This window comes from Hibiscus syriacus, unplaced genomic scaffold, assembly GCF_006381635.1.
Source record: "Hibiscus syriacus cultivar Baekdansim isolate YM2019G1 unplaced genomic scaffold, ASM638163v2 tig00005974_pilon, whole genome shotgun sequence".
Classification (NCBI taxonomy): domain Eukaryota; kingdom Viridiplantae; phylum Streptophyta; class Magnoliopsida; order Malvales; family Malvaceae; genus Hibiscus; species Hibiscus syriacus.
Genome location: NW_024062076.1, coordinates 455,260 through 527,348, shown reverse-complemented (window position 1 = coordinate 527,348; position 72,089 = coordinate 455,260). Strand labels below are relative to the sequence as shown.

General features: G+C 32.7%; 1 pseudogene; it reads left to right on the top strand.

Annotated features, from left to right (window-relative positions):
• The first annotated feature begins 19,672 nt into the window (after positions 1-19,672).
• On the top strand, positions 19,673-21,768 carry LOC120200463 (annotated as a pseudogene).
• The last annotated feature ends 50,321 nt before the right edge of the window (positions 21,769-72,089 follow it).

The window sequence follows — 72,089 nt, the reverse complement described above, 5'->3', positions numbered from 1 at the left end:
AGAGTAACCTTACTACTCCTTCAAGAATTATACCCCAAATTCTTGAGAGCGCTCTCTCCCAAAGAGAAAATTACAAATTCGCAAACTTTACAGAAAAACCTCATAAGGTAGATTGTTTGCAAAATTCTAGAACAAGAAAAGAACACTCAAAGATGAATACAATTGACCACTAAGTGTGTTCTTGAAAGCAAAATGAATATTGAAAGGAATTTGGCTTGGATTGCACAAACTTGATGTTTGAAGCTTTCTCTCTTGATTCTTTCTCAATTCTTATTTATCAATGGCTTCAGAACTTGTTTAAATACACCTTGGATCAATTCTGAACGTTGGGGATCATTGGTGAAGTCAATAGAGTCATTGTTTTAGTTTTTCCAATTTTAAAAATTTTGTTGGGAGCATAGGGGTATCGATACACCTGCAAAGGGTATCGGTACACCCAGTGTAAAATTCAAATATTTCGACCGTTATTTGACCAAGTGTATCAGTACCTCCTAGGGGTATCGGTACACTAATTGCATTCAAAGTTTATCAGAGCCAGAGGGGTATCGGTACATTCGGATGTGTATTGGTACCCTTATTACATTCAAAATTTAGGGGTATCAGTACATCCAAAGAGTGTATCGGTACACCCTTTCTTAAAAATTATTTTTGGCTCGATTAAGGTTCGAAATACTTTGTAAAATTTGTTTCAAAAATATTTTAATATTAAAACACAATTTTACATTTAAGTAAGGATTAAAATTGACATTTGAAAACTTGGAGTAATATTTTTTATATTCGATTATTTTAATCGAATATTATTTTTGAAATCAAATATAAAATCTTAAAATTCATTTACACTTTATTTGTTATATCGAAACATCAAAATGTTTTCATCAATCTCTCCCTTTTTGATATAACAAAACATTTTAGTAATTTTAAGATTTTCTTTTTGAAAATCATTTTTGAAATCGATTTTGAAAAATTAATCCCCTTACTTTATTCTCCCCCTTTTTGTTAAATAAAAAAGACACTATGAAAATCGTTTAAACAAGTTTTTAAGGAAAATAACCAATTGATTTATATAGATATAGCAATAGTTGCTAAGATCTCAATCAAGAAAATTGTTAGCCATTAGTCCATAAACAATATTCATAAGTGTGTAATGGTAATTGGTCATAATTTAACTAAGATGTAAATGATGTAAAAATTAATGAAACTAATATAAACATGATTTAAACAAACCAATCAAAGAAATATATCCAAATTCCAAAATACACAAATCCAAAAAATTCAAAATGTTTTAACAATAAGTTCAAATTCAACCAATGAAAACTAAGCAAGGCAAGGTTTAGTCAACAATTGGTGGGTCGGGAGGAGGAAAATGTGCTCGTAGAGCAACCATACATATCGAGTGTGAGTGCATTGAGTCTGTAGTCCATAAAAATGAGTCGATGATTCATTGCTTCATTGTTAGCTTGCATCTCCCATTGATTCTCCAATTGTTAAGCCCCCATTGATGCAAGCACGTTTTCAACTATAAAGGGAGTACTCTTGAACATCCTTTTAATGCATTTATTTTATAATAACCTTATAATATATACTATTATATTACATATCATTCTAAGGATATTAGTTATGAAGTTAAAGAATAACTTAGTATGAATACATCTTACACATTGTTATTTTAATATGTTATGCATGTTAGGATAACTATATAATTATATTATGCATGATTATAACATATACATCAAGGCAACATACTTATAATGCATTTCATTAGTTCATTTTGCATTCATATTAGCTCTTAGGCTTTTTACCTTACCTTACACATATTAGGAGATGATATAATTAGCTCATGACATTCAAACTTAGCTCACATTACCATAATCAAACATGGCAGCAAGGTAATTAGCTCATATTAGCTCAATACCATGGAATTACCTTGTTTCCTTGCACATGTAGGTACATTGGAGCATAATAAACGTTGAGGTAGCTTGGTAAATGATTTGGACGTCATATGCAGCTCACAAACAACTTACAAAGTAAAAGGCAGCTCATGGAACACTAAGGGAATCTCGATTCAGCTGAGGAGCTTAAGGCTAGCTAAACTTAGATAGTTGGACTATTTGGGGCTGAGTTGCAAAAAGTGATGTCAAAGGTAGTTGAATGTAGCTGAACATAATGTTAAGGAGCTCACAAGGACTTAAGCTTGTTCACAAACAGTCCATGTTTGCTAGCTAGCTTGGAGGAGACACATGCACGCCCAAGAGAGAGAACATGACCAACCATCATCCCATGCACAAGGCTGCACCACAAGGCTCCCTAGAACACCCATGTGCGTGCCATATGACCAGCCCTCATGTGTCGTGCATATGATCTCATTTAGGCGCCAAGATGAAGAGCCATTTAACCATTCGGCCAAGCATCATCTCCTCTCCCATTTGGCGCCAATTTGAAGGGATACAAGTGTTATTCGGCCAAGGATCATTTCCCTCCATCAAGGGTCGAACCATCATCTCTTTTAGCATTTAAATTATGTCTTTATAGGGAGATACATGGGATGGCCGAACCATTATGTCTCTATTCGTCTATGCCCCTCTATTTCCTATAAAGAGGAAAGCATTCATCATTTGTAATCAGACCTTTTATTTTAATTGAAGTGAGATTTTTCTCTTTCTTAAGTCTTGGTGACTTTTTATCGACTTATCAAGTATTTTATACTTGTGGCGTCAACCCTCTTCTTTCATTTTGATACTTCTGGTTCCTAGTTCATATAACTAATGGTTCAAAGTACTTATCACCACCCCTTGAAGAAACAATATAAAGATTGGGTCTTTGCTCTCTATAGCATTGGTTCTTCTTTGAGCGTTCTTCAAGATACTATCCTCACAACCATCCTTTTGTTTCATCGTCATAACCATAACCATTTCAATCATCTTCCGCTTCCATCTCTCATTTATTAAATAGCCTACCTATTAAACAATACGTTTACCACCCTTATCCATTCTGTTTTGAGCCATTCACTTGTGCAGGTTGTTTTGCTTCCTTCCTAGATCCACAATCAAACGAGAAGTTAGAATTACCTTACATCAAGCGGTAATCAGAGCTTTGGTGGAAGAAAGCAACATGCAACAACAACAACAAAAAATACAAAAAGAAGTGCAAGTGAAGTGCAAAGTGAAAGAAATCAAGAAAAATCCAGCAAAGAAAATCAAAGCACTCAAAAGAAGAAATTGAAAGCACTCAAAAAGAAGAAAAAGAAAGAAAGAAAAGTTGGAAGCACTCATCAATAATTCTCATCACCAAGCCATTCAAGTAAGCCTTTGATTATGGTGATAGAAGGTTGTGAAGTGACTTGTGTAAGTAACCCTTTTGTTTCTCTTCTTTCTATTTCTAAGCCACCCTTTCATTATAATTTTTTTCCCTTCCTACTAACCTTTTTGCAGCCGACGTCAAACAAGTAAAATTTACTTGATATAGTATTGAGTAAAAGTTTTCTAGAATTTGAGACAAGAGAATCGAGAGGGAAAAGGCTGGATCGTGTGTGAGATTAGAAGAGGACAAGTAAAAGCCATTAAAGTCTTAGAGTGCAAACACGAGCGGATTGAGTGACATCAAGTTTCCTTGGAGTGACTCGTGAGGCTTTGTGAGAGTATATTCTGGTAAGGTCTTTTACACATCTTATTCTTTTCTTATTTCACTAACCATGTCTCGAAGTTCAGGATGATCCCCAGAAAGAGAAAACCCTAACTTGCAGACACAAGCTATTATGCACGAAATTGCAAGATTGTTGAAATTAGAATTGGAGCCTTTGCAAAATCGTATGGATCAATTAGAAGCATCTTTAGGCAACCGGAGAGTAAACTGCCATAGAATGGAAGAAGACTTAGAAGAGGAAGAGGCTGAAGTAACATCAGTAGCAAGGAGAGATGTTCATCGAAATCAAATTGACAACTTCAGCAACATCAAAGTGACTATTCCTCCATTTCAAGGACGAACTGATCCAGAAGCCTATCTTGATTGGGTAATCAAAATTGAACACATTTTTGAATGCCAAAACTATACGGAGCAAAAGAAGGTTAGGCTTGCTGCTATGGAATTCGTGGACTATGCCTTAGTTTGGTGGGACCAATTGGTGAGTTCAAGAAGATGAAATGGTGAACACCCCATCACAACATGGGATGAAATGAAGGCCATTATGAGGAAAAGGTTTGTTCCTACTCACTATCACCGAGATCTTTATCATAAATTACAAAATTTCAAACAAGGAAGCAAGAACGTTGAAGATTATTTCAAAGAAATGGAGATTGCCATGATCCGAGCCAATGAGGATGAAGATAGAGAAGCAACAATGGCAAGATTCTTATCTGGCCTAAATCTTGATATTGCTAACCTTGTTGAACTTCAGCATTATGTAGAGATTGAAGAAATGGTGCATGTGGCCATGAAAATTGAAAGACAACTCAAAAGGAAATCCTACACTAGGAGCAGTCCAAACTCAGCCACAAAATGGAAGCAGGAACCTATTACTTTCCAAAAGCAAACTCCAGTCCAAACAAAGGATCGTGCAGAGGTACCTAAAACTACACAAGTGGGCGAATCTAGCAAGGGTAAAGAAAAGCAAACCATCACTTTTGAGAGATCAAGAGACATCAAATGTTTCAAGTGTTTTGGAAAAGGACATATTGCTAGTCAATGTCCCAACCGAAATACCATGATGATGCTTGACAATGGAGATATTGTATCAGATTCTGATGAGCCTATTTTTGACGAGGAACCTGAAACAATACAAGAAGATGAAACAGAAGAAAATGCAGATCATGGTGAGATGCTTGTTTCAAAGATGTGCCTACAATCACAAACATCCCAAGATGATATTCAGAGAAACAATATCTTTCATACAAGATGCCATGTCAAGGATAAGGTTTGCACAATGATCATCGATGGAGGAAGTTGCACAAACGTAGCCAGTACTCATATGGTTGAAAAACTTGGATTGGCAACGTCAAAACATCCTACTCCATATAAGCTCCAATGGCTCAATGAAGGAGGTGAGTTAAATGTTACAAAATAGGTTCTAATTCCTTTCTCAGTTTGTAGGTACAAGGACGAGGTACTTTGTGACATTATCCCTATGCATGCTAGCCACATCTTACTTGGGAGACCATGGCAGTATGACAAAAGGGCCATTCATGATTTGTTTCACAATCAATACACTTTTAAGCATGATGGACGCAAGGTGACCTTGATGTCTTTAACGCCAAAAGAAGTATAACAAGATCAATTGCATATGCGAAAGAGTGTACAAGCATGGCGCAAAGACAAAACTCTGACGAAAAATGAAGAGGAACTAAACAAGAAACCAAACTTCTTAATAGAGATACATGATGGTTCAATGCTAGAAAATGAAGGGTCACCTACGAAAAGTGGTGATGTTTGGGACTTAAAGTCACAACTCTTCGCCAATGATTTTAATCTACAAAAGGTAAGTACCCCTTCATATGATACCTTTTCTCTCTTCACTTTTCAGGACAATTCACGTGAAAGGTCACTTCCAAAAGGGATATCCCTAGATAAAGATCATTCCTAAAAGGTACCTGTTGGTAAATCATATTCTAAAGAAAGGTTTAAAGGGAAATCTTACAAAAGGGTATATAATAGAAGAACACAAACGTTCAAAGGATACTTTCTTTTAGCAAAGAGGCGTGAAGCTATGCAAGGACATAATGGACTCGATTTGAGGACAAATCGCCCTAAAGAAGGGGGGATGATGCAAGCACGTTTTCAACTATAAAGGGAGTACTCTTGAACATCCTTTTAATGCATTTACTTTATAATAACCTTATAATATATACTATTATATTACATATCATTCTAAGGATATTAGTTATGAAGTTAAAGAATAACTTAGTATGAAAACATCTTACACATTGTTATTTTAATATGTTAAGCATGTTAGGATAGCTATATAATTATACTATGCATGATTATAACATATACATCAAGGCAGCATACTTATAATACATTTCATTAGTTCATTTTGAATTTATATTAGCTCTTAGGCTTTATACCTTACCTTACACATATTAGGAGATGATATAATTAGCTCATGACATTCAAACTTAGCTCACATTACCATAATCATACATGGCAGCAAGGTAATTAGCTCATATTAGCTCAATACCATGGAATTACCTTGTTTCCTTGCACATGTAGGTACATTGGAGCATAATAAACGTTGCGGTAGCTTGGTGAATGATTTGGACGTCATATGCAGCTCACAAACAACTTACAAAGTAAAAGGCAGCTCATGGAACATTAAGGGAAGCTCGATTCAGCTGGAGGAGCTTAAGGCTAGTTAAACTTAGCTAGTTGGACTATTTGGAGCTGAGTTGCCAAAAGTGATGTCAAAGGTAGCTAAATGTAGCTGAACATAATGTTAAGGAGCTCACAAGGACTTAGCTAGAAAGCTTGTTCACAAACAGCCCATGTTTGCTAGCTAGCTCCACAACTCAAGCTAGCTTGGAGGAGACACGTGCACGCCAAAGAGAGAGAACATGACCAGCCATCATCCCATGCACAAGGCTGCACCACAAGGCTCCCTAGAACACCCATGTGCGTGCCATATGACCAGCCCCCATGTGCCGTGCATATGATCTCATTTAGGCGCCAAGATGAAGAGCCATTTAACCATTCAGCCAAGCATCATCTCTTCTCCCATTTGGCGCCAATTTGAAGGGATACAAGTGTTATTCGGCCAAGGATCATTTCCCTCCATCAAGGGCTAAACCATCATCTCTTTTAGTATTTAAATTATGTCTTTATAGGGAGATACATGGGCTGGCCGAACCATTATGTCTCTATTCGGCTATGCCCCTCTATTTCCTATAAATAGGAAAGCATTCATCATTTGTAATCAGACATTTTATTTTAATTGAAGTGAGATTTTTCTCTTTCTTAAGTCCTGGTGACTTTTTATCGACTTATCAAGTATTTTATACTTGTGGCGTCAACCCTCTTCTTTCATTTTGATACTTCTGGTTCCTAGTTCATATAACTAGTGGGTCAAAGTACTTATCACCACCCCTTAAAGAAACAATATAAAGATTGGGTCTTTGCTCTCTATAGCATTGGTTCTTCTTTGAGCGTTCTTCAAGATACTATCCTCACAACCATCATTTTGTTTCATCGCCATAACCATAACCATTTCAATCATCTTCCGCTTCCATCACTCATTTATTAAATAGCCTACCTATTAAACCATACGTTTACCACCCTTATCCATTTTGTTTTGAGCCATTCACTTGTGCATGTTGTTTTGCTTCCTTCCTAGATCCACAATCAAACGAGAAGGTAGAATTACCTTACATCACCCGTAGTGGTTAAATGGGACTCTATGGATGCAAACCTCATATCAAATGTCTCCATGAACGATCAAAAATATGGAGGCATCTGACTTTCTTAATGGAACGACTTATCCTTGGCTACATTAATGGGATCGTTGATATCCCATACAATTTCTTCAAGTTCTAGATCATCAGCAGCTAGTGCAGGTGCTGGAGCAGCTCGTGAAGAGCTAGCGCTCGGTGTTTTCTGGGTTGATCAAACCTATTGATCTTTATCCCCGAACCATCCCGATTTGTGCAAAGATGTTAGATTTATTTGGTTTTTAAAAGGGATGGCTACATCAAGCTGAACCCTAAGCTTGGCTTTGATAAACAGATTACTAAGAAGACAACCGTAAACTAAAGTTTCTACGTGTTTAGAGGGAACGTTGTTTATAGTTTCAATTAGTTCAGCAAAAATATTTTGTGGCAAGTTTATTTTCTTATTATATTGAATACAATGTATCCAAAAAAGGTCAAGTGCTCTAAGAGTAGAATATTTACCTCCGAATGGTCTAAACCACGAAGAGATGATCAAGTGAAGAAAACGATCGTGGTGATTTGACAACGTACTCGCACTAGCCTTGGCTCTATAAGGAGTAGCCACAAGTTTTCTCTTATTATCTAAACCGTCATTATCTAAACCAAAGACATTAACGATTGAGTCGAAGTCAATATGAATATATTAACCTAGGAGATAACACCGAATACTAACGGTGGCAATTTGAGACTCATTTTGGACACAAAACGCATTAGAATAGAAAATGCAGACTGGTTGGTGATAAACGACAGGTTCTAGCTGAAATAGTTTATCAAAATTCCCAGATTTAAGGGTAGGAATATATCTAAATTTCATATCAATCATGGCTTGAATAGAAGGGATATGTTCTTCCCGAATATTATAAGACTCAAATAGGTCAAAAAACCTAGTATAGAGATTTTCCCGACAGCCAGGTTCGTTAAAAAAAGAATTTATGATAGTCATTTCGGGTACATTTGGGTTTGGATTGGGAGGTGGAATAAGAGGTCGGTTTGGAGGTTGGTTTGATCGACTAGACGATGACCTAGGGCCTTTAAACATGATTTTAAATCGAAATGGGATAAGGATACTTGCAATTTAAAAACACATGTATGTAACAATATCAATCCCAAAACTAAATATGAGTCCTCAATATTTCAAGGTTCTCTAAAAATATCCTAATAGGCAATTTTGAAAACTATTTGAAAAACTAATTTTGAAAATCATTATATGTATAGTTTTCATTAAAAGCAACATAATTAAATAAAAAACAACAATTTAAAATAAAATCATTTTTTTAATATCAAAATTTTTTTAAATTGAAAAATCTTGTGTTTTGATAAAATTTATTGTAGATTCTAGTGTAAAATCATAATACAAGCAATGCCCGATTACTAATTCAAACTAGAACTAATTAAAACTAGTCATATGTTAAAAAATCACTAAAATAGTGTTTTAGAAAATATTGCCTTGAAGTTTGAAGATTAAGTGAGACGTGATGAAGTTTGCAGGATTTTGATGATCGTAATAGGATTTGGAGTTGAAAAACTAGTGATTTCCGACTTAAATCGTTGATTTTGAGCGAAAATGGAGATTGGGTGAGAGAGAGGGACGAACGACAAGGAGTGTTTTTGAGTTTGGGTGTTTGGTAAAATGATAATTTAGGGATTTAAAGCCTGTTGAAAACATTTTGATGTTTCGATATAACAAATTAAGTTAAATGAATTTTAAGATTTTACAAAAGATTTTCTAAGTATATTCGATGTAATTATTCGAATATCAAAATATTACTCCACGTCTTTCAAAGTTCATTTTAATCCTTACTAAAGTGTAAAATTGTGTTTTATACTTAAACTATTTTAAAACAATTTTACAAAGTATTTCGAGCCTTAATCGAGCCAAAAATAATTTTTTTTTGAAGGGTTTCAAGAAAAATCAGATTGCCCAGGGGGTATAGATTCCCCCAGGGGGTACAGATTCCCCCCCAGGGGGTACCGATTCCCCCCCAGGGGGAACAGATTCCCCCCAGGGGGTACCGATTCTCCCTGTCTAACGGTCGAAAATAGATTGCAGTTAGGGAACCGATTCCCCATGAGGGGGTACCGATTCCCCCCACGCTCCAAGCTGTCTTATTAATTGTTTCTCATCTTCAAATGGCTCCAAAACATCCATAACGGCTATATATGACTTCAAACACATTCCAAACTATAAATACAACCTAAGGACACTTGAAGAAGTAAGAGAACAATTATCCAAGCAATCAAACGCAAGACAAGAGTTTTTCATTCTTATTTCATCTTTCTCTTGTAAATATTTTGTTCTTGTGAGCTCAATCTTGTAAACACCTACCTTAGAGAGGTTTTCTTGTTTACATTTCTTATCCTTTTGTAAAGGGGAAAGGTTCTAGTTTAGCCTGGAAAAACTACGGAGTTGTAAGGTTATCTCTTTATCCTCAAAAGAAAGAACAAATTAGTGAATTTGTTGGAAAATCCTCGGTGTGGAGCTAAGGTAGTGGACGTAGACTTTGGTTGAGAAAGTTGAACCACTATAAATCATTTTGCAATTCTCTATCTTTTAATCTCCTTACTCCATAAACACAAAACCGTTCTGACCCTCTTTACAAACCGTCCCGGTTATCGATTCGAGCTTCCGAAAATCCTAACAATTGGCATCAGAGCCTAACTTGTTAAGAAGGTTTAACCACCTTGAGACGATCCTAGAAGAAGCTCTACCAATTCCCTTCACAACCGAGAAGATGGCTTCCATCTCCGGCTCGTTCCACATGGAAGACTCCCTACCAACGGACAAGCCTCCATACTTCAATGGAGACAACTATCATCATTGGAAGAAATTAATGAAGGTATTCATCCAATCCAATGATCTTGATGCATGGGAGATAATCGAGAATGGCTACTCTTCTCCAAAGAAGAAGGAGAAGAAGATGAGTGACAAAGAACGGAAGAAAGCTCAACTTAATGCCAAGGGCATGCACATGTTGTTTTGTGCATTTGGTCATGAAATCTATGAAGGGGTTTCTTCATGTTCAAGTGCCAAGGAGATTTGGAATAAGCTTGAGGAAATCCATGGAAACAAGAAAGAATAACCAATAAAGGTGGTGTCTCTAATGGCTCGTGAAGAGCCCGAGGCATCTTCTAACTCAAATGAATTTAATTCATATACGTTTGATGAGTTACAAGATGCTTTTAATAGGACATATTCGGCGTTTGAGACCATGAGCTCCAAATATAAGAAAATGATTTCAAAATTTAAAATCGAAAACGAATTTCTTTTGAAAACAAAAATAGATTTTGAAAGCCAAAATGAAATTTTGAAAAAGGATTTAGAGCTTTCAAAAATAAAAATTAAAAGTTTTGAAAAAGAAAATCTTGATTTAAAAGTTAAGCTTGAATGCTTAACAAAAGAAAAAGAAATCATTTTAAATAATTCATTTAGTTCAATAATGACAATATGCTCACATTGTCATTATCATGGTCATAAGGAACATACTTGTCCTTTGAAGAAAGGAAAACGTTTTAAAATTAGACAAGTATGGGTTCCTAAAGGAACACGGGGCATTGAAACTAACGTCCAAGGATCCAAAGCAATTTGGATACCAAAATCTACTTAAATGTCTCTTGTAGGTGTGTGGGAGTAATGATGATGAAAATGATGATATTCAAGATGCTCTAGCCACATATGAAAAAGGAATGGGTAACCTCTAAGCTTAATACTTTTAATTTTGGTTGTTTGGTTGCTCATTTGATTTTAAACATGCATGAGTTTTGGTTTTAAATGATTATGCATCATTGTTTTAATCTCATGTATGTTGAAAAGATGATTATAATGAACGTTTTAAAGATATATTAATTTTTAAGAATTTTTAGTTCATCATAATAAAATTTTGGTCAAATTGGTTTTTAATGCAAATGATATCTCTCTAACAATTGATATCAACTTTTCAAATGTTTTGATTTTATAAATTTTAAAATTTTTGACCGAAATTTAAATGTTTATGCATGTGGTTTAAATGAAAATGATATATCTCTAACAATTGATATCAAAATTTTCAAATGCATAACATTTTTGGAAAACTTTATGCATATGCACTTAATTTCAGTAATTGATATTGCATAAAGTATTTTAGACTTGGATGTATTGAATTTCATGTTCTACTAACATGTTTGTTATTCTTTGTTGAAATTCAATTTTGTGTCAAGATCCTAAAAGCATAATTTTATTTGGAATGCATTTATTGAGGGGGAGCTTTGATTTTTTTTCAAATGATTTTTAAAATGTCAAATTTACTAGTTACTCTCCAAAGTTATTGTGAACTTCAAAGATTAGAGTCTTTTTGATTTAACAAAAAGGGGGAGAAGTGTTAAGGTGTTAAGGGGGAGAAGTGTTAAGGTGTTAAAGGGGAGAAGTGTTAAAGTAAGGGGGAGTAATTTCAAACTTACTTTCAAAATCTTAAAATTACTCAAATGTTTTGTTATATCAAAAAGGGGGAGATTGTTAAAAACATTTTGATGTTTTGATATAACGAATTAAGTTAAATGAATTTTAAGATTTTACAAAAGATTTTCTAAGTATATTCGATGCAATTATTCGAATATCAAAATATTACTCCAAGTCTTTCAAAGTTCATTTTAATCCTTACTAAAGTGTAAAATTGTTTTTTATACTTAAACTATTTTAAAACAATTTTACAAAGTATTTCGAGCCTTAATCGAGCCAAAAATATTTTCTTTTTAAAGGGTTTCAAGAAAAATCAGATTGCCCAGGGGGTACAGATTCCCCCCCAGGGGGTACCGATTCCCCCTGTCTAACGGTCGAAAACAGATTGCACTTAGGGAACCGATTCCCCCCACGCTCCAAGATGTTTTATTAATTGTTTTTCATCTCCAAACGGCTCCACAACATACCTAACGGCTATATACGACTTCAAACACATTCCAAGCTATAAATACAACCTAAGGACACTTGAAGAAGTAAGAGAACAACTATCCAAGCAATCAAACACAAGAGAAGAGTTTTTCATTCTTATTTCATCTTTCTCTTGTAAATATTTTGTTCTTGTGAGCTCAATCTTGTAAACACCTACCTTAGAGAGGTTTTCTTGTTTACATTTCTTATCCTTTTGTAAAGGGGAAAGGTTCTAGCTTATCCCATGTAAAAGCTAGGGAAAGGTTCTAGTTTAGCCCGGAAAAACTAGGGAGTTGTAAGGTTATCTCTTTGTCCTCAATAGAAAGAACAAATTAGTGAATTTGTTGGAAAATCCTTGGTGATGAGCTAAGGTAGTGGACGTAGACTTTGGTTGAGAAAGTCGAGCCACTATAAATCGCTGTGCAATTCTCTATCTTTCAATCTCCTTACTCCCTAAACACAAAATTGTTCCGACCCCTCTTTACAAACCGTTCTGGTTATCGATTCGAGCTTTCAAAAATCCTAACAAAGCCTAAACCCGACAGGGGGTATCGGTAACTCAAATTTCAAAAATTAACCATGTTCAATCAATCAAATCTACCTTTAAATTTTATTTGAACATATTATTAATTTTCACTAAAGATCATAAACTCCCCCTAACTATTAGCATAGAATGCATTCAAAATGTTATTATTATAAGCATTTTTTATTTTCTAATTAAAAGTGCTAAAATTATTTTAAACACTAAATCAAGGTAGGTTAGTTAAACTTAATTCTCTCCTAAGTGTCCAAAATCTTTCTTTGTCTAAAGGTTTTGTAAAAATATCAGCTATTTGATGCAAAGTATCAACAAATTCTAGAGCTATATCTCCTTTAGTGACATGATCTCTAATGAAATGATGTCTAATTTCAATGTGCTTAGTTCTAGAGTGTTGGATGGGATTTTTAGTGAGATAAATAGCACTAGCATTGTCACACTTGATAGGTATGGTACCAACTTCAATTCCATAATCTAAAAGTTGTTGTTTCATCCATAAAACTTGTGCGCAACAACTACCGGCTAAAATGTATTCTGCTTCAGTGGTAGATAATGCAACACTGTTTTGTTTCTTTGAAAACCAAGAAATCAATATATTTCCTAGGAATTCACAAGTACCAAAGGTGTTTTCCTATCTATTTTGCATCCTCCATAATCCACATCAGAGAAGGCATGCAAGCTAAAGCTAGAGTCTCTAAGATACCAAAGTCCTAAAATAGGAGTGTCCTTAACGTATCTAAAGATTCTCTTAATGGCTTGTAGATGTGATTCCTTAGGGAATGATTGAAATCTAGCACATAAGCAAACACTAAACATAATGCCAGGTCTACTTGCGGTTAGATAAAGCAAAGAGCTAATCATACACCTATAAAGTTTAACATCTACACATTTACCTCTTTCATCTTTGTCAAGCTTTGTAGATGAGCTCGTTCGAGTGGCTTGGGATTTGACATTTTCCAAGTCGAACTTCTTGAGCATATCCTTGACGTATTTTGCTTGATTGATGAAGATGTCATCTTTTCTTTGCTTGATTCAGAGCCCCAAGAAAAATGAAAGCTCCCCCATCATGCTCATCTCAACTTCACTATGCATTAACTCAGAAAATTCTTGGCAAAGAGCATCATTAGTAGAACCAAATATTATATCATCAACATAAATTTGAACTACTAATAAATCTTTACCTTTCGCTTTAAAAACAATGTAGTGTCAACCTTCCCTTTTGAAAAACCCTTTTCTATTAAAAAATTTGACAATATTTCATACCAAGCTCTAGGAGCTTGTTTTAAACCATATAAAGCTTTTGTCAATTTAAAAACATAATTTGGAAATTTTGAATCTTCATAACTAGGAGGTTGTTCCACATACACTTCTTCTTTTATAAAACCATTTAAAAATGCACTTTTAACATCCATTTGATATAATTTAAATTCATTGAAACATGAAAATACTAATAACATTCTTATTTCTTCATCCTAGCTACGGGAGCATATGTTTCATTATAGTATGTTCCCTTTTCTTGAGTATAGCCTTGAGCAACAAGTCTAGCCTTGTTCCTCACTATATTACCAGTCTCGTCTAGTTTGTTCCTAAACACTAATTTAGTACCTACAATAGATTTATTACTAGGGCTTTCAACTAATGTTCATACTTTACTTCTCTCAAATTGATTTAACTCTTCTTGCATAGCCATAATCTAGTTATCATCATTTAATACTTCTTGGATATTCTTAGGCTCTATGCATGAGATAAATGCAACATAATTACATACGTTCCTAAGAGAAGATCGAGTACTTACCCTTTTGGATGGATCACCGAAAATCTCACCATCCTTGACATAGTTGAATTCTCTTGGGTATGTGATTTCCCTTTCTTCAATGGTTAGATTCTTGAAGGCATCTTGAGTTTCCTCATCCTTCACTTCTTCCTTTGATGATGGTTCTCCAACGTCATGTGTATTTAAAATACCTATGTCATCATCAATACAAGAATCCTTCCTCATAAGGGGATTATCATCGAAAACAACATGTATAGACTCTGCTACCACTAAAGTTATTTTATTAAATACCCAATAACCTTTAGAATTTAAAGAATAACCCAGAAAAATTCCTTCATCACTTTTAGCATCAAATTTGCCAAGATTGTCTTTACCGTTGTTTAAAACAAAACATTTACATCCAAATGGATGAAAATAACTAATGTTTGGCATTTTTATTTTTGAAAATTTCATATGGAGTTTTCTTCAAAATAGGCCTAATCATTACTCGATTAATTACATAACAAGCAGTATTTGTGGCTTCCGCCCAAAAATATTTTGGCAAATTGTTTTCACAAAGCATGGTTCTAGCCATTTCTTCTAAAGTTTGATTTTTCCTCTCAACAACTCCATTTTGTTGAGGGGTCCTAGGTGCTAAAAAATTATGGCTAATACCATTAGAATTACAAAACTTAGTAAATCCAAGATTTTCAAATTCAGTACCATGATAACTCCTAACACTAGAAATGGAGTAACATTTTTTGTTTTGGATTACTTTTGAAAACATGATGAAATTTTCTAATGCTTCATCTTTAGTACTTAAGAATAGAACTCAAGTATATCTAGAATGGTCATCTACCAATACAAAACCATATTATTTTCCACCCAAACTAGTAGTCCTAATTGGCCCAAAAAGATTTATATGGATCAATTGTAATACTCTACTAGTGGATACATCATTAATGGATTTAAAGGAAACTTTCTTTTGTTTTCCTTTTAAGCACGCATCACAGATTTTATCTTTATCAAATTTAAGATTTGGAAACCCTCTTACAAAATCTCCTTGAATTAGTCTTTGTAAAACACTCATGCTAGTGTGGCCTAGTCTTCTATACCATAACCAACTATCATGTTCATCCTTGGCATCTAGGCATAAATTAGTCATATTTAATGAATCTAAATGTACCATGTATATGTTTTCTATTCTATGACCAATAAGCATAATCCGATTAGATGCAATGTCTATAACTTTACAACCATTTGATTCAAATAAGACATTGCATCCTTTATCGCATAATTGACTAATACTCAATAGATTATGCTTTAACTCGTTAACATATAATACTATTTCTATTTGTATTGAAGAGGTATTACCTATAGTACCTATACCTTCAATGTAACCTTTTGAGTTGTCTCCAAAGGTTACCACTCCTTCATTTTTATCGTTAAGCTCTATAAACCGGCTCTTGTCTCCGGTCATGTGTCTTGAGCATCCACTATCAAGGAACCATGAGTTTGAACTTGTATTTCGTGCCTTGAAGCCATGCTCCTTTAGCTACAAACATAGATTAATTTCTAATTTTTGGTACCAAAATTCTTTTGGGTCCATATCCATTAGTCCCTAAAATTCTAGTCCCCTTGGGTATTCATTTATTTAGGATATCCTTATATTTAGTAGTATTGAGTCCTTTAGGGACCCATATACTTCTAACGATTTTTTTTCATTAGAGGTTATTTGGGAACGTCTATGATTGTAGTTTTTAAAACTCTTTCTAATATAGTTGGATTTTAAACCTTCTTCTTTTTCAAACTGTTTTGGTCCAACTTTATTGAAAGAATTTTAAGATCATCAATTTCTTTTTGATGATCAACATTGACTCTTGAAAGTAAATTATGCAAATCAGAATTTTTCTTTTCAAAATCTTTGATTTTGTTTTGCAATTCATCAATTTTACTTTCAAGATCATTGTTGGTCTTGGATATGAGATTATTTTCGTTTTCCAATTTTGAAATATTTTTCTTGTATTTCAAAAATAATTTCTCATAATCCGAAGCCAACCCAGTATATCCTCTACTAACTCATCAAAAAAATAATCTTCTAAATTAAATGAGTTAAAGGTTACTAGAGAATCTTCCTCGGTGGCCGTCAAGCATAGGTTCACTACTTCTTGTTCCTCTTCATTTGATGATTCATCATCACTCCAAGTAGCCACGTGTGCCTTGTGCTTATTCTTTGATTGACCCTTCTTCTTTAATTACGGGCAATCGTATTTGACATGCCCGGGCTTTTTGCATTCATAGCAAATGATAGGGTCCTTCTCATTTAGTTCATTTTTGAAGCCTTCATTTCTTTTGAATTTTCTTCTTCTGTTGGGCTTCATTAATTTTCTGAATCGTTTGACAAATAATGTCATTTCTTCATCATCGTCATCATCATCAGAATCACTCTCAGCTTTTGTGGATTTGAGAGCAACTCCAATATTCTTCTTTTTCTCATTCTCATTCTTTGTCTCGTCCTTCTTCTCGAGGTCTACCTCATCTTGAATCATCATTTCATGTGTAAGGAGAGAACCAATGAGCTCATCGAGAGTTAAAAATTTAGGTCTTTAGCTTCGATGATCGCTGTCTTCTTCGATTGCCAAGCTTTTGGAAGAGAATAATTTATCTTCCTCACAAGCTTTTCGTTTGGTATGGTTTCTCCATATGCTTTGAGACCATTGACAATCACGGAAAATATATTCAGTATAGCTTTGATATCTTCTCCTAGATTTATCCTGAAATTTTCATAGATATGAGTAAGAAGACTAATTTTTGATTCTTTTACCTCGTTGGTGCTTTCATGAGTGACTTGTAGTTTATCCCATATCTCATTGACGGTTGTACAAGATGAAACTCTCCCGTATTCATATGGTCCAAGTACATAGAAAAGAATATGGATAGCCTTTAAGTTGAGCTGGAACATTCTCGTCTCTTCTTCACTCCACATATTTGGATATGTGGATGGTTCAAAGTATTCATTCATTAAGATTTTCCATGCTCCCATGTAACTAGCTTGAATGAAGTACCTTATCATATTCTTCCGATAAGCATATTTAGTTCCATTGAAGAAAGGAGGCTTGTTGATGGGCAAGGACTCAAGAACGAAGTCGAAGTTTGATGTGGAGGCCATTGATGACTTGAATATCGATATAACTCTTCCCGAATCTACTCAAGAGGTGGTAAAACCTTCAAATGTGTGTATCTCTGATACCAATTGTTGAGTTAATCGATCAGATGAATCAGCCAAGAGGGAGTGAATTGGCAATTAAAATTTCGGTGGAAGCTTTTGCAGAAAATTGAAAAAATTTGCACAGCGATTTAGAGTTGTTCGACTTTCTCAAACAAAGTCTACGTCCACTACCTTAGCTATCCACATTAAGGATTTTCCACAAATTCACTAATTTGTCTTTATTTTGAGGACAAAGAGTAACCTTACAACTCCCTCAAGAATTATACCCCAAATTCTTGAGAACACTCTCTCCCAAAGAGAAAATTACAAATTCGCAAACTTTACAGAAAAACCTCACAAGGTAGATTGTTTGCACAATTCTAGAACAAGAAAGAAAAACTCAAAGATGAATACAATTAAGCATTAAGTGTGTTCTTGAAAGCAAAATGAATATTGAAAGGAATTTAGCTTGGATTGCACAAACTTGATGTTTTAAGCTTTCTCTCTTGATTCTTTCTCAATTCTTATTGATCAATGGCTTCAGAACTTGTTTAAATACCCCTTGGATCAATTCTAAACATGGGGGATCATTGGTGAAGTCAATAGAGCTGTTGTTGTTTGTTTTCCATTTAAAAATTTTGTTGGGAGCGTAGGGGTATCGGTACACCTGCAAAGGGTATCAGTACACCCAGTGTAAAATTTAAATATTTCGACCGTTATTTGACCAAGTGTATCGGTACACTAATTGCATTCGATGTTTCTCGGAGCCAGAAGGGTATCAGTACATTCGGTTGTGTATCGATACCCCTATTACATTCAAAATTCAGGGGTATCGGTACATCCAAAGAGTGTATCGGTACATTCAAAATTAAGGTTCGAAATACTTTGTAAAAATTGTTTCAAAAATATTTTAAAATTAAAACACAATTTTACACTTGAGTATGGATTAAAATTGACATTTGAAAACTTGGAGTAATATTTTTGATATTCGATTATTTTAATCGAATATTATTTTTGAAATCGAATATAAAATCTTAAAATTCATTTACACTTTATTTGTTATATCGAAACATCAAAATGTTTTCAACAATTACAAAAGCTTAGTCAACACTTCAATATGCTTATATAGCCCTTTATAATATACTAACAAACTAACTAAATTCTAACTAGTTAACAAAATTAGTTTTAATAACATTTTATACTCTAACTCTTAGAGTCGTTGGTGCTCAGACCTAAAACCCTTAGAGATACAAAATGTCTCTTTAGTCATTGAGGTCGTTTGATTTGTGCATCTAATATTTATTGATAATGATATTATTAATTTAATGTTGTGTTTCATTATATGATTTCCTAAAATATTTTAACATAAAATAATATAAATTTAAACTTAAAATTAGAAATATGACTAAAATTCATGAAAAAATAATATACTTCAACTAATTAATATTTATTCATTCTATTTATTTATGTTAAATCATATATATGATAAAATATTATGGAGTAAAATTAATTTCTTATTAAGTCATATGCTAAAACATGAAGAATTAATAATATAAATATATATGTTCTATTATATTAAAACAATAAAAAGAGTATTGTTTGCCTAAAATTTTAAGTTCGAGCAATTATATTTGTAAGATATATGCATTGTCAATGATTAAGAAAATGATAAAACATTATTTTGTAATCACTCTAAATTATGTTAAAAAATAAAAGAACTAAATTGTGTTAAAAAAAATAAAAGAGCTAAATTGTGTTAAAAAAATAAGTATTTAAATATTTAGTTTTAGCATGATATAAGAACTAAAACAAGAATTATACCATTTGTTATAGCTTTCTAATTCATCTCCTTCCCCCACCCACCACTGAAAGATGAATTAAAAGGAAAATTCAATTCAAATTCACTCCAAATAAATCCCTAGACGAAACCCCAAATGGATCCCAAGTAGTCTTCATTTCCCAGTCTCTATTTGCTTCCTCCTCTTCTTCGAAGCCACACAAAAATTAAGACGAAAGAGACAAAAATCTTGAGAAAACTTACGTAATGACGGAATATCAGTTACAGCCGACGGCGAATCTTTGGTCGGACGACAACGTGTCGGTTATGGACGCTTTCATGAGCTCCGACATCTCTTCTTTCTGGCCGCCGCCGCCGCCGCCGCAATCATCTGCGTCCACTTCCACGCCCGTCGCTGCTGTTGGAACCGACCCTTTCAAGTCCACCCTCGCGGGCCAATCCCATCCCTCCGTTTCTCCCCTCAATCAAGACTCTCTACAACAACGTCTCCAAGCCCTACTAGAATGCGCTCGCAATTGCTGGACTTACGCCATCTTTTGGCAGTCTTCGTATGATTCCTCCGGCACCGCCGCGCTTGGCTGGGGCGATGGGTATTACAAAGGCGAGGAAGATAAAGGGAAAGCAAAGCTGAGAGCTTCTTCATCTACAGTCGCGGAGCAAGAGCACCGTAAAAGAGTCCTTAGAGAACTTAACTCTTTGATTTCAGGGTCCACCGATGATGCCGTCGACGAAGAAGTAACGGATACCGAGTGGTTCTTTTTAGTTTCCATGACGCAGTCTTTCGTTAACGGCAGCGGCCTTCCGGGGCAGGCCTTTTTAAATTCAAGTCCGGTTTGGGTCGTCGGGTCGGACAGGTTAGCCGGTTCGATGTGCGAGAGAGCGCGGCAAGGGCAGACTTTCGGTTTGCAAACAATGGTTTGCATAGCGTTTGCAAATGGGGTTGTTGAATTGGGGTCAACGGAGCTTATAACCCAGAGTTCAGATCTCATGAATAAGGTTCAAGCTTTGTTTAACTTCAACAATGGAATTGAAACCGGTTACTGGTCAATCGGTACTAATACTGCCGACCCTACTTCGCTTTGGATTACTGATCCCCATATTGCACTCAAGCAAACCAATAACAACAATACTAGCAATCAGAATCCTAGTTCTAGCAGTCTAACTGAGAATCCGAGTTCTATTGATCTTGAAAATCATCAGCAGGGACCAAGTTTTTGCTTGAATTTCTCCAATAATGGCTTTGATGGGAGTAATAGTGTGAAGATTGGGAATTCCCCTTCCCATTTGTTGAGAACAGAATCTGAGGAGATACTAAATTTTGGTGAGAGTGAGGGAATCGGAAACTGTAATTTGTTTTCAGGGAACTCTACGAAGAAGAGGTCGCCTACTCCGAGAGGGAGTGATGAAGAAGGAATGGTTTCGTTTACTTCTGGTGTAATTCTTCCTCCTCATGTGGTGAAATCAAGTGGTGAGGGGACTCCGATCACTCTGATCTCGAAGCTTCGGTCGCGAAAGAAACTGATTGTAGAAGTGTTGTTGTGGAGCCTGAAAGGAGGCCTCGAAAACGGGGACGAAAACCGGCTAATGGGAGAGAGGAGCCTCTGAATCACGTTGAAGCAGAGCGACAACGACGAGAGAAACTTAACCAGAAGTTTTATGCTCTGCGTGCAGTGGTTCCAAATGTATCGAAGATGGACAAAGCATCGCTCCTCGGTGATGCTATTTCATATATTAACGAGCTTAGGAGAAAGCTAAACAATGCGGATTCACAGAAAGAGGAGTTTCAGAAGCAATTAGAGGATATGAAGAGAGAACTTGCAAGTAAAGACCAAAACTGCACGACGTCGAACCACCTCAGCTACAAATTGGCAGAATTAGATATTGATGTTAAGGTTATTGGATTGGATGCAATGATTCGAATCCAGTCCAATAAAGAGAACCACCCAGCAGCAAAGTTAATGTCTGTCTTGGAGGAGCTAGACCTCGATGTGCAGCATGCTAGCGTGTCGGTCGTTAATCAATTGATGATACAGCAAGTGAATATCAAGATGGAGAGCCGGTTTTACACACAGGAGCAGCTCAGGACAGCTTTAACATCTAAAGTTGGCGATGCAAGGTAGTGAGCATTGAGCATAGCTTGATCTGTTTCGAACGAGTGGGATTAATCGGATTCCGAGTTTCATCGGAATCGGTAGCACAAGCAATGTAAAGTATTATTCTATTTTGTTGTTAGTAGTGTTTAGCATAGTTAATAGTTGGAGTTATGATGGTGAGAAGTAGCCTTTCTTTTTTGTGTTGAATCTTGTAGTATGTGTATATATGTGATTTGTTTTAAATTAGACGGTGAATGAAGTTCTGGGTTGGTTAGTATGTATATGTATATATATCCTGGGTGTATGCATGTTAGAAAATAAAATCTAATTGGATAGTTTTTCAGATAACAAATTTTCGGTGTTTTGAGATTATGTGAGCAAGAATCAAGGGGACATTGGAACTCTTGCCTGAATTTTTTTTCTTAAATTGTTTGTATCCATTTGTTACTTCCCTCACGTGCCTTTCCTGGTTATTAGGGGACAACGTTCGATTGAGTGGAATAATTTTTTTTTGAGTTATTTGTGTTTACGAGTCTTATTTTATAATTTAAATTTTATTAAAAAAATTAAGTTGATTTAAATTGTTAAATTTTATATTTAAATTTAATTGTAAATATTTATAATATTAGGATATTATTTAATTCTAGTTTAGACAATTATATATATATATATTGATAGATTCAATTCGAACTTGAAAATCAATCCAATTATTATTAAAAAATTTAACTTATTTGAGTTGAATTTATAAAATTGAATCAAGTCAATTCAAATAAAATATTTTCTAATCAAGTCAATTTATAAAAATTAAACTTTCGAGTAGAATCGAAATTTGCTCATCTACTTGGTATTGTCGTTGGCAAATGGCAATGATGTTTGTTCTTTCGCTCATCTACCAATTACGGAATTGCTTTTCGCTGAAATCTCGTGTTTGTTTCACGTAATTTGTTTTTCGGAAAATATTTTCACATGTTTATTTCACGTAATTCGTTTTCCAGAAAATGTTTTTCAATGTTTGGTTGGAGGAAAACTGGCTGGTCAACGTAAAACATTTTCTTGGTCAACAGAATTTCCTTTGTATTTTCTAGAAAATGACTTACCTATGATTTTCCGTAAGTCATTTTCCGAACTTTTCACTTCAAAGAATAAATACTCAAAATATTTAATATTATTTTAATCAAAATATTAATTATTAAAATATTTAAAATATATTTATTAATAGTTATAATAATATAATATTATATTTTTAATATTATGATAAAATAATCAATTATGTTATAATAATATAAGATATTATATTGTTATTTTAATAATATATAATAAATTATTAATAAAATTTATATTATTTATTAATTTCATAGAGATAGTATTATTAAATTATTAATAATGAAAAATATTATTTATATATTTAATATTAATATAATATTCTAATAATATTTTAATAAAGATATTTAAAATATATTAATTAATATTTTTAAAATATAATATAACACTATTACTTTAATAAATAATTAATATAATTTATAATATTTTTATTTCAATAAAATATACCAATATTAATATATTTATAATAAAATTCTAAAAATAATATTTAATAATAAATATATTATTTTAATATTTTAAAAATAATAATATTAAGTTTTATGATAAATAATATTATTTATTGTATTTAATATTTGTAATAAATATTTTTTTAAAAATTCATCAACTAGTGGAAAAAGGTTTAAACAATATCTTCCAAACATCATAAAACGTTTTCCATATATTTTTCAGAAAAATATAATTGGTTTTACGGAAAACATTTTCCGTAAAACATTTTCCAGAAATGTAATTCATTTTCCATAATTCAATTTTCAGTAATTAATTTTCCAGAATTCAATTTCCAGAAAACCAATTACATCCAAACAAACAAAGATTTTTTTTATATAAATTAGGGTAAAGAACATAAATGATCGTATAAAATGTTATTTTAATGAGTCCTTTGACTATTAGAAGTTATAAATTGGTTCCCCGGCTATAGGATTTGTTTTGTTGAGTCTCTCAACTATAGGATGTTAATTTGTTGAGTCCATCAACTATAGGATGTTGCTTTGTTGAGTCGTCCAACTATTAAAAGTTACAAAATAGTCACCCGACTATTGATTATGTTATAAACTCATTATTTTCTGTTAAAATATGAACGATAGTCTGAGCTTAATGTTAATTTGTTGTTTGAGATATGATAGTCGTTTGAGATTCCGAATAAGATTTTATCATATCTCAAACATCAAATTAACATCTATCTTAGACTACTATCAAATTTTAATAGAAAAGTATGAATTTGGAACATAATAAATAGTAGTGTGACCATTTTGTATTTTTTTAAAGGTTGTGAGACTCAACAAAGCAACATTCTATAATTAGAGGATCATTTTGTAACTTTTGATAGTTGAAGGACTCAAAAAAATAAAACCATATAGTCTGGGATCTTTTGTATGCTTTACTCTAAAAATTATAACACGAAATTAATGCATTCACAACAAGAATGTCATTCAAGGTGAGTATGGATATTCAATTCTTGTGGTATTGATATCTATATTGATACTTATTTTTGTGATATCGATACAAAGTTATATTAGATAACAATATCCGAGGAAAGTATTATTGACGAATCTAGAAATATTTTTTAAGATAGACACACATATGTTAACAATATAAAATTTTTAAATGGGACAAGTACTAATTAAATTTCAGAATGGGCACTATCCGTAAAATAAGTAACTAATGCAAGGATACTCATATTTCAAGGAGGGTGGACACTATCAATAAATTAAATAACTAATTGAAAAAATTCGGATTTCAGTATCCACCCTCACCAAGCTATGGCTCCGCCACTGGAAAATATCAATAACATGAGTAATATTGGGATATCAATACCAGTTAATATATGAAAACATCATAACTTAATCCGATACCAATAATCAAAGAGAGTTTCAATTTCATTGGAATAATACAATTATACAAAGGTGAATATTAATACCATCTATAATTAATTGAACGTTGAACCTTGATCTGATATTAGTATTCGAGAGTAGTGTCAATACTCATACCAAAATATTGATATCATCAGTGTATTATAAGATATTATTACATGAGTCTTAGATTAGTTTAAAATCTTTATAGAGTAAACAAAATGTATACACCTGAGCATAAAAAGGGTTTGAATGATTCTTAATGACTTGTTTATCTTATTGTGCATAATTTTTTTTATAAGTGTCTTGTTTGTGACTAAAATTATAAGATGGGTCAATTCAACCAAGTTGTACGTGTATAAGGTGAATTGAAATGTCGATTAAATTGGACCAAAATTCATGAGTCTTGATTCAAGTATAGTAGTGTAACATCATTGATTAAAGTTTGACTTCTAAATCAAATTGACAATATTATACGTTGACATCTAAAGCAATCATTTCAAGTATAATTATACGTCATTCAAAATAAGCTAATGCATTAAAAAATAGGGACACTTCATTTAAGAATGAAAAGGAAGTGCAAGAAGACGACGACGCGAGTATGTACAAATATATTTATTTTTTCAAAAAATATTAGGTTGGTTAAAATCACTTTTAGTAGTCAAATCCAAAATAAAAATATTAACTCATTTAGACACGATTTTGTGTCTTAAAAATCGGATCAGAATTAAATAGATATGGATGATGCAAGTAGATATATTTGATAAGATAAATATTAATATAAAGAGCGATGACTTAATAGAAATAAGCAGTGGCAAACCAAAACTTGGTATAACATAGTAGACTAAAAGTCATCCTCTCTTGGATCATAAAACCTGAAGAAGAAAAAAAGATGTTTCTTTCTACCAATTTTGTGAGTTGTAAAAAAAAATTGTGGTTTAAAAAAATTCATGTCACCGTTTGAATAATAATTAATAGTATTGTCAATCTAAACTTAATTAATGATGTTGTATTATCATGTTTAACCCATTTAATTAAAATGTAAGGTTGTGATGTTTGGTTCGTGAAATAGAAGATAGTATATATATATATATTGAAGATGTGTTTTTAGAGTAGTTTAATTTTTAATATTAGATTAAAAATTATTGATATCAAAATTCATAAAAATTAATTTTATTTTACTCTAGCTTAATTTTGTATTTAATATATTATTAATGTCAGATAATTGAGAATAACCTTTGAACATATATCGTTTTATATTTACTACAAATTAATAAAAAAATATATTATTAATATAATAAATATATTAAATAATATTTTTATGCATACAATAATTATATACTAATATAATTTTCACGTCTAATATTATCAAATCTATTAAAAATATTACAAAATAATTATCACTATGAATAAATTATTCGAACCAATTGACATGAAGCAACTATCTTGGTCTTGAGGCTTCAAATAGAAAAAAACCGGATAAAGTACATAAGTGGCCCCTGATTATTAGAGATTGTTTTGCTGAGTCACTTAACTACTAAAATCAAAAAACGGTCTCTTAGTTATATAGCTCTATTTTTTTGAACCCTCTACTATTTAAAGCTACAAAATGATCATCAGATTATTCATATGTTATAAAATTACCATTCTTTTGTTAAAAAGTAATGATCATTTGAGTTGGACGTTAACTTATTAACTAAGATATGATAAAATCATATTTTAATGATTTCTACTGGCACCACTATTGCTTTCAAGCATTGTCATGTTTAGTATTTGGTCACTCTACGATTTATGGAGGATTTTGTTTTTATTTTGGATTGAATTGGTATGGAATTGATTTGAATTGCTTGGAAATGATGTTGAGAAGTTGAATTCATGCTTGAATCAAGTTGGAAAATCATTGAATCCCTATTTTGAAGTTCTTGACCATGATGAAATAAAGTTAGAAAAATTATGGAAAAAATCTAAAAGATTTAGAAATGATATAAGGATGATTTTACATGCTTTAGAAAGTTGTTTGGACCAATTTAGAGCTTGGTAAAAGTGCAAGGACTATTTTGCATATTTTGAGAACTTTAGGGATGGAAGTACGATTGTTTAATGGTTGATGTACTATGCTAAAATTTAATGTTGGAATGTTGATTTTAAGGTTATAATGTTGATTTGGATCAAATTACAAGTTTGCTTAAGTTTGAGGACTAATTTGTTAATATTGGAAAGTATGGGAGTTAAATGGAAAATTTGCAAGTGTGAAGGTATAGTTTTAATAAAAGGGTGGAATGTTGGGAATTTTATGTTTTTGAATTAAATTAGAGTGAAATGACAAAGGATCATTTTGAATAAATTTGAAAAGTTAAGATGGATTCTAAAAGAATTCATAAACTGTACTTGAAATATAAGTTGTGAAACTTAAGTAGATTAGTGATGAATATGTATATTAAATGAATTGGAGTGTCATTTTGGAATGTTGTTGAGTTAATCGATCGAAGAAATCGGCCAAGAGGGGGGTGAATTGGCAATAAAAATTTCGGTGGAAGCTTTTGCAGAAAATTGAAAAGATTTGCACAGCGATTTAGAGTGGTTCGACTTTCTCAACCAAAGTTTACGTCCACTACCTTAGCTATCCACATTAAGGATTTTCCACAAATTCACTAATTTGTCTTTCTTTTGAGGACAAAGAGTAACCTTACAAAACCTCAAGAATTATACCCCAAATTCTTGAGAAAACTCTCTCCCAAAGAGAACAATACAAATTTGCAAACTTACAGGGAAATCCACACAAGGTAGATTGTTTGCACAATTCTAGAACAAAGAAAAGAACACTCAAGAATGAATACAATTGAGTACAAAAGTGTTCTTGAAAGAAAAATGAATATTGAATGAAAAATAGGCTTGAAATGCTCAAACTTGAGGTTTGATGCTTTCTCATTGATTATCTCTTTATTCTAGTTGCTTGATGTTTCTTGTTATTGATCAATGGCTTCTAAGCTTGTTTAAATACACCTTAAATCACTTCTGAATGTTGGGGATGATTAGAGGAGTCAATAGAGTCGTTTAAGTGTGAAAACAATTAATTAATACAGTTGGGAGCGTCAGTGCATCGATGCATACCCATGGTGCATCGGTGCATCAGTGTAAAATTCAAATATTTTGACCGTTTGAACCTTAGTGCATCGATGCATCAAGTGCATTCGATGTTTTAAAATATCCCGAGTGCATCGATGCATCAAATGCATTCGATGTTCTTATAAAATCCTCAGTGCATCGGTGCATGGTGTGCATCGATGCATGGAATGCATTCGATGTTCAATTTAATTCATGGTGCATCGATGCATGGATTGGTGCATCGGTGCATCACTCTGAAAATTTGATTTTAGGCTTGATTTTGGTTCAAAATACTTTGTGAAAATTGTTTCAAAAATAGTTTAAGTATAAATCACAATTTTACACATTTAGTAAGGATTAAAATTGTTTTTGAAAGACTTGGAGTAATAGTTTGACATTTGATTAATTTGAATTGAATATACTTAGAAAATCATTTGTAAAATCTTAAAATTCATTTAAACTTAATTTGTTATATCGAAATATCAAAATGTTTTCAACAATCTCCCCCTTTTTGATATAACAAAACATTTGTGTTATTTTAAGATTTTCTAAATTTGAAATCAGTTTTGAAAGATTACTCCCCCTTGCTAAAACACTTTTTCCCTTTTTAAAAAACATTTCAACACTTAACATTTATTTCAAAACTTAACATTTCTCCCCCTTTTTGTTAAATAAAAAAGCTTCAAAACGTTTTAAACAAGTTAGTGAAAAACATAGCCAATTGATATTATATTTATATTAGGTTGCTAAGATCACAATCAAAAGAGAGATTAGCCATTAGTTTCATAATCAATATTTATAATCATAAATGGATAATCGGTCATAATGCTACTATGATGATGCAAAAATTAATAACCATTAAGCTCAAAAAGAAATTTCAAACCAAACTAATATATATTAAGTAAAATTCATAAAACAACCAAATCATATATCCAAACAAAGTCAAACAAGGTAAACAAAGTTTAACAATAAACGTTCAAGACGATCCTAAAACAAGATCTACTCATCCATAGAAGGATCGGGAGGAGGCAGAAGAAAACAGGCTTGCATCTCAAGCGAGATATTATTCATGCGTGCAAGCATCTCCCGTTGAAACTCTATCTGTCGAGCTTTCAAAGTGTCTAAATGTTGATTTACTGCTTCGTGAGTAGCAGTCAAGTGTGATTCAATGGAAGCATATCGTAAATCAAATGTCTCCAAGAACGATCAAAAATATGGAGGCATTTGATCCTCTTGTGGAGCTGGTTCCGGTGCAGGCTCATCATCTGGTACGTGATCATCTATGTCTTGCATAAGATGTTGGAATTCAGGATCATCGTCATCAGCCGGAGCCGAAGAAGGAGGAGGAGAAGCACGAGAGGAGCTAAGAGCAGCTCGAGAGGAACTAGCTCCCAGAGTTTGCTTGCCGGGTCTAAAAACCCATTGACCGGTTACATCATCTTGTTTCCAATCCGCTTTCTTCAAGGATGTGAGATTTATTTGATTTTGGAGTGGGATAGGATTGTCGAGAGAGACGTCTAGACCAAGTTTGATAAAGAGATTACTAAGAAGACAACCATAAATCAATGTTTCAACATGTTTTGAAGGAACAATGTTTATGATGTCCACTAGTTGACTGAAAATAATGTGGGGCAGCTTTATTTTGATTTTATTTTTGATACAATACATCCACCATAAATCCCTGGCACGAAGTGTGGAGTACCTACCTCCGGATGGTCTAAACCACCAAGAGATCATCAAATGGAGAAAACGATCGTGATGAGATTGTAGAGTACTAACACTTGAGTTTGGAACATAGGGATATTCCACATTTTCACTCTCATTATAAACACCACTATCATCTAACCCAAAACGGAAAGCTATAGTCTCGGGGTCAATATTAATATATTAGCCTAAGAGATAGGATCTAATGGCTATAGTTCCACATTGGGTTTCATTTTGAATACACACCGCATTGGAATAGAAAATGCGGACCAATTGTTGATAGACTATGGGTTTAAGCTGAAACAATTTATCAAACTTCCAAGTTTTAAGAATTGGAAGGTATTCGAAGTCAATGTCAACCATGGCTTGAAGCGAAGGAATACATTCTTCACGAATTCTAGAAGTCTGGAAAGAATTTCTGTACCTAGAGTACAGTTCGTCTCTACGACGCTCAGGCATGTTAAAACAAGAACCTAATAGACTAGTAGGTGATGGAGGAACGGGATTTGGCGGTTGGTTTGAACGAGAACGACTAGACGAAGTTCTAGGACGTTTGGGATTAGACATGACTAAAGGAAACGTAATAAGGAATATTACCTGCAATTTGAAACACATTTATGCACAATCAATCCCAAAACTCAAATGAGTCCTCAATAATTCAAGGTTCTCTAAACTATATCCTAATGGGCATGTTTTGAAAACTATTAAAATATTTGATAATCATAATAATATAGTTTTCATGAAAACAAAAACAATTAAATCAAAAATCTTACTAATTTTTTTTTAAGTTTCGAAATCCAAAATTTTTTGAAAAAATGTTTGTTTTGGACGAAATTGGTAGTAAAATCTAGTTTAGAACCAACAAACAATCAATGCCCGATATAATGTACATCCTAGAACTAATTAAAACTAGTTCTAAAATCATAAATTTGTAAAATAGAGGGTTTTTTAGAAAAATACCTAGAAAATTCAGATTGAGAGGGATGAGGAGTTGTTTTGCACGATTTAATGATTGAAGCAGGTTTGAGAGTTGAAAAGCTTCAAGATTCTGACGAAAAATCGTTGATTTTGAGTAAGAATGGAGATTTTAGAGAGAGAGAGACAAACGAATTTGAGAGAGGGGTTTTTAGGTTTTGAGAAAATGAAGAAAATGAGGCATTTTAACCCAAAACCCGACGGATGCATCGATGCATGACCCCGTGCATCGATGCACATTCAAGGCGTGCATCGGTGAATCAACATGATGAATCGATGCATATTCAAAGGTATGCATCGATGCATTAAATGCATCGGTGCATGAGGCACAAAAATGTTCAAAAATCTATTTTAAAAACTCAAAATGCTAAATTAATTAGCTCTAGTGGTCTTGGCAACTCATATATTGAAAATTAACCATGTTCAATCAATCAAGTTAATCTCTTAAATAATATTTGAACATAAAATTAATTTTCACCAAATAACATAAACTCCCCCTAACTAATAGCAAAGAATGCAATCAAAAATTATCATTATAAGCATTTTTCATTTATTCTTAAAAGTGCTAAAAACTATTTTAAAAACTAAGTGAAGATAGGTCAGTTAAACCTAATTCTCTCCTAAGTGACCAAAATCTTTCTTTGTCTAAAGGTTTTGTAAAGATATCAGCTAATTGGTGCAAAGTATCAACAAATTCTAGAACTACATCTTCCTTAGTGACATGGTCTCTAATGAAGTGATGTCTTATTTCAATGTGCTTAGTTCTAGAGTGTTGGATGGGATTTTTAGTGAGACAAATAGCACTAGTATTGTCGCACTTGATAGGAATGGTACCTACTTTAATTCCATAATCAAAAAGTTGTTGTTTCATCCATAAAACTTGTTCACAACAACTACCCGCTGAAATGTATTCTGCTTCAGTGGTAGATAATGCAACACAATTTTGTTTCTTTGAAAACCAAGAAATCAGCATATTTCCAAGGAATTGGCAAGTACCGGAGGTGCTTTTCCTATCTAATTTGCATCATCCATAATCCACATCAGAAAAAGCATGCAAGCTAAAGCTAGAGTCTCTAGGATACCAAAGTCTTAAACTAGGAGTGTCTTTAAGGTATCTAAAGATTCTCTTAGCAGCTAGTAAATGTGATTCCTTAGGGCATGATTGAAATCTAGCACATAAGCAAACACTCAACATAATGCCTGGTCTACTTGCAGTTAGATAAAGTAGAGATCCAATCATTGACCTATATAATTTAACATCTACACATTTACCTCCTTCATCTAAGTCAAGCTTTGTTGAAGAGCTCATTGGAGTGTCATAAGGTTTGCCATTTTCCAGTCCAAACTTCTTGAGCATATCTTTGACGTATTTAGCTTGATTGATGAAGATGCCATCTTTTCTTTGCTTGATTTGGAGTCCCAAGAAAAATGAGAGCTCCCCATCATGCTCATTTCGAATTCACTTTGCATTAGCTTGGAAAATTCTTGGCAAGGAACATCATTAGTAGAACCAAATATTATATCATCAACATAAATTTGAACTACTAATAAATCTTTACCTTTATGCTTTAAAAACAATGTAGTGTCAACCTTCCCTTTTGAAAAACCTTTTTCAATTAAAAAATTTGACAATCTTTCATACCAAGCTCTTGGAGCTTGTTTTAAACCATAAAGTGCTTTTGTCAATTTAAGAACATGATCCGAAAATTTTGAATCTTCAAAACCTGGAGGTTGTTCCACATATACTTCTTCTTTTATAAAACCATTTAAAAATGCACTTTTAATATCCATTTGATAAATTTAAATTCATGAAAACATGCAAATGCTAGTAACATTCTAATTGCTTCTATCCTAGCTACGGGAGCGTATGTTTCATCATAGTCTATGCCTTCTTCTTGAGTATAGCCTTGAGCAACAAGTCTAACCTTGTTCCTCACTATATTACCACTTTCATCAAGCTTATTTCTAAATACCCATCTAGTACCTACAATAGTTTTATTACTAGGCTTTTCAACTAATGTCTATACTTTACTTCTCTCAAATTGATTTAATTCTTCTTGCATAGCCATAATCCAATGTTCATCTTTTAATGCTTCTTTGATGTTCTTAGGCTCTATGCATGAAATAAATGCAACATAATTACAAATATTTCTAAAAGAAGATCGAGTAGTTACCACTTTAGATGGATCACCTATAATTTCACTATCCTTGACATAGTTGTACTCTCTTGGATAAGATACTTCACTTTCTTCAATGGTTGGATTCTCGAGGGGATCATGAGTTTCCTCATCCTTTGTTTCTTTCTTTGATGATGATTCTCCAACGTCATATCTAACGTCATTTGTATGTACAATGCCTACATCATCATTAACACAAGAATCCTTCCTCGGAAGGGGATTATCATCGAAAACAACATGTATAGACTCTTCTACAACTAAAGTTCTTTTATTAAATACACGATAAGCTTTAGAATTTAAGGAATAACCCAGAAAAATTCCTTATCACTTTTAGCATCAAATTTGCCAAGGTTTTCTTTGTCGTTGTTTAAAACAAAACATTTACATCCAAAAGGATGAAAATAACTAATGTTAGGCTTTTTGCTTTTGAAAATTTCATATGGAGTTTTCTTTAAAATTGGCCTAATCATTAATCGATTTACAACATAACAAGTGGTATTTGTGGCTTCCGCCCAAAAATATTTTGGCAAATTATTTTCACAAAGCATGGTTCTAGCCATTTCTTCTAAAGTTCGATTTTTCCTCTTAACAACTCCATTTTGTTGAGGGGTTCTAGGTGGTGAAAAATTATGGCTAATACCATTAGAATTACAAAACTCAATAAATCCAAGATTTTCAAATTCAGTTCCATGATCACTTCTAACACTAGTGATAGAGTAACCTTTTTCGTTTTGGATTATTTTTGAAAATGTGATGAAATGTTCTAATGCTTCATCTTTTATACTTAAGAATAGAACCCAAGTATATCTAGGTAGTCATCTACCAAGATAAATGCATATTGTTTTCCACCCAAGCTAGTAGTTCTAGTTGGCCCAAAGAGATCTAAATGGATCAATTGTAAAACTCTACTAGTTGATACATCATTAATGGATTTAAAAGAAACTCGCTTTTGTTTTCCTTTAGCACAAGCATCACAGATTTTATCATTATCAAATTTAAGCTTAGGCAACCCTCGAACTAAATCACCTTGAATTAGCCGTTGCAAAACACTCATACTAGCATGTCCTAGTCTCCTATGCCATAACTAACTATCATGTTCATCCTTAGCAACTAGGCATAAATTAGTCATATCAAAAGAATCTAAATGCACCATGTATATGTTTCCTATTCTATGACCAACAAGCATAATCCGATTAGATGCAATGTCAATGACTTTACAACCATTAATTTCAAATAAAACATTGAATCCTTTATCGCATAATTGACTAATACTCAATAGATTATGCTTTAATCCATTCACATATAGAACATTTTTAATTTGTATGGAAGAGGTATTACCTATTGTACCAATACCTTCAATGTGACCTTTTGAATTGTCTCCAAAAGTCACATCTCCTCCATTTTTGGCGTTAAGCTCAATGAATCAGCTTTTGTCTCCGGTCATGTATCTTGAGCATTCACTATCAAGGTACCATGATTTTGAATTTGTTTCCCGTGCCTTGTAGCAATGCTCCTTTCCCTACAAACATAGATTGATTTTTTATTTTTGGTACCCAAATTCTTTTGGGTCCATATTCATTAGTTTCCAAAATCCTAGTCCCCTTAGGTATCCATTTGTGTAGGATATCTTTATCTTTAGAAGTAATGAGTTCTTTAGGAACCCACATACTTCTAATAATTTTTCCATTAGAGGTTCTTTGGGGACCTCTATGATTGTAGTTTCTAAAACTTTTTCTAACAAAGTTGGATTTTGAATTTTCACCTTTTTCAAAATGTTTTGTTCCAACTTTATCAAAAGAAGTTTTAAGATCATCAATTTTATTTTGATGATCATCATTGATCTTTGAAAGTAAATTTTGCAAATCTAAATTTTTCTTTTCAAACTCTTCTAGTTTGATTTGCAAATCTTTGATTTTACTTTCAAGATCGTTGTTGGTTTTGGATATCAGTTTGTTTTCATTTTTCAATTTTGAAACTTCATTTTTATATTTTAAAAACAATTTCTCATAATCCGAAGCCAACCCATTATATTCCTCTAATAACTCATCATAGGATAAATCATCAAACTCGGATGAGTTAGAGGTTACCTTAGAATCTTCCTCGAATGCCATCAAGCACAAGTTAGCTACTTCTTGTTCCTCTTCATCTAAACTTTCTTCATCGCTCCATGTAGCCACATGAGCCTTGTGCTTATTCTTTGATTGACCCTTCCTCTTCAATTGTGGGCAATCATATTTGACATGCCCTGGCTTTTTGCATTTATAGCAAATGATCGGGTCCTTCTCTTTTAGTTCATTTTTGAGGCCTTCATTTCGTTTGAATTTTCTTCCTCGGTAAGGTTTCATCATTTTTCTGAACCGTTTGGCAAACAATGAAATTTCCTTGTCATCTTCATCCAAATCACTCTCATCTTTTATGGATTTGAGAGCAACTCTAATATTTTTCTTTTTCTCCTTCTCCTTTGGTGTCTCTTCAATTTTATCAAGGTCCACCTCATCTTCAAGCATCATTTCATGAGTGAGGAGTGAACCGATTAGCTCTTCAAGAGTTAAGGACGTTAGGTCCTTAGACTCGATGATTGCCGTCTTATTTGATTGCCATGATTTTGGGAGGGAGTAGACTAACTTCCTCACAAGCTTTTCATTTGAAATGATCTCTCCATATGATTTGAGACCATTGACAATCGTTGAAAATCTATCCGTCATAGCTTTGATATCTTCATTTGGTTTCATCCTGAAATTTTCATAGCTATGCGTTAGAATACTAATTTTAGATTTCTTTACCTCATCGGTACCTTCATGAGTGACTTGAAGTTTGTCCCATATTTCTTTGGCGGTTTTACATGATGAAAATCTTCCGTATTCATCTGGTCCAAGAGCATAAAAAATGATATGGATGGCTTTGGAGTTGAGCTGGAACATTTTTGTCTCTCATTCACTCCACAATCTTGGATGAGTGAGAGGCTTGATGTATCCTTCTACTACGAAATTCCATGCTCTCATGTCACTTGCTTGAATGAAGTACATCATCATATTCTTCCAATAGGCATAATTAGCTCCATTGAAGAAAGGAGGCTTGTTGACGAGCATCGAATCAAGACCGGAGTCGAAATTTGAAGCGGAGGCCATTGATGACTTGATAATCGATGTAACTCTTCCCGAATCAACTCAAGAGGTGATTAAACCTTCAAATGAGTGAGGCTCTGATACCAATTATTGAGTTAATCGATCGACGGAATTGGCCAAGAGGGGGTGAATTGACAATAAAAATTTCGGTGGAAGCTTTTGCAGAAAATTGAAAAGATTTGCACAGTGATTTAGAGTGGTTTGACTTTCTCAACCAAAGTCTACGTCCACTACCTTAGCTATCCACACTAAGGATTTTCCACAAATTCACTAATTTGTGTTTCTTTTGAGGAAAAAGAGTAACCTTACAAACCCTCAAGAATTATACCCAAATTCTTGAGAAAACTCTCTCCCAAAGAGAACAATACAAATTTGAAAACTTACAAGGAAATCCTCGCAAGGTAGATTGTTTGCACAATTCTAGAACAAAGAAAAGAATACTCAATAATGAATACAATTGAGTACAAAAGTGTTCTTGAAAGCAAAATGAATATTGAATGAAAAATAGGCTTAAAATGCTCAAACTTGAGGTTTGATGCTTTCTCTTTGATTCTCTCTTGATTCTAGTTGCTTGATATTTCTTGTTATTGATCAATGGCTTCTAAGCTTGTTTAAATACACCTTGAATCACTTCTGAACGTTGGGGATGATTAGAGGAGTCAATAGAGCCGTTTAAGTGTGAAAACAATTAATTAATACAGTTGGGAGCGTCAGTGCATCGATGCATACCCATGGTGCATCGGTGCATCAGTGTAAAATTCAAATATTTTGACCGTTGGAACCTTAGTGCATCGGTGCACTAAGAGTGCACCGATGCATCAAGTGCATTCGATGTTTTAAAATAGCCCAAGTGCATCGATGCATCAAATGCATTCGATGTTCTTATAAAATCCTCAGTGCATCGGTGCATGGTGTGCATAGATGCATGGAATGCATTCGATGTTCAATTTAATTCATGGTGCATCGATGCATGGATTGGTGCATCGATGCATCACTCTGAAATTTTAGACTTGATTTTGGTTCAAAATACTTTGTGCAAATTGTTTCAAAAATAGTTTAAGTATAAATCACAATTTTACACATTTAGTAAGGATTAAAATTGTTTTTGAAAGACTTGGAGTAATAGTTTGACATTCGATTAATTTGAATCGAATATACTTAGAAAATCATTTTTAAAATCTTAAAATTCATTTAAACTTAATTTGTTATATCGAAATATCAAAATGTTTTCAACAAATGTTATGGTTGATATTAAGCCATGAAATTATATTTTTATCAAATAAGTATCAAATGAATTTTATGGATTTTATGATTAGATTTTGCATATGTTAGTACAATACTAACATACACTTTGAATAAATGTGTTGTGTATATGATTTTATATAGAGATCAACCAAAGCTGAAATCAAACTAGCAACAAAGGAAAGGAAAAGGATCAAGCTTAAAGCTTAGTGAGGTTTATATTTTGACTTGTATAAAAGGTGTCAAGGTGAGTGCAATGCATACAAAAAATGATACATGGATGTTTCATGCATCATTAAGAAGACTTGCGATAAGTATACCTTGTTTATATTGGCATGATGTTTATGTCATTTATAATATATTTGACATATTCTAAATATGTCAAAAATTAATATAAAAATGCTTGATCACTATTTTGTATATGATGTTATACCATGAATGTTATTTCGGGTATGAAATGCCCAATGTTAAATTATATTGATATACATTGCCATGGATGGAATAAAGATTGACTATATGGTCGAGTATGTCATTAAGGGACAGTGGTATAGTTGTCATGCCATAGCGTCTAGCAGCATGTTGCATATTCAATTTAGCACTATAGTGTATATAAATGATACTTAGTGCATATGGTAGGTATGACCTTATGTATATATGGTGGGCAAGACCTTATGTGTATTAACACTTCAATGTATATTTGACTCGTATACCCAGGGTCCTGATAAGTTATATTTTGGCTATGATTAATTGGTTAATACATGATAAACAAGTGAATTAGCTTATGAGCTTAAGGAATGAATGGCAATTTATCAGTAAGAAATTATGTAAAGTGATCATAGTCAGTGAATAATGTTATTTAATTATATTTATGTGTTGTATTGCATTGATTATTACTATTACTGTCTCACTAAGTATATACTTAGCGTGTGATGATTTTCATGCGTAGGTAAAAAGCAAGAATCAGAGTAAGGAGTATTTGTATCCCGTTTATTGATGAGTATATCTATAGTATCAATAAGACATCATTTGATGTTATTTTGGCTAGTTTAGTGGCATGTATATTATAAATGTTTTAGTTGCTCTGATAGATTAGTTATAAATCGATTTTGTAATAATAAATTAGTATTGCTTTAATATGGTTAACATTAAATACAATTAGTAGTATGAATGAATAGTATTTTATTAAATTAACTTTTAACAAGTGTAATGGTCAAGAATTTTTCACTAATATTTTCTTTTTGGTCGTGAGTTCCGTAGCTAAGGTAAGAAAATATTCAATTTCTTTTTAAGCTTATTTAGTTGATTTTTTTATTAAGGTTTGACATAGAAAAATTATCTACATCAAATTCTCTACAATTTGTGTAAATATTTTACACTTTCATTCTTGGAATGATGATTTCATGAATATGGTGAATGAAAAACAAGTTAATTTTAATGATTTAAAGTTGGATTTTGTTGTTAGTGATGTTATGGAGTTGTTTCCAAGCATGTATGATGATTAAAACTAAGTAGAAATGCATGTTTAGTATTCGGTCACTATAGGGTTTATGGAGGAATTTTTTTTTTTATTTTGAATTGAATTGGTATGAAATTGATTTGAATTGCTTGGAAATGATGTTGAGAAGTTGAATTCGTGCTTGAATCAAATTGGAAAATCATTTAATCCTTACTTTGAAGTTCCTGACCATGATCAAATATAGTTAGAAAAATTATGGAAAAAATCTAAAAGAGCTAGAAATGATCTAAGGATGATTTTACATGTTTTGGAAAGTTAGTTGGACCAATTTAGAATTTCATGAAAGTGTAAGGACTATTTTGCATGTTTTGAGAATTTCAGGGATAGAAGTGTAATTGTTTAATAGTTGATGTACTATGATGAAATTTAATGTTGGAATGCTAATTTTAAGGTTATAAGGTTGATTTGGATCAATTGTAAGTTTGCTTAAGTTTGATGACTAATTCAGAATATTGGAAAGTATGAAAGTTAATTGGAAATTTTGCAAGTGTGAAGGTACTAGTGTGAATACAAGGGCGGAAACCTGGAAATTTTGTGTTAGGAATTAAAATAGAGTGAAATGGAGAAGAATCATTTTGAATACATTGGAAAAGTTAAGACGAGTTCTAAAAGAATTCATAAATTGTAGTTGAAATGTAAAGTTGTGAAAATTAAGTGGATTAGTGATGAATATGTATATTAAAGGAATTGGAGTGTTATTTTGGTATGTTTAGGTTGATATTGAGCCATGAAATGATATTTGTATCAAATTAGTATTGAATGAATTTTATGGATTTTATGATTAAATTTTGTTTATGTTAGTACGATACTAACAAATGCTTTGAATATATGTGTTATGAATATGATTTTGTATAGACATCAATCAAAACCAAGATCAAATTAGTAACAAACGAAGTGAAAAGGATCAAGCTTAAGCTTAAAGTGTCAAGGTGAGTACAATGTAAACATAACATGAGACATGGATGTTTCATACATCATTAGAAAAACTTGCGATGAGTTTACCTTTTTTATATTGGCATGATATTTATGTTATTTATCATGTATTTGACATATTCTAAATATGTCAAAAGTTAATAAAAAATGCATTGATCATTAGTTTGTATATGATGTTATACCATGAATATTATTTCAGGTATGAACTGCCCAATGTTAAATTATATTGATATACATTGCCATGGATGTAATAAAGATGGACTATATGCCCAAGTATGACATTGAGGGACAATGGTATAGTTGGCATGCTATAGAGTCTAGAAGTAGGTTGCATATTCGATTTAGCACTATAATGTATATAAATGAAACTTAGTGCATATGGTGGGCACGACCTTATATGTATTAACACTTCGGTGGATATTTGACTCGTACACCCAGGATCCTCATAAGTTATATTTGGGCTATGATTAATTGGTTAATACATGATAAACGTGTGAATAAGCTTACTAGCTTAAGGATGAATGACAATTTATCAATAAGAAATTTTATGTGTGGTTTATATCATGTTAATATATATTAACATGATTGAAATATAGGTAAATTGATCATAGTGCATCGAGTAGAGTTATTTAATTATATTTATGTGTTATATTGCACTGATTATTACTATTACTATCTCACTAAGTATATACTTAGCGTTTGATGAATTTCATGCATAGGTAAAAAAGCAAGAATCAATGTAATGAGTATTTGCATCCTTTTTTTTTCTGCTCGGCAATATGAACTTTATTAATAAAACAAACCTAATTAAGAGTCTCGTTAAAAACCTCCCTAAACTTAGATGGAGGAAAAGAGTACTCATAACAAGGTACGCAGTACAAGACCACAGACGTTAACAAAACGAAAACATCAAAGCGGCATGTATAGTATATCTACATTATCAATAAGACATCCTTTGATGTTATTTTGGCTAGTTTAGTGGCATGTATATTCTAAATATTTTAGTTGCTCTGATAGATTAGTTATAAATCAATTTTGTAATAGTAAATTAGTATTGATTTAATATGGTTAGCATTAAGTACAATTACTAGTATGAATGAATAGTATTTTATTAAAATATGTTTTAAAAATTAGTTGATTTGGTTTTTAAATTAGGAAGTTTTAGTTATTATATGAAACAAAATTTTGCATCTTGATTTTATGTGATTAATTAGTTTGTGATAAATGTTATACTTGAAATTTTTAAAAATAACAAATTTTTGCTGAGATTCGGTTAGGAAATGTTTAAATGATTAATGTGACATTTTAACTCGTAATAGAGTACATATACGGGTTAAGAGTGTTATATTTATTGGTATCAGAGTTGCAGGCTTAGCCGATTCTTGCCCTAAACCGAAGCTAATTTGAGTAGAAAAGTGTATACATGCTACTAGGATGTCATTGTTATTGGTCTGGTGTTTATAAGATTGGTGTCACTCCTTACGAACATAAGTTGATGTTTGGTTAAGTTTGATGTCTTAAATTGAAGGATTGTGATTAATGAATGAATGAGAGGTTCTGGAAGGGATTGTTAGTGAAAGTAAAAATCATTATCTTCATGTTCAATATGCTCAAGGTATTTCACTGGCACGATAGGGGAATGCAAATGCAAGATTAGGGGACTCTTTATTTATACATAAGTACTGAGTTGAGTTTCTAGCGAATCTGATGAAATTTCCCTTTGAAGAAATAGAGATAATTATGAGTATGGGTTGGTTATTTCCTCTACCTTGTCATAGTAAATTGTCATTTAAAGTGATTGATTCTGAAAGACTCACAAGGTTATGAGATCATAATGATTTGTGAAAAATTAAATTCGTTGTATAATATAATCTTAACAGCAGCTGCTAAAAGTTATTATTTTAGGTTGATAAGCTTTTGTAAGCTAATTGAAGGATACTCGAGCTTCAAAAGTTAAGTTAAGTTGGAAGAATATAATCCAATAATTCTAGAGTATTCAGATGAATTACCTAGATTACAGACAGATTAAAAAAATAGAGTTTAAGATAAAAGTACTACTGTGTACTATGCTCATATTTATGATTTTAGTTAGAATGTCCCAGACCGAGCTAAAAAAATTTAATGTGCAATTACAAGAACTGCTAGATTAAGTTTTATAAGATTAAGCGTGTCGCCTTGGGGTGCCCTAATATTATTTGTGAATAAGAAAGATAATTTTATGTAGTTATACATCGATTATCATCAGTTAAATGAAGTGATAACAAAACAATAAGTGTATTTTCCTAAGGATTGATAAACTCATTGATCAATTTAAATAGCACCTCAGTGTTTCCTAAGTTTGATTTTTATTTGGTTATCATCACTTAAAGATCAAAGAGAAATATATTTCTGAAATGGATTATCATGATCCAAGGTGACTAATATGAGTTTGTGGAAATGCCATTTGGTTGACTAATGCTTTTGTAGCATTTATGTAATTGATGAATTAAGTTTTTCAACCATACTTGGATCAGTTGTGGTAGTACTACCTAATGATATTCTGGTATATTTAAAGACGAAGGAAGATCTTGATGCAAATCTTTGTATAGTTTGTAGACTCTCCTAGAGGAAATAAGAGTAGATCTCTATAAAGTACAAGCTATTATTGAATAGAAAACTCCAAAGAATGTTTCTAAGACCCGAAAGTTCTTGGAATTTGCTTGTTATTATGAAAGGTTTGTAAAGAACTTCTTGATGATCATCTCTCCACTTACCAAATTATTGAGGAAAAAGGATATTGATAGAAGTTGTAGTACTGGTGTAATCAGAATCGAAGTTACTATGGTTAGAAGTTACTCCTAAATGTTGTGACTTTATGAATAAGCTAAGTATACAGAGTAGTAAGATTTGCCAAGATACTATGATTATGATAGTAACTTTGGAAAATAGCCATAAATTCAATAAAAGGTATTAGAAGGTGATTCTTGTACCATTGGATTTATATGTCAATCTAGTTTCGTGTAAAGTAAATGGAAACTGATTCTGATATGTATGTTAGAAGATAAGGAATTTTAATCAATGATAGATCATAAACCAGGGCATCATATTATGCTCAAAATAGATTTTGTAAGTTGGATTAGAAAATTCACCATACATTGTATAAGTTGAATTATATGAGTAATTTATATGGTTAGATTTGTATTTGCGTCTAGTTTCTAATGATATAAATGGAATAATTTTTAAGTGTGTAGTTTTATACAAAATATTAGTTCTTTACAGGTAGCGCAACTACCACAAATAAGGAATTATGATAAATCATAGAATTTGTAAGGATTATGTGTTTTTTTAGTGAAGCGTCTCATAATGGTTTGGGTTACGTATTAATGCATGAAGTGAAAGTCATGGCTTATGCGTTGAGATAAATTAAGAATCATGAAGGAAATTACTGACTTAAGATCGAGAGTTAGCAGTTATTGTGCTTTCTTTGAAGATATATTATCACTATATTTATGGTAAATGATGATTCAACTATACTTATCATAAATAAATGAAATTTTGAAGTTTTTGGTGAATGAAAAGAAGTTGAACTAGAGACAAAGGAGATATATCAAACTTCCTAAGGATTATAAATTAGTTATCAATTATCATTTGGGAAAGGCTAACGTGGAAGTTGACGTGTTAAGCCGAAAGACCTTTTCTACATTGAAAGTTTTGGAATGCTCAATTATCAATGAAAGAAGATGGCGTATTAATTTTAGAATTAAGTTTAAAGCTTACTTTGTTAGATCAAATAAAGGATCTTCAAGGAAAGAAAGATAAATGCATATAAGGATGGAACAAGGGGACAAAGATGGAACTAAAGACTTTAAAGTTAAGTCGGAGGGATATTTATACTATAAAGATATAGTATATACAAAATAAAAAGGAATTGAAGAAAGAACTTCTATCCGAGGTGCAGGGTAGTTCTTTGACTACGTATCTTAGAAGAACTAAGATGTACATGGATTAAAAAAATTAGTATAGGTGGTCAAGCATAACAAGAGTTACAATTGAATTTGTTACTAAATTACTTAATATGTCATCAAGCTAAAGTAGAATAACAAGTTCCTTCAGGATTATTGTAATTGATTTCCATTCCTCAATGGAAATGAAAGAGAATTAGACAACAAGGATTGAATTTTATTGATTGTTGATAAATTAAGTGCGCACTTCATATTATTCCTTATTGATTACTCTATGGATAAGTATGATGAATGATATAGAAATTAAATTACTCAATTACATGAAGTGCTTGTCTCAATAGTATCTGATAAGGATCCAAGGTTCACTTAGAGAATTTGTGGAAGTCTTTATAATAAGCATTGGGAATTCAACTTAATTTTCAACATTGTTTTTCATCCTTGGATGGATGGATAGTTTGAGTGAACTATAATTGAATTCAAATTATTATGAGAAAAGTATTTGCCATTAGGGAATCTTGTATGTAATGATAGTTATCAGACGGATATCAAGATGACCCTTATGAAGTTTCATATAGAAAGAAATAATGAATGTAGTTGAATTTCTGTGAACTTAGATATCAAATATATACAATAGGTTCTAAGATAGACAAGAAAGTTGAACATAAGGTAAAGATTATTCGGAATAATTTTACGATAACTATCGATCGACAGAAGTTTTAATTAGATTTAAAAGGAAAAAAGATTAAATATTAAATTATGGATATAATATTTCTCAAAGTATTATCGTGGGGAAATGTACTACGATTTAGATAAGAAGGGAAGTTAAGATCGAGAATTTATTAGTTTGTATGAAGTTATTTAAAGAATTGGCACAATAGCTTATTGGTTATCTTTTTTCTCTGGAAAGGAATAAAATTCATAATGTATTTTATATACTGATTCTTCGAAGGTATCGTTTGGATCTTTCACATTTTGTCACATCGAAGAATATTGAGATTCAATAGAAATTGACTACGAAGAAGAATTTATAAAAAATATTCGAGTAAGAAGTCAAAGTATTGAAAAAAAACTCAAGTGATGTTATTTTTTAAAGTTCTAGGAGGAATCATAAGGTTAAAAGAAAGCTATTCAGGAAAGAGGAAGATAAGATGAATAAGTGGTACTCTTATCTTTTGAATCAAGTACATGTTGAAAATTCGAGGATGAATTTTCTTAAGGGGAGAATTGTAATACCCCAAAATTTTGGCAAGTAACCAAAATGTAAATTTTGAAAGTTTATGGCCAAAGTAGAAACTTAGGAAAAGTTTAAAGACCAAAGTGATATTTTTCACAAAAAGAATTTTTATTATGAAAATGAATAGTTCACCCGTAAGAATGAAATTTTTGTGGAAATCAAATTTTTGATATGGGGTTTGTATTAAAAGCTATTAAGCAATACGATTCGGTAAAATATTCGAATAATTTGATCGAATAAAAAAATTTGGAAAATTCGAAGGATGATTGTATAAGGTTAATTATGTAATTTCCATATTTTAATTTGGTAGAATTTAACATGGGTCATTGCATTTAAGTTGATTTTCCATATTAAATCGGGACCTTTGGATTAAAGTGACTAGATTGGAATTTATGGAAAAGCGTAAGGACCAAGGTGAAAAGTAATAAAATATTAGTTCATAATTGTTATGATGATGTAAGAATGGTGATGGAAGCATGATGTAAGAATGGTGATGGAAGCATGATGTAGAATGGAATGGTGTAATTACCATGATTCATTAAGGGTAAAAAGGTCTTTTTGTATAAAATGAATTTTATATTCATTTTAATTAACTTTTAACAAGTGTAATGCTTAATAAATGATGGAAGAATCAAGAAGTTTTCACTCATATTGTTCATTTGGCCGTGAGTTCCATAGCTAAGGTAAGAAGAATTTTCAATTTCATTTTAAGGTTATTTAGTTGACTTTTGGATTAAGGTATGAAATAGAAAAAATTATCAACATCAAATTTCCTACAAGATGGTGTAAATATTTTACGTTTTCATGCTTGGAGTGATGATTTCATGAATATGGTGAATGAAGAACAAGTTGAATTTTAATTATTTAAAGTTGGATTTTGTTGTTTGTGATGTTATGGAGTTGTTTCCAGGCATATATGATGATTAAAACTAAGTCGAAATGCTTGTTTAGTATTCAGTCACGATAGGGTTTATGGAGGAATTTTTTTATTTTGGATTGAATTGATACGGAGGAAATTTTAGTTATTATATGAGATAGTATTGAGTTGCCTAGTTTCTGTTTGAAACCAGATTTGAGTTGAAAGACAAAATTTTGCATTTTGATTTTTTGTGATTAATTAGTTTGTGATAATTATTATATTTGGAATTTTTAAAAGTAGTAAATTTTTACTGAGTTTCGGTTAGAAAATGTTTTAAATGGTTAACATGACATCTTTAACTCGTAATAGAGTACATATATGGGTTAAGGGTGTTACCAGTACTTTGCATTACTCTTGTTTCATTGCGATCTTTATTCTAAAGCTCAGTCCATGTTAAGGTTCAACACACAATGTTTGATGATTATTCTTTCCTTACAGAATACGTTTCCAGAACAGTGGGTGCACGAATCTCTTTTTAGGTTTACAACTTAGTGAATATTTAGTTCAGTGGGGGTGTTTTGTACCTATATTGGATCTTCGACTCTTATGCTCTTTTTAGATTGATGCCAAGGATTAGATTTATTTGGATCAGTACATTTTGGTACTTTCAAGAACATTTCTTACCCGAGTTATATTTGCTTTTGTTCTTTCCAGGCTTCATGATATGAATATTTTATTTGTCTCGTTTTTCTATGAAATATCGTTGTTTTGTCGTGTTAGTGGTATTATCCCTACTCAATGCGATGGGTGGTTTTACCCTAACTGAGATGGGATATGTAACCACGACTACGGGATGCATCGTAGAAGTTTATACTGGATCACGTTTTCAGATTTGGAAAATGAATTTGCAACGAAACGATCTGACATGGCGGCGCGTACCTAGGTACGCGTGGTATGGAGTCGTGTTGAACAGGGTAACTCACCTCCCTTGAAACCATGGCCGGTCCTGACTATTTTGTGGCCCGGGTTGAAACAAAAGAAATTGACTTTAATTTAGAAAAAAAATATAAAAAAATATAGTATAAAATTGATATTAATTTTTTATTAAAATAAACAAATAGTAATTAATTATCATCTCAAAAATATCAAACAAAAATTTAAGCACACAAAAATTTATAAAAAACATTGTCTTCGAACATTTTTTGATTAAAAATCATTGATGATAGTGTCAACATCAATATTTTCCAATATATTTTTTTCAGCACATAACATAGCTAGCTCATTCAATGTTTCTTGTGACATTGTTGACCTAAAGTAATTTTTCAACAATTTCAGCTTAGAAAAACTTCTTTCCACGGATGCTACCATCGCCAACATTGTAATATGATTCGATAAGCAATTGAAACATTATGATAACAATCTGCAGCTTTAACAAACTCAAGAATTTCAAGCGCTGACATGAACACATTTGGTAAAATCAATTGCAACACTTTCATTCCAGAAAAGAAAAATCAACTGTATCAACATCCGAAAAATATTATGAGGAAAAAAAATCTTAAAATTATTACAACATTCTCTTAATTTATTATCATCAGTGACTTCAATCTTATTGAATCAATTAAAAATCCAAAAACAAATTCAAAAAATCTTTAACTAACTTTTTTGTTTTTAAATTTAAAAAGGTAAAATTTAAAAATGGTTAATAAAAATTGAAAAAAAATGAACAGTTATAATAAATTTCTAAAAAAATTATAATCAAATCAAATTCTACAAAGGAATGAACAATTGTTCGTACAATAACTAAAGTTTTTATTTTTAAATTAAAAAAGGTAAAATTTAAAAATGGTTAATAAAATTTTAAAAAAATGAATAATTATAATAAATTCTAAACAAATATAGAAATTGAAAAATAATTAAGGTCTATTGGATTCCCAAAAAAAATTAACGTTTATTGCATTTAATTAAAGAAAAAATTTAATAAATTTGTGACCCCTGCCTAACCGGTGAAACCATTCTCTATACATTGAAAAATAAAAATTTTATGGGCTGTGGGCGGGTGCCCCCTCTGCTTGAAATTAGGAAATCTTGTTGTCTCCTTTTGGGAGACATTGTTAGGAAACAGAAATCTCAGAGTTTGAAATCTTCCAAATTTTAGGGCCATGACATCGTACCTGTAACGTTTACTATTGGGTTACTCAATACTCAATCATTGGCCTCATGTGAGGTATCCACTTAGGATTTTTCCTTGTTTTACAAAACTCCAGGAATATTTTTATCATTGCACCATCATATTCTATTACTGGCAGCCATTTTTGTTACATTTGACATACTTTTAAAGTTTAATGGCTGGCGGTTTAATTTTGGGCAGCCACTTTAGGTGTAAACCATGCAACCCATGCACTAATAAGTTCTTTTTGGACCATATATATTTTTGGCATGACTACTTCTAAATATCTACATAAAAACCAAAAGTAATAATACCACGCTGAAGAGACTGAGTTGGAAAGATATTTGAAACTATTCCAGGGTGAGAATAAGTGTTTTAGTTGGCCATGTTGGCTTTCAGCAACTTACAATATGTTTACAATCTATGCTAACCCTTTTATAGGTTTTTTTACAATTGGCTCCTGAGTGCATGGATGACGCCATGCAATCCATGCAAACCTATGCGTACTCCTGGGCTCTTCTTAGATCTGTGGCACTTATGGGATTATTTACCCTGTCCATGCATAACGCACCGCTTAATTTTTACCATTATACAAGATGAAACCCTAATGTACTGTGGTAATATTCTAAATGAAGCATATCTGCAGTTGGAACTGAAGAGGAGTCCTTATCGTTCTATAACTCTATCTAGCTATTGTTTGGATACTATAACAATTGGAATTCCAACAAACTGCGGTCTTATCTATGACATGGTGACAATGCAATTTGAATTGTATAAGAGTCCTTGTCGCTCCACAACTATAGCTCATTATTAATTGGATAATATAATAAATGGAACCCTAACAAACCGCTACCTTTTCTATATAACGATAGAACCACAATTTGAATTTTATAAGAGTCCTTGCTGAGGTACACCTGCACACCCCTATACTTCTGGTATACTCGTTTCTTCCAACCAAACCTATTTATACTGTCGCTTTTAGTTCACTAGAACTATATTTAGTAGAGGTACCTACTATACGACACTACTCTTTGCAATCTCTTTACTTCTTTGGCGATATATGACATATCGTATCCTTAAGAAAATGGAAGATCTCTCTTTTATTGATAGAGATGGGCAAAGAATGAATGTTGCTCTTGTGGAAAAATCAAACCTAGAAAGCTCTAGAATCGATCAAAGAACGAGAGGGATAAAGAGAGATGATGTTGGCTACGAGAAGGAGAAGAGATGTAAGAATTAGGGTTACTGAACATTGAAACAAATAGAAGATTAAGACGAAAGAAAATAAAGGTAATAAAAGATAAATGATAACCAAAGACAATGGATAACATATAGGAATGACTTAGCCAATTTGGGTTTTCGGCCAAATTGATCTTGGCAAAGAACAAACAAGTCAATAGGCGTTAGATAGATATTTAAATAAGGAATATGGACATGCGAACGGAATTGAAAAAGGATAAACGAATTAAGAGAAAACAGAGTTTGAAATTTTTCTTTGGTATGTAGATGATAACGCAAACTTGTGGATAAGGTGATGATGGACATGTAGATGATGATGCAGATAATGGAAATAAATGGATAAGTATCTTACGGACCTTCCTAGTTGCAATTATCTAGGCAAACTCTATAATTGACTCTAACCAACCCTCTTAATCATAATGAAGAGGCAAACCAGAGTGTGAAGATTTCTCTTACAAAGAACATGAAAAGAAGTTTCGAAGGCAAGTAATCAACACCTTCAACGATAAACTCAAAATGTATTATATTCAAGAAAAGATGTGTTTACAATGGTGGGAGCATCTTTATATAGGTTTAGAAGAGTCATTCTTGTAACATGACTAAGTAATAAAATAAAAATAAAATAAAATCTATCTTAATCTAAATGGTATGAGAGGCCCAATATGAGCCATTGATGTAGTGTTTGATCCAATGGTGATGATGAAAACAAGAAGTTTGAAAGCTTGATTAAGTCCTTTAGCTTGTAGGATGAGATGAACGACCAGGATAGAGCTTCTGGAAGGTGATAGGTGGCATGACATGTGATAAGTTATCATGATTTTATCATTACAAGCAAATTACCTATCTATCATAAGATGAAAATATTAAAATTTCTTAATAAATTACAAAATCTTATATTAATCATGTATAGGGATTTCTGAACACATTGTCTTTACTAAAATAGGCATATCTTGAGTTCTCGATATCGGATTGATGCGATTCAATAACTGTTAAAAAGATAAGAGACAACCAATCGTTTCTCTAGAGACCTGTAGACCAAATAACATCAGGATCCCATTAAAAAAGCAGTTACAAGTCTGCTGCTATTTTGTTCTTTTTTTTCAAGGCTTGGTCGCGTGAATTAATTGTAAACATTAGTCTATCTTCCTTTAACATGAGCCTTGTGATGCATGTATCAATTACTGCCTTGGAAGCTAGTGAAATTTAACCTTAAGATTCCTTGACGATGAGGAAGTGATCGATATATGACATTACTTGATTGGGAAAGTTATCTCGCCTAAGGCAGTAGATGTCAGTGCTTTAAATAATGTTTTTTGTAATGTTTTGTGTCTTAACAAGGTTGATGACATATTGGGTCTTCGTGAATGTTTCTTCCAGGTTAAGTTTAGCAAGGTTGAGATTTAGGGTTATACAATGTATTATGAAACATTTTTTATGTAGTATTACATAAATGTTTTATTAGTTACTCTGATTGTCTCACTAAGTGAAAACTTTGCATGTGATTGTTGAACATGTAGGTACGAGCAAGTGAGAAGAGTACAGAGAATGTCTGCATCATTTTTTAGTAATCAAATCTACCTCCAGAATCTATAAGGAGATCGGACATCATACAATGTTACTTTTTAATTAATAGTGGCATGTATATTATAGAATTTTTAATTGCTCTGATATGAAATTATTTAGGTTGAAAATATTTTAACTATATAAATTTAAAGTATAACAAGTAGTATAAATGAATATTATTTTAATAAAATATGTTTTAAATATTATTCTATTGATTTTTAAATAAGACATTTTTTAGGCATTTTATTTATGGTATGAAACAATATTGAACTATCTATTTTTTTTATTGAACGTAGGTGTCACGTTCGTGATTTTTTTTTAAATTTCACACAACTTATCCTAAAACATAATAATTTCACAAAACTTTCTTTAAGCCACAATTAAATATAATTAAAATAAAAGTGTGAAATTTAAAGAACACAAAATGACTAAATTAAATATAACTAAACAACTAAACATGAAAATTAGGGACTAAATTAGATATTTGGAAAACTAAAAGGCAGCAAATCTATAATTACCCCAATAATTATTATAACATTTCTTATATTTTCTTTTCCTTTTTTATTCTCTTTCTCCCAAAAACTCTCTTTATTATCTCAGAAACCCATTTTCACCGCCGAGTAGCAAACCGTCACAACAAGCACCATGTTGGACGTTTCCGACCACCGTACTAAATTTAAAATGCAGAAACATATTCTCTTTGGTCTCCTAAGTACAAATCCAGCCTTGGTATCAACGACAAACATCTCAAATTTCTAAATCAGTCGTAAGTCTTTCGAGTTTATTTTTGCCCTCCGAACTCCATCGTTCATCATCGGATCTAGCCCCTTTTCATATATGTTGGCCATTTCACTGAATGAAAATTCTCCATTATTGGGATATGTTGTTCATTGCTTTGATCACCCAGAAATGGAAAGGACCAGAGGTAAGCATTCTTTCCTTCAATTTCTTCCTTTTTTTTCACTGTTTTTTTATCTTTAATTTTGTATTTGACCGTTCTTCTTTTTCTTTCTTCTTGTTACAAATTTGGATTCTTAAACGTTTCATGCTTTTGTCCTTCATTGCTTCTCTTACTGATCTCTCCTTTATTTTTTTTATTTTTTGTTTCACTGTAGCGGTCGGAAACGGTAATAGCGTCCCGTTATCGGTGCTATTCACCGTTACCCGTTAAATTGTAGGCGCAACGAGCTGCTATTGGCGTGAATCGGCCACCCACCGCTAATTTTATCAATCTCGGTTTCGGACGGCGACGCTACTGCTAAATAACGCCCGCGATAGCGTTTTCGGTCCGCTATTTGATTCCCTGAATTTGACCCCTTAGCATACGCAATATGATTTATAGTGTCTAAGGTTTTGGTGAAAAGATTAAAAGCTACAATATCTGTGTGTATCAGTGACAATCAGGTTGCTTTTCTTCCAAGTCGTCAGATCGCAGATAAATACTAGTGGCACATGATCTAAACTCGTCTAAAAATGGGACTAAGAAGGGTGCATCTCTTAAACTGGATATAGATAAAGTTTATAACGGAGTCGAACATAAATTTCTTAGGGTCATTATGTTAAAGCTTTGTTTTTTGCTTGTTTTTGTAGACACCATCATGTGATGCGTGATCTCTATCACTTTCTTGGCCCGTGTTAATGGATCACTTACGAGAGAGTTCTCTCCTTAAAGGGGACTTCGTCAAAAAGATCCATTATCGCCTTTCATGTTCCTATTTGTAACACAAGGTATATTTTCCTTATTTAACAAGGCCCAAAGGGAAGGTGTGATAAAAGGCATTCGTGAAAGCCAAGCTGGCCCAAGATTTTCTCATCTACTTTTTACCAATGATAGCCTGGTATTCTTGAAAAACACTATGAGTGAAGCGGCTCAAATTAAGGAAATTCTCAATATATACGCTACATCCTCGGTTCAATGAGTGGATCTTAATAAATCCGTCATCAATTTTAGTCCAAATATAATCGTTGTTTATCGTCAACCGATCACAAATGTTTTCGGCATTCAAGCAGTTGATTCGTTAGGGTACTATCTTGGGTTCCCTTTACATATTGGTAAGAATAAAATGTGCACTTTCGGGTTTTTGAGGGATAAAGTAGACATTATGATTACACGCTGGACTAAACGACTACCGTCTTATGGAGGCTGAGAGGTCTTCCTTAAGTCAATCGCCCAAGCATTACCCCAGTATACGATGTCTTGTTATCTCCTCCCTGAACAGCTTCTTAATGAGATGACTTCAGTTATGTGATGTTTTTGGTGGATTGGGAAGATTTTAGAACGGGGTGGCCCCTTATTGATTGGTCAACCATCTGTAAACCAAAGAGAATATACGAATAGGACTATTTGATCTTCACTCTTTTAATTTGACTATGCTAGATAAACAAGTGTGGCATCTTATTAAATCTCCCAACTGTTTATTATCTCGAGTTCTTAGGGATAAATACTTTCCTAATGGAGATCTCCTTAATACACCCTTTCGCAATAGGAGCTCGTACGCTTGGAAAGGCATCTATAAGGCAATACAAGCATTTTTCAGTGCTTTTTACTAGCATATTGGAATGGCCAGTAAGTTAAATTTTATTTAAGATAAATGGAGTGGAACTAAGTTAGTAACTGTAACAGGAGACTACTCTGTGAGTTCAATGTAGCCCTTTATTACCTCATTGTTCATGAGCGTAGGGAATAATTGTTGGAATGAGGATTGGATATGAGAGACCTTTGATAGTGTTGACGTGAAATCGTTCCTCTTTACTTCCATTTTGCAATGTTAGGAGGATGTCTTTGTTTAGGGCTACCACGATTCTGGTACCTATTCCTTACGGTCATGATATTGCTTGTTACAACGCCCGACGTACTCTTCAGAACCCATTTCTAAGGTGTAGAAATCTCTAGCTAAATTTCAGGTTGTAGAGATCTATTCGTCCGGCCAAGTTTTTTCCAAGGCTAAAAAATTTTAGTGAAGCTGATTTTGAAACATGAAATACATTTCAACTTGAAGCAAATTTTCAAGCATTTTTTATGCATTTTCAAGGCATGATGTCTTCTTCAAATATGTCCGTATTTCAGTTAGCTTTCCAAAGCATCTTGAAACACCTCCATCGGATGTCATGAACTTAAGATATACTTAATTTAGTGAAGACAACGCGTGTAGAAAATTAGATACGGACTCAATACGAGAATTTTAATTTATTACGAATATTCAATATTTTTATTGAATATTTATAATTAAATTAAACGTTAGAATTTCCATAATGTATTTAGGGTAATTTATTATTTTTTTAGAGTTTTTGGGAGCCTATAAATAGACTTATCATATGTAAAGGGGACATGATTTTTTTTAAGAAAAAAAAGCGCCACCCAAACATTGTAATTTTAGATTACTAGCAATAAAAGATAACTTCTTTGTTAAAGGTTATTCTTTTTATTTATTTTTCTTTACATTTTTATTTTGATCTTATTTTTTTAGTCCATTTTGACTTTTTTTCTTTTTTCTTTTTTAAAACTCTATCCGAGGAGAGAAAACTCAGGAACAAAGAAAATGCCATTAAATGGATTTTAAATCTGAGCATTCATTGAGGTTTCTCAATGAAAATCAATATTTTTTTATTTCTCTTCTTACTTGTTATTGCTTCGGTTAGTTACAGTTTTACTTTTTTTTGAAAATCTTGTTGGATGAGAGAAAAAAACGATGAATGAAGAAAATGGTTTTTAATTAAATCTTTATGGATTTATCTTTTCTTGAGTTTTCTCGATGAAAACCGACAATCAGTTTTGAATGAAGAAATATTTTTCTTAAAATAGATTTACTATTCAACTATATGACCCAATGATCCGCCTTAGATTCTTATATAATCCACATGTTTTCACAAGGGTAAGAGATAACTATTTTTTAATTCCTTCTTCTTATTTGAAAATTTGTTTTATTTTTTAACTTTTTTTTCTTAAATTTCTTTTTTTCTTTATTTTTTTAAATTCCACATTTTTTAAAGATTTTATTTCTTAAATTTTCCTTATTTGTTATTTATTTATTTAGTTCCTAATTTGTTTTCTTATTTTTTTTATGATTGATTTATTGATTAAAATATTAGGATGATTTAGTTGTTTTTTGTTGTTGTTAACATAACATTTTAAATCTTTCCTTTTTATTTTAAAATTATTTTTTTACTTCCTTGAATGTATGTGTATTTTTTTCCATATTAGTTTTATGTGATATTCATTCATCACTTGTATTATTTGTTTAATTTTGATGTTAATTTAATTTATCTTTTTGTGTATATTTCATATTTCATATTTTATATAGTGTATAATGTTTCCTTTAATGGTATTGCCCGTGACTTTATTTGCTTATCTTGCAGATTATACTAAATTTATTTTTTGATCTTTTTACCATAACCCTAATTCATTTTTTTTGCAATAAGATATTCTTAAAGGTAAGTAATTTTAATCTTCTCTTTAATTCGCCCCAAACTTTATTTTTAATACAGTTTATTCAGTCTTTACGTTAGATTGTTCATAGTGTCTTTTATTTTGCACATGTATCTTTTAATTTTTTTCATTATAATCTTAACAAGCTAATTAATTTGTTTCTTTGATTTGATTCTCTAAATTTGTGAATAAATTTCATTGAAGTTTATTGATTGATTGCATGACATCTTTATTTATTTTGATAAGGATGATAACCTCATCCACATCACTCAACCTTTTCAATAATGAATTAAATGGCAACACAGATTTAATTTAAATTATTGAAGAGAGTTATCTTAATCCACATGGGTAGTTTAATTCGGTAATTTAAAGTGAGTGAACATCATCCAGCGAAACCATTAAAAGAATGACATCTTAAAATTAATAAGAAGGGTAGAAAGAGAAATGCTCTCATATTTAGATTTACCAAAAAGGAACATCTAGACCATATTCGGGGTTTAGTTTCAGTACTTATTAATATTTGAAAATTTCTCTATCTATCTTAAAGGCTCGGTAATTTTCTTTAATAAGACTTTTGCTTGTTGCATAACCTTAGATAAATTACCATTCTACTTATATTAGGTGGTGTTTCCCTTTAGTTTGAAACATTGAAATGTTAACAATTTGACTTTAAAATTTTTTAGAAGAAAATTAGTGATTCACCACTTTAGTTGGAAATGAGAGGAATGCCACTCTACCTTATAATAGGTGGTTAGCTTTATCCAGTTAAATGCATGAATCGTTAGTTTTCTCTCTTTAATTATAATAGGTTAAATAACATTGTATTTATTTAACTAAAAAGGGATCATTAATTAAATTTAAATATTAATTTGTAAATTCCATTACAAGACAATAATTAATCGACTAGGTACTGATTTTCAAGCGTTGTGGGGGTGTTAATCCTTCCCCACACGTAATTACTCTGGGATTAATTTCTCTGAAAAGTAGACCAAAACATAATTTTAATAATTTTTAAAATTAAATTTTTATTAAAATGACAACATTTTTGGGTAATCCAATCACACCCTAAATAAAGATTGGCGACGACTCCCTCAAACCACATTTTTATTTTAAAACCCAATTTTAGTCGACACGAAACCCCTAAAATTAATCCCTCAATTTTTCGGGACGTTACGAAAGCTTGACGACTCTACTGGGGACTTTAGAGTATCAGGTCGTTAGTTGATTAATTATTGTCTTTGCAATGGAAATTATGAATTCAACTTAATTTACTTTTTGATCCCTTTTGTTGTTCTTGTTTGTTTGCATTCTTTAAACCTTAATGGCATATGCATGCTTGTGATTGTTCGAACTTATATGTGTATTTGTGAATTTCAGACTCTTAGATTGAATGGGTTGAATTAAAAAAAATATGAGTTAGTTTGGTAAGGAGGTTTATCCTTACAAATTCACCGCATTTTCATAACACATGACCTATACACGGGTTTTCCTTTTAAGTGGGGGTGAAAGCTACACCTTTGTAGGATATGTTTCCTTGTGTAGGCCCAGCGATTAGCCTTTGGGGTCCCCACCTTATGCTTTCATGATGTTTCTTCGTGTAGGCATAAGGAGGTATATCCTCTTGAATTTAACTTGATCTATATGAGCATGTGGTGGGTTTAGGATCGAGGGTCTAACAAGTCCAATGGGGTACCGACAAGGATAATTTGAGTACATTTTATCCTAGAGCCGGAACCATACATGTAAGTGAACCATAAAAATCTATCCAGATCGAAACCATGCCAAACCCATAGGGAATTCCCGAACAAGTGTACACAAAGGATAAATCAACATTTTTACAAGCAAAAAGCATGCATATTAGAAGTCATACGATTAAGATTAATTTTCTTTCCAAATAAATCATGAGGCTAGAAATCATATGTGGGTAGGATTTTTTATCTTTACCATAAAACTTGTGGGGTAAGATTTATTGCCTTAATTTTTATTTTACAAACTTGTTTTTACTTTATTTGATTTGTTACCATATTGCATTACATTATCATTCTATAAGAGCTATTGATCCTTGGGTGTTCCATCAAATTAGAAAAATTACATGAATGAATTAAGAATCCCAAAAAGCATTTTTCTTACTTTTTAGAAATACATACGTGGTTAGAAGCAACACGACGTGAACATGAAGATAGTCCATCATTAAGTCTCATGTCAAATTTGTCAAACAAGACACATTTTAGCAGTATGTAGATTAATTCAAAGGAGTTCCTCCTACAAAAGTAAGCTCAATGGCGACCAATAGAATCAAAAGCTATTCACAAAGATAACGAGACCTCGCACGATAAGATGAAGCCATGAAAAACTTGATAGAAGGGCTACGTTGTATCATAATCGAACTATTTATAATATTTGAAATCCTTCTTTTGCATGAAATTTATTCTATGATAGGATAATATTGGGATCAGTGCCTTTTTCCTGCATTGCATATTGTCTCATCTCATAAATGCATTGCATTACTTATTTATATTTTTTTCACCCCTAGCATGCATACACATTAAAGAGATAAATTAATAATGAACATAAGGTTATGTAACAGAAAAGATACTATCTTATACTATTACTCATTCTCACAATACATGATTCCAAACAAAGAAGATGGAAACTATAATGAACTTTAAGATAACTTTGCCAGGCTACAACAAGATCTAGAAAATAAGCTGAGTCAGAATCTTAAGACTACCTTGGATTCCATCACCCAAAACCAGAGTTCTTTGGTTGACCAACCTATGACAAGAATGACAGTAGAAAAATTCACTAATGCCTCAAGGATAGGAGCTATTGAGGAAATGATGACAGCACTGCCCAAAATGATAATCACACCAGGGTATCAGGTGGATTATTCTACCACCAAGGGGAGAGCTTGGGTAATCAATCCCTACGATAATCCTGAAGACTATCTTATTTCAGATCTTGACGGATAGGATAAGTCCAAAAGGATGGAAACTAAAATAAAACAGTTGGAAGATCATATGAAGATCGTTAAATGAGAGGAACATTCTTACGAGATCGAGGACTCAAAGATAAGTTTAGTCCCAGACCTTATACTTCCCCCTAAGTTTAAAGTCTCATACTTTGAAAAGTTTGATTGGAATAACTGTCCCACTACTCATAGCATAATGTTTTGTTGGAAAATGGCAGAACATGTGGGAAACGATAAACTCCTGAGTCACTGCTTCCAGGAAAGTTTGACGGGATCAATAATTTGTTTGTACAATCAACTGAACTGAGCCCACATCGGGTCATGGAGGGATCTCGCCAAGTCATTCATAGAACATTATAAGAATGTGAATGAGATAAGGCCATATCGTATAATGCTGCAAGGGATGGAGAAGAAGACTAGTGAGAGTTTCTGACAATATGCACAGCGGTGGAAAGATATAGCCGTATAGATTCACCTACCATTTGATGAAAAGGAACCCATGAAAATTTTCGTAAATAGTCTCAAAGCTCATTTCTTTGGACACTTGGTGGCCATAACTTCTAGGAGCTTCGCTGATATTGTAATGGTCAGTGAAATGGTAGAGACAACCATCCAACAAGGGAAGATCAAGAGAGGGGAGTCTCATAGAAGACCACTCTCAAAGAAAAAAAAAGAGAGATTAACAATATGACCGCCATTAGTTGTGGAAAGGGAATTACAGTCTCACGACCAAAGTCAACAGCACCATTAGGTCAGATTGACCCGATTCTGATGACGTATTTGGAACTATTTCAACAACTTCATGATACACATGTGGTATCACCTTATCTAGTGGATCCTCTTAAACCACCATATCCTAGGTGGTACGAAGAGAACACACATTGTGAATATCACAGTGGTGATGTAATGCCCCAAATATTTAATAAGGGACTTTATTGAAATGATTTCAAATTTGGGGATTGATTTGAATAAATGCTAAAAGATGAGAAAATGATTTGGAATAGTGTTTTGAACTAAATTGTATAGAAAGATGAATAAAGAGGGCATTTTGGTCCTTTAAGGGGAAAATGAATTTAAAATTCATTTGTCATAAGATATTAAAGAAAAAGGGGGGAAAGGGGAAAAATTACCAAAATTTCTCTATTTTCTTCTTCTTCCTCGTGGAAATAGCTCTTCCTATAGCAAAGGTAAGATTTCAATTTGATGGTTCATCCTTTTATTTTTGGTTAGTTATTGAACCCTTGAGCATGATAGAAGCTTAAGGAAGGATTAGATGGGATTAAAACTATGATATAAGAGAAATAATGGAGATTATACAAAATGGGTTTTGAAATGATATGTTAATATGTGAGTGTTTATTAATGTTTATTGGAGATTTGACTTGTTAAAAAGGTAAATAAGAGATTAGAAGCATTGGATGGGAATAAGATCATGTTAGAAAAAGGGGTGTGATTTTTAGATTTACATGATCTTGGAAGAGGTTAGATGTTATAAATAGCTAATTGAAGGAAAATTAGTGGGATTAAGTAAATAAGAGTTTGATTGTATTGTGGGAGGTAAGCACAACGAAATTTGACCCCATTTGTATAATAATCATGTTAAAAACTAGAAAATCTGAGCACGGGTATCGGTGCTGATAGAACAATATCGATACTATAGGCTTAAAATCAATAGAATTCGCTGGGTAGTATCGATACCGATTCAAGTGGTATCGATACCAAGAGGGGAGTATCGATACTATGAAGATGGTATCTATACCATTGTTAACATAATACATAAATGGTATCAGTACCATAATAGAGTATCAATACCATTGTTAAATTCGAGGATGAATTTTCTTAAGGGGTGAGAATTGTAATGTCCTAAATATTGGATAAGGGACTTTATTGAAAAGATTTTAAATTTGGGATTGATTTGAATAAATATTAAAAGATGAGAAAATGATTTGGAATAGTGTTTTGAACTAAATTGTATAGAAAAAAGAATAAAGAGGGCATTTTGGTCCTTTAAGGGAAAAATGAATTTAAAATTTATTTGTAATAAGATATTAAAGAAAAAAGGGGAAAGGGGAAAAGAAATTACCAAAAGCCATCTCTCTCTTTTCTTCTTCTTCCCAATAGAAATATCTCTTCCCCATAGCAAAAGAGAGATTTCAATTTGATGGGTTATCCTTTTATTTTTGGTTAGTTATTGAAGCCTTGAACATGATAGAAGCTTAAGGAATGATTGGATGGAATTAAAACTATGAGATAAGAGAAATAATGAAGATTATAGAAAATGGGTTTTGAAATGATATATTAATATGTGAGTGTTTATTGATGTTTATTTGTAGAATTGAATTTTTAAAGAGGTAAATAAGAGATTAGAAGCATTGGATGAGAATAAGAACATGTTAGAAAAGGGGGTATGATTTTTAGATTTACACGATCTTGGAAGAGGTTAGATGTTATAAGTAGCTAATTGAAGGAAAATTAGTGGGATTAAGTAAAGAAGAGTTTGGTAGTATTGTGGGAGGTAAGCATAATGAAATTTGTCCCCATTTGTATAATAATTGGGTTAAATACTAGAAAATCTAGGCACGGGTATCAATACTGATAGAATAGTACAAATACTATAGGCTTAAAATTAATAGAATTCACTGCGTAGTATCAATATTGATTCAAGTGGTATCGATACCAAGAGGGGAGTATCGATACTATAAAGATGGTATCGATACCATTGATAACAGAATACAGAAATGGTATCAGTACCGTAATACAATATCGGTACCATAGTATAGTAATATCGATACCAGGATAAGGGTGTCGATATTATTGAGCCAGAAATGTGGAGATAAGCTAAGATTGATATAGAAAATATAATAATATGTACTCTTGAGTAATGTTTAAGTATAATTGTTAGGAAACATACTAACAATTAATATTGTACATGTCTTTGGTGGATGCTTGAGTAGATCAAAATCAAGCTCCCTAATCAAGCATAACAAATGATAAAGATAAAGTAGTTGAGTAGTCAGAATTGCGTTTTGAATATAATAGCGAGACAAGCCAGGTGAGTGAAATTAAATGTGTAACTATATGTTGTACTAATCATATATGTATGATTTCTTAATATGAATGTGGTGATGACCAAATAGGCATTAAATGTGCATTTCACGGAATTCATCCTATGTGGATGAATAATCGTTTCGACACTACGTGTGCATTTCACGGAATTCATCCTATATGGATGAATAACCATTTCGATACTACGTGCATTTAACAGAGTTCATCCTAGGTGGATGAAAAATCGATTCGGCACTACGTGTGCATTTCACAAAATTAATCATAGGTGGATGAATAACCATTTCAGCACTAAGTGTGCATTTCACGGAATTCATCCTATGTGGATGAATAACCGTTTCGGAACTACGTGTGCATTTCACGGAATTCATCCTATGTGGATGAATAACAGTTTCGGCACTAAGTGTGCATTTCACGGAATTCATCCTATGTGGATGAATAACCGTTTCGGAACTACGTGTGCATTTCACGGAATTCATCCTGTGGATGAATAACTGTTTCAGCACTAAGTGTGCATTTCACGTAATTCATCCTATGTGGATGAATAAGCATTTCAGCACTAAGTGTGCATTTCACGGAATTCATCCTAGGTGGATGAATAACCATTTCAGAACTAAGTGTGCATTTCACGGAATTCATCCTAGGTGGATGAATAACCATTTCCACACTAAGTGTGCATTTCACGGAATTCATTCTAGGTTGATGAATAACCGTTTCGGCACTAAGTGTGCATTTCACAGAATTCATCCTATGTAGATGAATAACCATTTCAGCACTAAGTGTGCATTTCACGGAATTCATCCTAGGTGGATGAATAACCGTTTCCGCACTAAGTGTGCATTTCACAGAATTCATTCTAGGTTGATGAATAACCATTTCGGCACTAAGTGTGCATTTCACAGAATTCATCCTATGTGGATGAATAATTGTACATGCACTATGTGTGGAAATCCACGGAATTCATCATGAGTTGATGAATAATCGTACGGGCACTGTGTGTGTAAATCCATGGAATTCATCATGAGTTGATGAGTAATCGTACAAGCAGTATGTGTGCAAATCCACAGAATTCATCATGAGTTGATGAATAATCGTACAGGCACTATGTGTGCAAATCCACGGAATTCATCATAAGTTGATGAATAACCGTACAAGCACGATGTGTGCTACCCACAAAATTTATCATGAGTTAATGGACTACCATATAGGCACTACGTGTGCATGTTAATAAATGAACATGAATAGGAAGTTGATAAATTACCATGTTAGCACTAAGGGTGAAAATGTATAAGGTTTATAATAAATTAAAAAGAGTTAATTTCAGTATTAGTAGTGGGTGTGCAACCCACGTAACTTATAATAGGTTATGAATTACCATATTGGCACTACATGTGCAAACTATAGAATTTATAATAAATTGAAAGAGTTAAGTGATATTATGAATAATTATTATAGTAAAAATAGTTCAAAATTAAAAGATTAATGGCCTAGCAGTGCATTTGACAGAAAGGTGTCAATTATGTTAGTTAGATGAAAGGCTAAATGCCTTTGACTAAAGGACTAGAGGTGTGACAATGTATAACGTTGTATAAAAAGCATGAAATGATGCCATAAATGAAATGTATAATAGTGTATAGAAGGGCATGAAAGGATGCCATAAATGAAAAGTATAATAGCGTATAGAAGGTATGAAAGGATGTCATAAATGAATGTAAAATAGCGTATAGATGGGCATGAAAGGATGTCATAAATAAGTGTATAATAGCGTATAGAAGGGCATGAAAGAATGCCGTAAATAAAATGTATAATAGCTTATAAAAGGGTATGAAAAGATTTCATAAATAAAATGCATGGGTGCATTATTGACATGAAAGGATACCATAATTAAAATGGATATTAGTGCATTATTGGAATGAAAGAATACCATATATAAAAATTCATAATGGTGTATTATAAGTATGAATAGATGCTCTCAATGAAAATAAAGATTAATGATTAAAGAGATAAATGGAAAAGGAAAAATATAAAGAAAGATGGGTATGCTAGGCATACTAAAAATAATTAAGATAATTGGGAATGAAATACGGTTTAATTGAGGAGGATTATAGGATCCTTAAAGAATATACGATTTAGTACGAATTAAATAAATATGGCATACTTATGTATACATAAAGATTTATTTACAATATTATGTCTCACTAAGTAAATACTTAACGTGTGTTGCTTCCACGTGTAGGTAAAAGAAGAGACAAATCAAATAAGGAGTGCAGCCGTAGCAACTGATGTCATCAATTAAGGTTAACTCGTCAGTAACTATAAGACAATCTGGTTTATTTTGAAAAAAATTTAGTTGGTATATAATTAAAGTATGAAAATGCTCTGAATTGTATTTAAACGGAATCTCTTATCATATTTCAATTAATGTTTTGCTTTATATTAAAAATGTTATGTTTTAAGAAAAATAAAAAACAAAATTTTACAGGTTTTGAAAAAGAGGAAATATTTTAAAAGTGATGTGACATATATATTTCGTGTACGAAAAGGTATACGAGATATGGGTGTTACAGGTGTCCCGGGCATTCCATCGAAAATTGTCATGTATTTAAGAGGGTCATCGAAGGACTACGAGATAAAAAATCACATTCATTTCAACGATTCCAAAATGGCGTGTCAAGGAGAAATTAGCTCCATAATGGAGGGGTGATAGGTCCAGATTTGTCCATGAGGTTGTGTTGCCTAGTAATAATAATATGTCATTTGTCTTGTTTTTATGCGGAAACTATTTCCATTGAATGAATGTCATTAGTTTTCCCTATTATGAGTAATTGAACATTTTTTTTGAAATTTAGTGAATATCAAATGTAACCAAACGTGCATTTTGATAAATAAGGTTATAGCCTTTTGATTTATAAAGATATCAAATTCCAAAAACAATAGTCATTTACCATTGACCCAAAGAACATTTCTCCCATGCAATAAAGCCATCAAATACTCAGGTAAGTGTGGAAGCGGACAAAATGGGTCATATTTGTTGCATGACAATGCAAGACCGATTAGTTTGCACAAATGGAATGGTGGAACAAATGAATTTTGCTTAGATTAGTTGCTTGAAAATTGGACTATAAGGATGAAATTTCCTGATTTTTACTGACACTTGAACTATAACAAATTCTTCTTGACGAGCTTAAAAAATCTTAAAATTAAAAACTCAAGGAAGTAATGCGATACTAATGAGATAATTGGTTGGGGGCACCCGCTAAAAGTAGTAAGTTGTTAATCTTAATATGTAATGTCTGAAGTAGCTATGGAGGTAATGTCCAAGCTTTATGAAGTGAATTATGTTTGAGTTGTCAAGTCGAAGACTTTCTAACACTTGAATGCTCTAATTAGAGGTATTCCGTTGAAGTAATGGGCTATGTCAAGGTCCCTAACTTTATGAATAGGAATACATTCAAATAATGACACTAGCTTCTATGTGTTGAGATGAATCTCCCAACAAAATAAAAAAAAAGGAACATCAAATTTATTGAATTAAAGTTTAAGGAAAGATTGTAAGGTCTGAAATTAAATGTGAATTGAGAATGAGTTTCGATTAAAGGTTAACTAAGGGAGTTAAGAAACATCTTTTATAAACGACTAAACAAAAACACTCAAAAATTCTATTTTTAGTTCGATATTTCTTCACTATCTTTGCTTAAGGCCTCTAAGAAACTTAAAATGGAAAATTCTTGAGAACTAAAACAAAAATATTCTCTAAAAGGTCTAACAATGCCATGTACCAGTTATGCTATTTTGTATGCATCCTATTTGAAGATCATGCCAGAATTGTGGGCATTCTAAAAACATTCACAAAAATCATGAATCCCTGACGAAGAAAACTAAAAAAAAAAAATCCAAATCACATTTCCTTCCCATATCACCCATTGATCCTGACACTTGTTAAAGGACTATAATTTTTGAAATAAACCTGTTTAATTTATTTATTTGATATTAAGTGAACTGATATTTTGCTTTAAATAATTGGACATCATTTTTACACTAAACTTTTCAATCCTTTGGAAGAAGTTCAACCTTTTAAAAAAGACATATATTTCATAAAAATCAATTGAAGAGCTAAAAAATAAGGGGACATTTCCAACATCTCCTCTCTCCTTGTCAATGTGTCTCCTAATATATTTCCTGGCCAGAGCCGAGCCTGAAGAAAAAGTGTCCCTTTAGCATAAAAATGGCCATCCAGTAAGGAGCAAGAGACCTACAACAATGAGTTGGTTAGGAATAATTTTACCTATGATGGCGAGAAAAGTTTGTTCACTATAGGATCCCTTCCAAATAAAAAAAACTTGAGTTTACTATTATACTTGACTATGTTGAACATAAACAATGGAAATGCAAGTCCTAATGGTAACGACAACCCAAATGAGCGCGAAAGGAAGAAAACAAGACACTCTTATAATTAAAAGATATTTAAAGTGGTGATAAGCTTTGCTGCCAAGATTCTCATGCAAGCAATTTAAAGTGCTCTGCAAGGACATGAGTTTGTGAGTTCACAAGAAACATTTAGGGTGTTTGATATATTTTTAAGGAGTAATGCTTTCTCATTCGCCAATCTTTCTTCCTCGATAATCAAAACAATTTTACAAACATTGAATAAGGTATAATTCGAGCTTCCAAGGCATGCAAAAAAACCTTTCATGGAATATTGATAGTTCAACAAGTTCCAGTAGTTAATCGCCAATCAAAATGCAAGAGAGCCTTACTACCCTAAATAAACCAAGGAAAAAAGGGCATTTAAAGATCTCAGGATTAAAATTAATCCATACGACCAAAAGTACAAGATCACTGGATTAAGTGAGCAAATGTGCAAAGATTAAATGTTCTATATGAAGTCATCAACGTTGGGACAGGATCGATTCCAAAACTGAGGCAATAGACAAAAAATGAGACTCTGGCCAAGAAATAAAACAAAATAATACATCTTTACATACATCTTAGGCATACCTATGAACATCACGTTCATCATTTTACACACAAGTGCATAATTTTTGTAGTTTTAGGGTCAAGTTTCAACTTGACGGTGAAGGATACTTGAACCTATTTAGAATCGACTGTAATCTGACTAAACTCAGCAATGAAGAGCTAGCTTGTGTTAAGAATTTTTCAACACCAATTTCAACTCCATACTGGAGGATATTGGATATAGAAGAAAAGTCAAATCAATTGCATTCTAGTTTAACTTAGTAGCGAGGAACTAGTCTCTATTCAAGATTTCCGAGATCAGTTTCAACTTCACGATGAAGGATACTCAACTCAAGAGAATACTCAGAATGGATTGCAATTTGGTTTAACTCAACAAGTAATGAGCAATCTTTCAGTCGAGTTTTTCGAAGTCAATTTCAACTTTATAGCGAAGGATATAAGGTTTAAGATCTTTTCTAAATCGACTTAACTCGTGATGGAGGAGTCATCTGCATTCTAGCTTAGCGCTACAGCGAGGAGCTAGTTTCTAGTTAAAACTTTCGAGCCAACTTTCAACTTTACGATGAAGGATACTCAACTCAAGAGCATATTGACCATATTTTAGTTTAACTCAGTGGCGAGGAACTATCTTTTGGTTAATATTTTTGAATTTAATTTCAACTCCATGATGGAAGATGTTAGGTTTGAAAACAAATTTTGTAACACCCCCAACCCGTGTCCAACCCGTATACGAGTCAGAGATATTACATTGACTTTTAAAACACAAATCATTACAAATAATAGTAAAATACTTGAACTTATATTACGAAAAATAAAATAATATACATATGGTAATATAAGTTTACCAAAATATTCAGAGTATACACAACTTAACTCTTTAATTACATGCCAACATCCATTTTCATAACAAAATGACCTACTAATTAAGATGCTTCTGATCTGATAGTTGCAGGAGTAATGTTGTCCAGCTGCTTAACCTCGATCGTCTACTTTATCAGATCCTACGTGTGAAACATTCACACTCTAAGTCATCGACTTAGTGAGGCAATATAATAATAATATCAATAAATATAAAGTAATTGCCAAAATGAGATGAGTTGCAATAATAAGATGTATGTAAACAATGCAATAACCAAAACCATGTTTCTTACACATATACTTATCAAATTCACATTCATAAGTTCGCCTTAGTAAGTTCATTAGCCCATGGTACCATACAGAGAACCTAAGGTATGCGAGTATTGTGAGGTTAGGCACTATGCTGTCACCACAGCTCATATAATTGCACCTAAGTGCCACGTAGAATTGCACCTGAGTGCCGCATAGAATTGCACCGTAGTGCCATATAATAATGTCCATAAGGACCACATATCATTCCTTAAGAATCATATACATATGCCAAGGATCAAGTATGTGTCTCACCAGACATCACACCTGTTCCAAAGAATACATTTATGTCCCGAAGGACCACATAAACCCTCTACCCTTGGCATGCCAACTATACCTATAGTTCTCATTTACATAACATGGGCTTTCACAATTTATCTTATTTGTATCACGTAGACATATTATTTTCATACCTTTATCACATAACTCATATAACATTTTCTTACATATTCATGTCCCATAATGCATATAGTATGGATTCATGTCAAATATCATAATATGAAATACTATCATGTATCAAAATATTGAATTTAGACTTATCACAAGTCTAGAACTGAATAAAATACATATTCATGCTATGCATATGTACTCACCTAGATTTCTTTGTCTTTCCTTCGATTGATCCTACTTGTTGATGGTTCCGGAACTCGTTTAGGCTTGATATCTACATAGTAATTCGTTGATACTTATCAGTATACTAATTAATATATTATAAACTATTATTTCTTAGGCTAAAAGAAAAGCCATTTTCATCTTTTAATGGAGGTATGCATCGATGCACTACACCATGCATCGATGCATAAATCCTATTCGATGTTTGTATTTAATGGGGATGCATCGATGCACTCCTTATGCATCGATGCATAAATCCTATTCGATGTTTGTATTTAATGGGGATACATCGATGCACTCCTTATGCATCGATGCATAAATCCTATTCAATGTTTTCTTTTTAAATTAATGCATCGATGCACTGCATGTGCATCGATGCACCTTAAACAATTTCTGGGATTTATCATCGATGCATCGGTGCACAATGAATGTGCATCGATGCACATTGCCCAGAATTGTCATTTTAGCACGAAAATCTCTTCTTAGTCTACTTAACACTTTATATTTCCCCTCTTTATATATCCTTAACTTGCATACTCTTACTTAAACTAATTATTATCCATTCCATACTTTTGAAACTTAAAAATCCAATTCTCCAAGTAGAATTTAAGAATCTAACCCAAATTCCAACATGTTCTAATTTGAATTCTAACACCTCATACTTCTTAGTTAGCTTTATGACAAGTCAAATTCCACTTCTATTTCTTATTAGGAACTCTAATCCAAGATTTCACTTTTCTACTTCCTTTCTTTGATTCTTCATATTCTCCTCATCTTATGGTTTTAAGACAATCTAAGCTTTCCTTAAGCTTAGTTATCAACTAAGGATCAATAAGAAACCTTAAATTCATCAAGAATTTAATCAACAAGAAAACTCACCTTTAACTTGGATTCACGGTAGAGAAGGAGAAGGAAGAAGAAAGAAATATCCAGAACCTTGTTTCTCTCATTAGCTTTCCACGTGGTTTATTCAATATCCTTAAGAAATATTTAATTATTTCCCTTATCAAAAGACTCATTTGCCCTTTAGTTCCCCATGCTTTGCTAATTGATCCTACACCAAATATTTCAATCAATTCCCTTAACTTTCAATTTATCAACTTTGATCGCTAAATTCTAAAATTTCACATTTTGATCACTAACCCGGTATGGAGGATGTTACAAATCTCCCTCCCTAAAACAAATTCATCCTCGAATTTTCATTGTACGAACAGATGGGGATATTGAAGTCGCATATCTTCTTCACGTTCCCACGTAGCTTCTTCTACTTTGTGATTTCTCCAAAGAACCTTGACCAACGGAACTGTCTTACTTCTTAACTGTTTGACTTCAAAAGCCAATATTCTCGCTGGTTCTTCTTCATATGTCAGATCCGATTGGACCTGTACTTGTTCTGGTGCAATGATGTGAGAGGGATCAGACCTATATCTTCGTAACATGGATACATGGAAGAAGTTATGGATCTTCTCCATTTCCGGTGGCAAGGATAACTGATATGCCACGGGTCCTATTCTCTTAACAACTTCATATGGCCCAATGAATCTAGGACTTAACTTTCCTTTCCGACCAAAACGTAATACTTTCTTCTAAGGAGATACTTTAAGGAAAACTTTATCTCCAACCTCGAACTCAATCTCTTTTCTTTTAAGATCAGAATAGGACTTTTGCCGATCAGAGGCCACTTTGAGGTTATGCTGGATTTCTTGAACTTTTTGTTCTACATCTTGAATTAAATCCGGACCAAGAACACTTCGATCTTTGAGTTCATACCAATTTAATGGAGTACAACATTTCCTCCCATATAATGCCTCATATGGGGCCATCTTTATACTAGACTGATAACTATTGTTGTAAGAGAACTGTGTCAGCGGCAAATACTTTTCCCATGATGCTTTGAATTCCATTACGCATGCTCTCAAAATGTCTTCCAATATCTGAATAGTTCTCTCTGATTGCCCGTCAGTCTGAGGATGAAAAGTCGTACTAAAGTTTAAACGAGTCCCTAATGCTCCATGCAAAGATTTCCAGAATCTAGAAGTAAATTGAGGGTCTCGATCAGAGACTATGGAAACAGGCACTCCATGCAATCTAATAACTTCTCTAATATACAGCTCTGCATATTTTTCCATAGAGAAATCCGTTCTAACCGGAAGAAAATGCGCTGACTTAGTTAATCGATCAATAATTACCCAGATTGATTCTCTTTTGTTCGGAGTCAACCGAAACAAAATCCATCGTAACATTTTCCCATTTCCATTGTGGAATGAAAAGCGGTTGCAATAATCCTGACGGAACTTGATGCTCAGCTTTGACTTGTTGACATATCAAACACTTAGACACAAATTTGGGGATGCTTCGTTTCATCCCTGACCACCAAAATCGATCCTTCAAATCCATATACATCTTGGTTCCACCGGGTGCATCGTTAACGGACTGCAATGAGCCTCTGTTAATATTTCTTTCTTCAAGTCGTCATTGTCGGGTATTACAATTCTTCCTTTACAATATAGATTTCCATCTGACTCAATCTCAAAGTCTTTATTCTCTTTGCTCTTTACTTGCTCAATTCTTTTCAAACACGTTTCATCTTTAATTTACAATTCTCCTATTCGTTCCAACCATGCTGGTTTAAGGGTTAACTCTACACAAAGACCACCGTCTCCCGTTAAAGAGAATCTTACATCCATAGCTCATAAAGCTGCAAACGTCTTTCTACTCAAAGCATCTGCTACCACGTTAGCCTTTCCGGGATGATAGTCAATTATCACATCATAATCTTTTAAGAACTCTACCCATCTATGTTGCCTCAAATTCAACTCTTTTTGAGTCATCAGGTACTTCAGGCTCTTATGATCCGTATATAAGTAACAACGCTCCCCATAAAGATAATGACGCCAAATCTTGAGAGCGAAGACTACAACAGCCATTTCTAAATCATGAGTGGGGTAATTCTTTTCATGTGGTTTCAACTGTCTTGATGCATACGCTACCACCTTCCCTTCTTGCATTAATACACACCCCAACCCGTTATGGGATGCGTCACTATATATCACAAAATTCTTGCCAGATTCCGGTTGAATCAATATTGGAGTTTCCGTCGGAATTCTCTTTAAAGCTTCAAAACTTTCTTGACATTCAGAAGTCCAAACAAATGGTACATTCTTTCTGATCATCTTTGTTAAAGGCAGCACTATCATCGAAAAATTCTTAACGAATCTTTGATAATAACCGACAAGTCCAAGGAAACTCCGAACTTCAGATACATTCTTTGGAACTTCCCAGTCCATTATAGCTTTAACCTTCTGAGGGTCTACTCTAATCCCAACTGCCGAGATCTCATGTCCTAAGAAAATTACTTCGTTTAGTCAAAATTCACATTTGGACAATTTCGCATAGAGATTTTTATCCCTGAGAATTTGTAAAACTAGCCTCAGATGTGCGCTGTTCTCTTCAATGGACTTTGAGTAAACCAGTATGTCATCAATAAAGACAACAACAAACTGGTCCAAATAGTGCTGAAAAATCCTGTTCATGAGATCCATGAAAGCAGCTGGTGCATTCTTTACTCCAGATGGCATTACGATGAATTCATAATGACCATATCTCATTCTAAAAGCCGTCTTCGGAATATCTTTCTCCTGAATCTTCAATTGATGATAACCCGAACGTAGATCGATCTCCGAAAATACCGAAGCTCCTTTTAGTTGATCAAATAAGTCATCAATGCGCGGAAGGGGATACTTGTTCTTGATGGTCACCTTATTAAGCTGTCGATAATCAATACAAAGACGCATTGATCCATCATTCTTCTTAACAAATAACACCGGAGCTCCCCAAGGTGACACACTTTGTTGAATAAATCCCTTTCCTAACAACTCTTGCAATTGATTCTTTAACTCTTGTAATTTTTCGGAGCCATCCGATAAGGTGCCATTACAATTGGAGCGGTTCCTGTCATTACTTCAATTTGACATTCTACCTCTCTATCTGGAGGAAATCCTGGCAACTCAGCTGGGAAAACTTCAGGGAATTCTTGAACTATTGGAATCTCCTCTAGCCCTTTCTCTATAGCTCTTAAATCTATCACATTTGCAAGAAATCCTTGACATCCCTATAACAATAGCTTCTTAGCTGACATTACTGACATTACATTTGCTAAGGGATTAAACTTTTCACTGCTCACACATATCTCTGTTCTTCCTAGACTTTTCAGGGTTACCTTTTTCAATCTGCAATTAACATCTCCATAGTAACGGAACAACCAATCCATTCCCAGAATCACTTCAAACTCTTCAAAGGGTAATTCCATCAGATTAGCAGGGAATTCAATTCCCTGAACCTTTATGGGACACCCCTTACAGACTTTATTCACCCGAGCACTATGGCCTAACGGAGTTGTTACTATAATCTCATTACTCGTAGCTTCTTAGGGAATCCTCAATTACTT